Raw genomic sequence first — 56,658 nt, 5'->3', positions numbered from 1 at the left:
GCCTACAGCCCTTCAATTAGGCTCCCAAAATACACGAGGGGCTATCTCTGAAATCCCTCAAAAAACGGATTTCAAATGGGCCTTAGAAATTTATAAGTTATTAAATAACTAGTGAAAGCTTTCAATCTATTATTAAAATAACTGTCAGTGCTAAACATCTCAAGGGATCCACACAGTCCGGAGGAGGCAAGGACACACATAGATTCTGACAAAAATCAAATCTCAAAAACCCTTTGAAAAGAAGTTATTTAATAAAGCTATTAAATATATAAGGGGAAATCACGATATCTCAGATATGTTATCAGAGCAAGAGCTCAAAAAAACATATGGGCCAACATTGTTTGGATGATCCAAGCATTCATTTGGATAGTCCAAAGATAGATAGAGTGTGCACAAAAAATCTGGTCCACAGGATTATCCTAACCCTTCGATTTGTGGAGGTTAAAGTGGATGGATATAAACCTCAACAAATCTGTCCATTTTTACCTTAAAAAATCGAAGGGCTAAGATGATCCTATGGAGCTAATTTTTTGGGCACACCCTATCTATGTAAGGGCCTATCAAATGAATGCTTTGGATCATCCAAACAATGTGGGCCCACATGAATTTTTGAGATCTTGGTCAGATAACTTATCTGAGGTATCGCTCAGAAAACGTTTCCCCTAAATATAATTAATATTTAATTTTAATGATCGGTCCCGACACTTCACTCCGGGACTCTCAACATTTTACTAAAAATCGATTTAAAGAAGTCCTTGAAAATATATATATCTATGAGGTATGAGTGTCCTTGAAAAAATTATTTGGCAAACGGAACACAGTTCAACGGAGAATAAGAAACTAAAAGGGATTCCATTGCATTTCTAGCATCCGTATCCAAAGATTAAACTACAGTCTAAACAACTACTAACTAAATGAATAAGGATATTTTTGTGATGGTCAAGGATCACTTCTCGGGATGGTCTGCCCTGCCCTTTTATGAGACCTTCCTTCACATAACTGTCTTCAACAGTTAACTCGATTTGAGGAACCTGTCATAACTACCGTTAATTTCCCTTTTGAATTTTAAATTTTATCCCTTCTAAAGAATCAACATTCGTAGACCGACCTCATTTTGAAGAGGGATGTAAACAGATGGATCAACAGCTTAGGGTCATCCCATCAATGCATTGTCAACTGCATTTTATCTAATCACCTAAACCAGACAGAAGTGGGGTAAAATATTTGTCTTTTACTCAGGATCGTAAAAGTTCCTCCCTTTTTGAGCATTTTCCTTTTGTTTGCAGTACGTACTTTTAAAATCCATAGTTGGGCCCCACTTTAAAGTGCATTTGTCTGTTTCAATGCCGGCGTAAAATAGCAAATGGCAACCAAACAATTCTAGTTTGTAGAAAGTGTGTCCTTTTACTTTGTTTTAATTTTGGGAAAAATACAGATACACCCCCTCTAGTTTCTGACACATTCAATTCTAATCCTAACTTTCAAAACGTGACAAGTAAACCTTTGAAGTTTTTTTTAATGTGAAGGAGTAGACGGCGAGGCGGAAATGACCAAAATGCCTTCGACTTCCCCAACTGAATATTAGGGTTTGATTCAAACCCTTGTTTATTTATCAACATAAACCCTCGATTTAGGAGTTTTATTTGTCTTCATTCACACCATTATCATGATTTGCACATAAACCCTAATATTTTAGGGCTTTCTTTTTTGTTTTTATCAATGTTTTTTTTTTTTTTTTTGAAATGTGGATTTGATGTAGCCATGGGGTAAGGCTTCATTGTCTGTGGTGGAGGTGGCGGCTGTGGCCGGAGGTGCGACGGCGGCGGTAGAAAATGGCGTAACTCTAATCCCTCTGCAAATGAGGGTATTTTTGTCCTCAAAATTTTAACCATGGTTAGTTTCAATCTTTCCATCAGGTTATACTAACGGACCGTTGATGGAGGGTGTGTACTTGTCACGTTTTGAAAGTCAGGGTTAGAGTTGAACATGTCAGAAGGGGTGTAAATGTAATTTTTCCTTTAATTTTCCTACTTGTTGGTGCATCCAAATGGACGTAGTTAGTGTTAACCTTTGACAGCTGTTTAAAAGTGAAAAGCTGTTTAAAAGTGAAAAGACAAACCGCGTTTGTGGAATTATTAAAACACGGTACAAGCGACCATTCACATTAAACCATCTGAGACAATGTTGGGATTCATGGCATTTTCTGTGGCCTTGCAAGACCATTTCATTGTCAATATTTTATTTTGCTCCCCTTACACTCTAATGCTCTGTTCTCTCGTCGGGAAAGGGAAGTGAAGGGAAGCAAACTGATGTGGCAGAAAGGAAAGTGAAGGAAAAGAAACCTGACAGAAACCTGTCAGATGAGCGTTTCGTTGCATAGAAACCTGACAGAAACCTCACAGAAACTACAGAAATATGCGTTTCGTTACAGGGAAACTCAATAGAAACCTGTTAAATAGAAACTGTGACAAACTGATATGCAGAATGATGCCAACATAGAATCTAGTTTAAAATAAGTGGGTCCAACCCTCTGAAGTCAATCAAAATAAGAAAACCATGACAAACAGAAGTTGAACAATAACGATGCCAATCAAATTGTCACAAATATAGAGTTGCCAAGATATAAATCAGGCAACCAACATAGACTTGACATAAAATTGTCACAAATATAGAGTTACCAAGATAGAGTTGAACAATAACAATGCCAATCAAATTGTCAAAAATATAGAGTTGCTAAGATAGAATTGCCAAGATATAAATCAGCCAACCAACATAGACTTGACATAAAAACTACATATGTAACCAGCGGATAGTGCTCAACAACAAGAGGAAGAAGCCCAAAAAAAATGACTAAGAAAGATGATAGTGCAACAATAGAATGACAAATCCAAGTAAACAAAAAAGTGTAAACAAAAAGAGCAAAACAAGGCCGAGCTTCTCAATAGACATTCAAATCCCAAATATAACAAAGATCTCAAAGACGGGCAAGTAAATCAAGCTACCGCAAGGGGTGAAAGAAATTTGTTCACTTTTGTTGCATGTGAAGAAATTTATTTTGAATAACTAGGGAAAAAATAGAATAAAATAACAGAGAAAAACAGAGGTTTCAATCACAAAAATCTATATAACACAAAAACACCACCAAGATAAAGGAATCAAACATACCCACCACCAAGATCCAAAAAAAAAATCTCAGTGCCTTTTGATTTCGAAAAACCCTATTTCAAGGAAATGAAATAAGGTTAAACTCACAAAGCTCAGTACAACAAAATCACAAAAATAAACACCAGCAAAATGCATTGTACAGAAACCCCCAAGCAAAGACATACCAACAAACCCCTTTTATGCCTATTTTTAGCATAAAAAGTAAAAAAAAGCAACCAAAGCCCGCAATAAAAAAATCCTTAAATCTAAAAAAAACCCAACAAACCTAGAGCTTGGATTATCGGTTCTTAGACTCGGAAAAGAGGGAGAATGAAACTTTATTTCAATTTTATGAAACCCGAAATAGGGTTTCTGTAAATATTCTCAAATAGGGTTTCTCAAAAACATGAAATAGGATTTCTCAAATCAATTTTACAGAGCTATTTATAGAAACCCTATTTCAGATTTACTAAATCAGGTTTATAGAAACCCTATTTCAGATTGGAGAAGATGAGCACAAGGGTTTCAAAAAAAAATGAAAGAATGGGGAAGAGAGACAAGAAACAGAGAAGAGAGAGTGAGAGGATATACCGTGAGCGAGGTCGGAGATGAGGCTTTTTCGCCACAATGGGAGGATGGAGATGACAAAAGTTGTTTGTCTTTTTTTTTCTCCACACAGCTACGATCGGGGAAACTTGAGAGAAAGTAGGGTTTTTCGATAGTTTGTAATGGAAATGGGATGGGAGAAAAGTCGCGGAAAAGTCTTTTCCACGTAATTTATTTCATTTTCCACGTTTGATAAAATAGTTTCCTCGGAAACTAAAAGAACACCACAAATATCAGTTTCCGCGGAAAAATACAGGGGTTTCCCCGGAAACCCAACGGGAAAGGAAGCAAGAGAACACAGCATAATGTACATCACAATTGGGCCACCATTGCAACCTTAAAACTTTATAAGAGAATTTCCAACCGTATCACGTCAAAGCCATTAGGGAAATTTCTCACAATTGGGCCGCCACCAATCCAACGAGTCTAGCTGTTCAATTAGCGTTCTTGCAATTAAAACAAAAATGGGAAATCAGGATTTGGCTATTGAAAATCCAAGGTGGGGCCCACTAGATCTAAGGTCCAGATTGATTCTCAGATCGTTCACTAGTCAAATAGAGCCAGTTGCACTAGATCGTGAACCTCGGATCGACCGGGTCAACTCGCTCGATTCTGAGTCAATGCTCCGAACGAGTTAAAGCCACCCGATCCCACAAAGCCGCTCCAAGCCACTTTTGACTTGTGTCAAACTTCTATTGTTCTTGACTCTTTATGGTGTCTCTCTTATATTTTCAAGGATCTCTTCCTTATCTTTTCTTCCTATTTCTGGCTTTCTGACTTTGGTGAGCTTAACACATGTAACAGTATGATGACCAATTGGCATATCTCAAAATTCACCATCGGAAAGGAAACACAAGCTTTAATTATGGAGTTCAAACCAAAGTTCTTCTCACTCTCTCACTACCGACACCCATCTTATTTACTCTGACAAAATCAATAACTTTCCTTGTTTAGAAACAGCTTTTTAAGAAAGAACAACTAGTGTATATTTTTTTGGAAGTGTTTATACGTATGTATGGTATGTTTGAGAAGTGTCCTTTTTAAGGTTTGAGGATATATATGAGATGTTTACTTTTTTGAAGCGTGGAGTTCAGTGCATGCTAAAAAGAAGCAGAATTACACAGATGGATGGTAGAGGACTGAGCAAAGCCACATAACTCAACCCTGGCTGCATGGATGTGTAAGCAATCCTTTCTAATCCAAGTGGAGTTTTTCTTCTTTCCACGCTCCATTCCATAAATATCACTATGACCTCATCTCTTGCACCCAGAGAGAAAGATTGTTATGATACAGAGAACCCAAAATGATATTTCCACCCTCTTCCTTTATATAGGGAAATGATATGAGCACAACCATGTTTTGATAATTGCACCAACTCATCTTGTCTTTTATTATTTAAAGAGCAGTCAAAAAGGTTATAATTACAGTTCGAAAAAAGCTCTCACAAGCCAACTAAAAAGGGAAAGAGAAGCTGACTTTGTGCAATTATTAAAACATGGTAGTGCCAACATCAATAGCTTTTATATATTGTAAAAAATAAGATAACTGATAATGGCACTACTATGGTTTTTTTTATAGTAGCACTAAATCACCTATTCTTTTAGTAGTTAACTAGCTGTCAAAGTTTATTACAATTCCCAAAAAGCTGCCAGTAGCAAAATAAAAAAGAAAAGACAAGTCGAATTAGTGCAATTATCAAAGCATTGTAGTGCCAATATTAGTTGCCTAAAATATATAACTGTTAGAAGGTAATAAATTTAAAGGGAAAGAAACGCCTGCAAAGGAAACAAGTGCCCACAAAACCGATAAATGTAAGAGGGTTGTATTTCTACTGAGTTTTTATCTCCAATCACTCCCTCATTGCATGCAAAGGAGGTTCCAGGATAAGAAGGATCCTCATCTCATCCTTTTGTTAACTGTATAAAAGAGATGCTTCGAATCCTCCAGTGTAGAAAAAAAAAACCCTGATGAAAGATTTGCTCTTTCTTAGTTTTCTGTTTTAACAGAAGAAGATAAAAGGCAAATCACATAGATTTTGCCCTTTCTACGCTCCCATTTTTGTCTTCTCACACCCCCCCTCCCCTTTCTAACCCCAATACTTTGGTTTTGGCTTTATACGTAACCTGTGATATTTAAGCCGCACCCACATCTCCCTCTTCTTCTCATTCTCACAACACTTCAAGAAACAGGTACGGATATTTTGTTATTTTCTCAAATGGTTTGGGCTCCGTACTGTCCAATAAAAAAATAATATTTTTAAGTTTCTTATGAGGTTTTCTCTCATGGGTTTTCTCGCTAGTGCTCTCTAATCATTTAGAAATGACAACTTCGTAGATTTTTACCAACTTTCCTCAATTGGGTTTTCTTCTGTGATATTAAGAATCTCATTTTTCTTATCTCTTTTCATGATAGGAATTTCATGGCGGATAAAGAGAAAGGTGATGTTCCCATGTCCAATGGAGAGACACAGGCACAGGCAAGGGTTTTCCCTTGCTTATTTTGTTCGAGAAAATTTTATACTTCACAAGCATTAGGAGGTCATCAAAACGCACACAAAAAAGAGAGGTCTGCAGTAAAAAGAGCCCAAAGGGCTTCTGAATACAGGCTCTATAACTTGGCCTCTGCTCCCCCACCCCCTTTTTTTCCCCCAAACCATCCTTGTTTTATCCACAATCCATTCTATGTACATTCCCACCCCTCAAACTATGGCCATTTTGTTCCCCATTACCCACCTTATTATGGTCAGTCCGGATCAAACTATGGGCCCATGTTGGATCCAAGGTGTTCTTCCTCGTCCGTGAATAACACTTCGAACTTTAAGCCAGAGGATGATGATAAAGAACCGAAGCTCGATCTGTCTCTTCATTTATAGTAAATGAAAAAAAAAAAAAAGGCTCACATTTGAAGAGGAAGATATATAGAGATATAGGTATCTTGTTTTTTTGTTGGGAAGTGATATACGCTCCCCTTTTTTTTTACTTGGGACAGCCTCCTCTAGTGTAGAGATGGGGCTGTCCCAAGTCAAAAAAAGAGGAGAATATGTAATTTCCCTTTTTCCTTTTACAGTAGTAAGTCTTACCTTTTCTGTTCTCTTTTTATGTTTCATATACATGCATGTGTAATAAAGCTGAGAGAGAGTGACCTCTGCCCTAGAATAGTGTTACTATTTTGTAAAAAGCAACTAGAGGATGTAATACTTGTTTTTTTTTTTTTTTTCTATTTGTAGTTTCTTCTTGTTTTCTGTATTTCTTTTTAGGTTGTGATGGTTCTTGCAGTAAAAAGGGTTTAATACTTTCCAAAAAAAGTTACATACAATACCCTTTTTGACTTCCTTGGAGAAGAGGAAGAGGAAGCAACAAGATAAACTAGTCACTGGAAATATTAATGGTAGCAGATTCGTGGGATTTTATTGCAGGAAGTTAAAAGATTCTTACTTTAAAATTTGAAAACAACCCAATAAGGAATTTAATTGCATGTCCTCTCATTTAGTATTTCTAAAGCCAAGAGAACTTAAACAGTCTCTTTTTCTCTTTTCATTGCAAAAAAATCTCAAATGATAAGAAATAGATACGATTTGTCTTTGCAAGTTACCGATTTAGAAGTGAAAACAAAAATAGCTTAATGGATGCAATTCTTTTCATTGGATTTTTTGGTGTAGTATGAATCTTATATTTGAATTTTTTGTAAGGAGAAATGATATTTCCTAGCACTTATTTTGATACTTTCTCTTTTGTTTGGAATTCTTTAATCGCTTATCAGATGGTCTGAAGTAGTAAAGCATGTGTGTGGCAATTCAGGCTCCCTATTTAGATGATAATACACGTAGGGCACATTTAATAGGCAATCGTTTAATGCTAGAGCGTCTGCCCGTAGAAAAAAACGTATTCACGATAAGACTTCCAGAGTCTTTCTTGGAAAGTTTGGATATAATATTTATGAAGAAAATCTTTTTCTTTTTTCTATACATGAGAAATTTCTCCATATATGTAAATTGGATACTCTAAAGAAAAATTAGAAAAAGGTATGAGTATTTCGGTAAATCCTTCAAAAAAAGGTATGAATATTTCGGCAAATCCTTCCATACGTCTTCCATACAAATAATTGTCTTCTGAATTTTCTCGAAACAAATTCGAGAAGCACATGTTTTGATCCTTGCATTAAAATTCAGCCATGCATGTCTTTTAAGGGGGTATAAGGGAGATGTAATTATGGAGACTTTAGTTTAAAGGTAATGGATGTTTTATGGAATAGTAGTAGTCTAAGGGGGTTGTTTGGGTATGTGGGTTTTAGAATCTAGGTTATAGTTTGGAAGAGGTGTAAAATTCTGGATTTTACAGTCGATTAGCCTGAATTTTAAGTAAGAAATTCAGGTTTTAGAAATCTCTCCCCCATCTTAAGATTTCTAAAACCTGGTAACAAGGGACGATCTCCTGCTCTCTCGCGCGATGAAAGATGGGCTAGAAATCAGAAAACAACATAGGGTCTCCTTCGTCTCTCATCTCCCATTCTCGATTTTGAGGAAACCTAAGATTTTAAAATATTGATATCCAAACGGCCCCGAAAGTTATGAACAATTAAATACTCATTTTATCTATCCATCTATTTATCTATTTATAGTCGTAAGGCCAAAAATATTCTGCTAAGCCTATTTTTTTATAACAAAATTATCTAGAAAATAGGGCAGCACCTGAATTTTACTACTGAAAATAAAAGAAGAAGAAGAGGACATGCCACTTAGCCTCTAAAACCCGACCAAATAATAAAGAATCCACAACGAATCACATTATAATATAAAATAATTATCTAACCTGAATATTAGGAATACTAAGCTGATACCAGCTAGCAGCCCCTCTCGTTTCTTTTGGGAGATCCAACTAATTTCAAAAGTTTCATTAAGTCTAGTAGAATAAGCATGATTGACAAACAAATCCGCAACAGAGTTCTCTTCTCTATACTGATGAGATACGAAGTAATTCATACTAGAAATGATGGGTAATATATTAATGTTCTACCAAGCCCTTTTTTCATTTTCATAAAAAAAAATAGGGAAGTGATATATCCATCCCTTTTGATCACCAGGAACACCCCCTGTCAGTGTATCAATGACTAAAGAGGGGCTGTTGTACTTATGTCAGAAAAATTCAATGCCCCTGATTGCCACAAACACTGACAGGGGGTGTTCTACTTCTCGGTGATCAAAAGGGGTGGATATATTACTTCCCAAAAAAATCCTTTATTAGATTATGATTTTGCAACCTAATTGTACTCTTTATTCCCAAAATGACTACTATTAAATAGGAAATTTGCAATATTATTAAGGCCATGTTTGGTTATAGTGAAAGAATGTAAAAAAATTTCCCTTGAAAAGTTTTTGGTAAACTTTTTCCCATAAGAAAAAAAGGAAAATCTCTCTCTCTCTCTCTCTCTCTCTCTCTCATACACGCGCACATGCACCCATACAACAATAGCCTCTAGCGTGGGTTATTCTGATGAAGAAGTTTACATAAAAGGCATTTTTACAAAAAAAGGGTTACCAAACCAATAAATATTTGATTTCACATAAAAAATGATTTCGAGATATTTTTTATTATAAACAAGGGCAAATGATTAAAAAAATGCAAAGTTTTATGAAAATTGTTAAAAAAGGATAGTGATTTGAAAATTATAAAATAAGGGGTGTGAGGTGAGAGAAAATGTGTTTGAAGACAAATATACCCCTCCTACCTCTTTTTTCCCTCCACTATTTCACATATCCCTATACACTATTACCTTCTCACCTACCGCCTTCTTCCTCAAGGCATTTCTAACGTGGAAAACTCCATGAGAGGGTTTTGAAGGTTGCCATTTACCTACTACCTTCTTCTTCCTCAAGGCTTCATGGAAAGTTTTTGAAGCTTGCCATTGCCATTGTAGTTTTGGAAAAAAACTCCATTGCCAACGTTTCCAAGCTCCATTGCGAATGTTTCCAAGCTCTATTACCATTGTAGTGTTGAAAAAAAAACTCCATTTGCAACGTGATAAAGGTCCATTGCCATTGTACTTTTGGAAAAAAGCCCATTGCTAACGTGATATAGCCTTCATTGCCATTGTAGTTTGGAAAAAAAAATCTCCATTGCTTATTTGGGTGCTAAACATAGCTTCGGTTAGGTTTAACATCTTCTCTTCATGTTTTCATGTTTTTTGTGCTTTGGTTTTTTCACCCTATTTATGAGACTCTTTGTTTGGTTGCAATGTTTATCTTGACCTATCTCTATCTCTCTCTATGCATACAATCATGTTTGGTTACATGTTAGAATCTAGTGGTTCCGGGGTATAAAATGTGGTTCCCTAGTGGTTTCAGGGTATAAAATGTGGTTCCCTAACGGTTCTGAGGTATAAAATGTGGTTCCATAGTGGTTCAGGGGTATAAAATGTGGTTCCGTAGTGGTTCCGAGGTATAAAATGTGGTTCCCTAGTGGTTTCGGGGTATAAAATGTGGTTCCCTAGTGGTTCCGGGGTAGAAAATATGGTTCCCTAGTAGTTCCGGGGTATAAAATGTGGTTCCCTAGTAGTTCCGGGGTATGAAATGTGGTTCCGTAGTGGTTCCGGGGTATAGAATGTGTTTCCGTAGTGGTTCCGAGGTATAAAATGTGGTTCCCTAGTGGTTCTGAGGTATAAAATGTGGTTCCTAGTGGTTCCAGAGTAGAAAATGTGGTTCCTTAGTGGTTCCAGAGTAGAAAATGTGGTTCCCTAATGGTTTTGGGGTATAAAATGTGGTTCCCTAGTGGTTCTGATGTATAAAATATGGTTCCGTAGTGGTTCCGGGGTATAAAATGTGGTTCCATAGTGGTTCCGGGGTAGAAAATGTGGTTCCCTAGTGTTTCCGACGTATAAAATGTGGTTCCGTAATGGTTCCGGGGTATAAAATGTGGTTGCCTAGTGGTTCCGGGGTATAAAATGTGGTTCCCTAGTGGTTTCGGGGTAGAAAATGTGGTTCCCTAGTGGTTCCGGAGTAGAAAATGTGGTTCTGAGGTATAAAATGTGTTTCCCTAGTGGTTCCTGTGGGAGCCAGATCCCGCGAGAGGGGCGTGGGGCGCGAGCCGCCGCGCGCTCTCTCTTGGTCTCTCGTTCCCACGCGATTGGCGTGTGCATTTTATTTGTGATTTGAATTCGTCTTTCCTGTGGACTTGGGATCACTAAGGCAATCCGAATTCCACACGAAAGAGACTGACAGAGTCGCCACCTAGATGTGGGATCTAGGACCCGTATTTAACCAGAAATCTAGACTCGCTACCTGGTTACGAGAATGGAAGGTATGGGGAGTTATCCGCCACATGCACCATTCCTGCCCGATAATCGGTCTTCGATTCCAAAAGTTAACTCTTTTAAATTTATTTTAAATGGCTCATTCAACTCTATGTTAATGTGTGAACTAAGTGACATGCATCCTAGCATCTAATTTCAATATGAATCCTAGATGTGTATCTTGATTTATTAATTTGTCTGGATTCATTCTAAGTGAAAGTTCTCCTAGAATTCTAATTTCATGGAAAGCCCTAACTGATTTGATTAAGTATTTACAAGAAAATTAATATACAAAACACCACAATTTGTTGTGGTGCCGACTCGCGGGTGGTATGCCATCAGACATCCAAGCTGCCTACGTACCCAAGCCTCACTGGGATCAGAGTCGACGTAGTTCGGTGCACCTAAGCTAAGCTACATATGCCTAACTCAACTAGGACACCGACTTAGACGGAGTTGACTGTTTCAACAGTTTTAAGAGGAATTATTTAATTCAAGTTGAGGATTTTATTATCTTAGGATTTCATCTAAGATGCTATATGATTCTTATCTGAATGCAAGTTGTCCCTTAGACTAATGCAGGTTTTGCCTACATCCTAGTTTACTAGGCTTGTCCTAGGGAAAGATCGGGTGACTAGTGTAACTAGACCTATGGTACGGTTGCTATTCATAGCAAGCGTCCGTGATGAGGCTGGACTCCTAACTCTAGGACTCCCTAAAATCTAGGACACGGCACGACACCAGTGTTCCTAAATTGGGCTCTAATGGTTCTTAGATTGGAAACCATAATCCAATGGTTCCGAAAGACACAAGATAAAATCGATTTAAGTTCTCGAGGTTAATGAGTTTCAGATTTCGAAGATTTTCAGTTTCTAGACATTTAAGGATTACCAATGGTTCTAGGGTTCACCAATTTCGGCCTTGAATGGCATCCAAAGGAGGGAATCGTGCGCTCTTTCCTTGTGCAATTTAATACTTAGGTTATAGCATCTTATTGCCTGGCAGAATCTCAGGATTTCCGTGGACACTAACCTCGGAGCCAACAACATGCTATAACTTAAATATTCAAATTGTCAAAGATCAAGTTGCAATTGGGATACGATTATGGATGCACGGGCCATTTTTCCAGGAAAATCTAAAGATCCTAAAATTTCTGTTTCAATGGATTAAGGAGTGAATATGTGACAGAATTTTAAAGTTCTTTAGGAATTTTTATATGATTTTCAATTAATTTCGAATTTTCCATGGATTTTATCAATTTTAAGCATATGAGCGGTTTTACAAGTGAAATTGTTGCAAATAAATTCGAAATGATTTGAAATTTCTAAAGCAGCAAGATGAAAATGTATGTAGCTTACAGGATGAGTTTTGCATATTTTTACATTAAATTCACATTTAATCTTGATTAAACCATTAAATGTCCAGATTGCACAATTAACACATAAACTAGTAGAAATATAACTCTAAATTCTATGAAATTTCTACATAAATACTATATGAATCAAAATAGCATGCAGTGAGATTTTCATGAATTTTAGAAATTATTTACTACCAATTTCGGATTTTACAATTTCCAGACCAGATTATAAATTAACACTACATCCCATATTAAAACAGATCCAAATCACACGAAAATTTTACAGTAACAAGTAATATGGAAGATAAGACTACTGTAAAATTTTAGGAATTTTAATGATGATCTGATGTTAGTAAAAATTCTCCTAAAATCTGATAAGTTTCAAAGAAAATATTAAATAATATACCAAATAAACTCCAAAAATCTTTACAAATTCATGGTAAAATGAATCCGTAATATATTATTTTCCCACGAAATTTCATTAATTTTAGAATCTGTTTGGTATATAATTTAATTTTTCTTCGTCAAAAGATGTTTTTTGAAGAGTTTTCCATTTTTAAAACACAATTTGCGGAAAAAATCAGAAAAATTCGGAAAAATACAGAAATATTTTGAGAACAATGCACCTACCTGTGGTGAAGATCTCCGCCCAATCCAAAAAATATAAAAAAATCCTGCCGCCGCCGATCCGCTCCGCCGTCTTTCGCTTTCTCTGGAGTGTTTAGAGGGAGTGATTGAGGGAGTGAAGAGATAATGGAAGAAGAATATTAGGGAGAGGGAAGGAAGAATATATTGAGGAAAGGGATTGGAGGGAGTGATTAGAAGAGATAATGGAAGAGAAAGAGATAATGGAAGATAAATTTCTTTTTTTTTTTCCTCTCTTATGGATGGGAAGGGAGATATATATAGGGAGAGAAAGAGAGAGAGAGAGATATGTTGGTGGAGAGCTCATCATGTTGTCCCTCTTAGTGGAGAATCCATCATTATTGTTCTTAGTGGAGGGCCCATCATGTTTCTTAGTGGAGAGTCCATCATTATTGCTCTTAGTGGAGGGCCCATCATGTTTCTTAGTGGAGAGTCCATCATTATTGCTCTTAGTGGAGGGCCCATCATGTTTCTTAGTGGAGAGTCCATCATTATTGCTCTTAGTGGAGGGCCCATCATGTTGTCTTAGTGGAGAGCTACCATCATTGCTCTTCATAAGAGGCCTCACAAGAGGCCCCACTGAGGCCCCACAACGCGGGCCCCACAATGTGGGCCCTCGGTTGATTCGATTTTAAACAAATGTTCAATGCGGGCCCACTAAACGAGTCCAAATTTAATCAAAATGCATCATGCGGCCCCACCAAATGGGTCCAACTTTCTCGATCCAAATTTAATCGAAGCACCCAATGCGGGCCCACCAAACGGGTCCCAATTCTCTCTGGTTTAGATTTTTCTGAATAATCCTTCTCAACATTTAGCGGGAAAATACGAAACACGACGGAAACGACCAAAAATATTTAGAAATGTAACAAACGGATGCGGGAAAGAAAGACATTGGAAAACCGACGGAAAACAAACCCTAATTTCTTTATCGATTAAGGTAGAGCAAAATGGGGTGTCTACAGTTCCGGGGTAGAAAATGTGGTTCCTTAGTGGTTCCGAGGCATAAAATGTGGTTCGGTAGTGGTTCGAGGGTATAAAATGTGGTTCCCTAGTGGTTCCGAAGTATAAAATGTGGTTCCATAGTGGTTCCGAGGTATAAAATGTGGTTCCGTAATGGTTCTGGGGTATAAAATGTGGTTCCGTAGTGGTTCCGAGGTATAAAATGTGGTTCCGTAGTGGTTCCGAGGTATAAAATGTGGTTCCCTAGTGGTTCCGGCGTATAAAATGTGGTTCGCTAGTGGTTCCGGGGTAGAAAATGTGGTTCCTTAGTGGTTCCGGGGTATAAAATGTGGTTCCCTAGTGGTTCCGAGGTATAAAATTTGGTTCCCTAGTGGTTCCGGGGTAGAAAATGTGGTTCTCACGCCGAGCCCGTACGGGCTGGGTCGACCCGCGTGTCACCCGGATTTTTGCCGTATGTTTTAAGATGTTTTTGGGAAATGTTATCCGCACTACCGTATTTTGATGAGGACATTCCTCACTTTATTAAAAGTACGGTATGGCCCGCACCATAGGATGATTCAAACCGTCCATTAGATGGGTCACAGCCTAAATAGGTTGTGCCCCAAAAAGCATTTCCGTAGGTTTATCCTAACCCTCTGATTAGAATGTTAGAGGGTTGGTCCTAACCCTCTATAGATCGGAGGGTTAGGATCAACCTATGGAAATGATTTTTGGGACACAACCAATTTAGGCTGTGGCCCATCTAATTGACGCTTTGGATCATCCTATGGGGGTCCATACCGTACGTTTAATTAAATGAGGAGTGCCCTCATCAAAATACATTAGTGTGGATAACATTTCCCTTTTTTTGTATGGGAATTTGCTAGCCACCTTTGCCGAGGCAACTTCTCGGCTTATGGCCCATCCTTTGATGCAAAGATTGGCAGAAGTAATATGGGTGCAAAGGTGGCTAGCAAAAGCATAATTGCAAAAAATAGTAATCATTACTTGCAAAAAAATAGTAATCATTACGGATTTGTCGCTGAAGTGCTAAGTTTTAAATGAAAAATTACGAAAAAATGGAAACAAAGTATTAAAATTACGAAAAAAATACTAAAATGATGCACTAACATATGACAATTACCGAGCTACAAAGTTTGACTGTCTTCCGTCGAAAGTCCGAACAAACCTTCGGACTTCCGAATAGAACCAATATTTTGGTTATGTATATTGGCTTCCATTCGGAAGTCCGAAGTTTTGTTCGGACTTCCGACGGAAGCCAGTAGAATAGGGATAATTTCAAAGATTTTTATTTTCAAATTGAGTAAAAATTCGAAGGATAATAGGGATATACATTGTGATCTTAGTGTCATGCAGGCAACCATAAATTGAAGCTTGATTTTGATGTTTTAGAATAAAAAAATGCAAAGAAAATGGATTTATCTTGAAAATGGGGAAAACAACAAAATTCAGTTTTAAGCTCAAAATTCATTTTCTTTGCATTTTGTAACACTCATTCGATAAGTTTATCATGAATAAACCCCCATGATTACCAAACCCTGTTGTAAAAGACAACCTTCAAAACCCTTATATGGAGTTTTCCACGTTAGAAAAGTCTTGAAGAAGAAGAAGGTAGTAGGTGAGAAGGTAATAAGTGCATAGGGACAAGTGCAAAAAGGTGGAGAGGAAAAAGAGGTAGGAAGGGTATATTTGTCCTAAAAGCCTTCTTCTCTCACTTGACAACACCTTTTTTTTATAAATTTCAAATCACTACTCTTTATTCACAATTTAGCATAAACTTTGCATTTTTTTAATCATTTGCCCTATAAACAATTATGCCCTTATTTGAGAATTTTTTTCTAATTTTATTCCCAAAACTCTCTCATTTCTTAATATGTCGTTAGTAACAAAGTCCTTAATAACCGCACGAGTACACTTCCACTCAAAACAAGATTTGTCATGAAAAGTACATTTTTTGTCGCTTATGTGAGAAATAATCAAGCACGTGCGACATGGAAGTTGATTCATCTTAACCGCTTCATAACGACCTATCTAACTTTTCGCATAATTCAGCGAGCCTCGCAGGGGGATTTTGTTCTCACTTGTCAAAAGATGAACGTGCCACAAATCTGTCCATTTTTGCCCTCCGCTTTTGGAGGGGCTAGGATGATCCAATGGAGCTGATTTTTGGTACACCAACCTATCTATGTAAGGGTCTTGCAAATGAATGGTTTGGATCATCCTAACAATGTCAGCCCACATGTGTTTGGGCCCTCAAGGTCATAAAAGCTATATGAGCCTCAGAATCATTTTCCTCGGCAAGTCTTTGTATTCTCTCTCGACGGATTGATGAGAATCCAAGGAAGCGACTCTGTGTCACTCCCTAAAATCTCATCATTTACTCACTAAAAAAAATAGGAAATGATAGAAACAGGCTTGGAAGGGCCGTGTTTGCCGAATGAGTTTTTAGTCCTTTTGTTTACTTTCTCATACCCCGCACCTACAAAACAGGCAGAAACCAGTTTAATAATGGTTGGCAAACACGTCCTGAATTTTTATTTGGAAGTATTGATTTGTGCCCCTTCGACGATGATGACAATTTTTTGTCTTTCCTTCCATATACACAAATTTTTTTGTCTTTAATTCATTAGAAGAAATGATGAAATCATAATTGAAAGAAATAAATATTATGGAATATAATGAGACAGTCTCTTGATTAATGATTTTTTTTTTCAATTAGATTTTTGGTACTTTCAACTCTTATATTTGTAATAACAATATCGTTGTACCATATTTATTCGAGAAAAAAAAAAAAACATTATCAGATTATGATGTCCTGTAATATCAGAGATTTGCAACATTATCTCACTTATTAGCAGATTCCGTTATGGAAGAATTGCCTAAATTTTTTTCTAGGGAATTGGCCATGATATTTCCTATCCACGCATAATATCATAAAAATGGACATAAAATTTTGGCTGCTACAAAATTTCGGGAACTACTCTAAAAAAAAATCTAAATGTGGTGAAATTTAGATATTTGCACCTTGTGGAAGTAAGGAACCGTGGCATATATGTTTGGAAAATGTTCCATTTTGAGAGATTTGAAAAAAGACCATCCTTTTGAAAATGTTCAGTACATCTCCCATTTCTCAACGCATTACGTTAGATAAAAGACTCTGTTTTTTTATCTTCCCATACGGTAAATATTTCTCATAACATGGAGTATTTCTCATAACATGGAGTGTGAATCAAACCCATGTTTGAATTCCTAAGTAGATACAGTTATATCTAGAAGCTAACAATAAGTGTTTTTCAAAATTGAGGCCATATTTTTTTATCGATGAATTTGAAATGGGTGTATAACAAATTGTACCCTCATTTTAAAGAAAAAATGGGCGTCGAATTTGTCTTGCGCCCATTTCATGTTTAAAGAAACAAAGCTTAACGTTCCTTCCCAACCAACGTAAAAGAGTAGTACAATAATCTTTTACTCTATCTGTTTGGACCTAGGATGAATATAATCAAAGCAAATTTGGCTTATATTTAGAGAAAATGAGAGTAAAATAAAACTTACTCCCCTTCCATACTCGAGAGAGAAAACGACTAGAATGATCATCGTTGGTATCTTCTCCTAGGAATCAGTCTGTGTTACATGTACATTATTATGAACACAAGTGTCGCATGTCACATAATCATGAAGCCAAGTTGATGGACCAATGACCAGGATTGGATCACATAAAAGTAGCACAAACGAGGCCCAGAGAGTGTCTATTATTGAGAGGGCGAGACTAACAACTACCTTTTTTAACATTTTCCAACATTACAATATCCGGCATAAACTCGTTCCTTGTTTATGCCGTTTGAAATCGGTTGAATGCGTAAAAAAGAGGCTGAATGCGGTTTGCAGAGCTTTACATGTATAGAGAGTATAGATTTCTATTTGTGGTACCACAAATGAACGGTTTGGATGGAGCCGCCCGTACAGTACTTATGGAAACATACCGGACTCAACGGCCACCCACCCTATAAAATCTCCTCTCCATAATCCATATAATCCCCCAGCCAGGTGACAAACACTTCCCATTTCCAACGATTCAAGAAGAAAAATCAAAGAAGAAGAAGAAAAAAAATGCAGTACAAAAACCTAGGGCGATCTGGTCTGAAAGTGAGCCAACTTTCGTACGGAGCGTGGGTGAGTTTTGGCAATCAACTGGATGTAAAAGAGGCAAAATCCCTCCTCCAATGCTGCCGTGACCACGGTGTAAATTTCTTCGACAATGCTGAGGTTTATGCCAATGGGCGGGCCGAAGAGATCATGGGCCAATCGATCCGAGAACTCGGATGGAAACGGTCCGATCTCGTTATCTCCACCAAAATCTTCTGGGGCGGATCCGGACCCAACGACAAGGGTCTTTCCCGTAAACACATAATCGAGGGCACAAAGGCCTCTCTCAAAAGGCTCGATATGGATTATGTTGATATTATTTATTGTCATCGTCCTGATATTGCCACTCCTATTGAGGAGACTGTAAGAGCTATGAATTATGTGATTGATCAGGGTTGGGCTTTTTATTGGGGAACTAGTGAGTGGACCGCTCAGCAGATTACTGAGGCTTGGGGGTTTGCCAATAGGCTAGATCTTGTGGGGCCTATTGTAGAACAGCCTGAGTATAATCTCCTCTCTCGACATAAGGTTTGTTTTTGTCACACTATGTCAATTGTGAATTTAATTCATTTTTGATCTGTTCTGAGTGTTTGTTGTTGCTTCTGTTTTTTTCTCTTTTAATGGACACTGACAACATAGTAATGGCTCTGATGAAAAATTGTTGTTATTTATTTATTTGGATTTTTATTATTATGTATGTTTTAATGACAATTTGTCTTGTATTTTCTGAGATCTTGCGCCTGGATCGATTTATCTTCTTAATCTCTTTTTATTAGTAAAGTAGTTGTTTAAATCTCTGATTGCACGGGGATTTTCTTGTAGGAAGGCAAATTCTTGATTGATATCTTATTTTTATCCTGCGTGTTGGTTCGATTAGTTTAGAAGGTAGAATGGGCATTCTCTGTGACAATTGTTTTTAAAAAAAAAAGCTTAGGTTCATGTAGATTGCAACTTCATTGATTGTGCTGTGATGTTGATGTGATAAGTGGAGATGTTGGATATGGGATTGCATATCAAAGTCTCTCCCTGTTCTTGTTTGATGGAAACTCGATGAGTTACTCCCATAGTTCATAGGGGACTATGTTATGTACATTTCTTATGATGTATGTTGGGTGGATTATGATTTAGTTTTTATTTAGTTATTGCTGTAATTTTTATTTAGTTATGGTTTATGGGTTTTAGGGTAGTGGGTGTTGGTTGTTGCTTATGTGTCTTTTAAGTGGGAAAATGGGTAGTTCATGTGTTACTACCTTTGTGTTTGTATTTAATTAGTTATATTTCAATGAAATGGAGGAAGAAGAAATTTACAGCACAAAGGAGACTTTGTTCTAGGAGAGTGATGGTTCCTCTCGAATCGAGCCATTAGGAGGTCTGGTTGCCTTGAATCAACCTCTCTCCCTCTTTTCTCTATTTTTATTTTGTTTATTTGCGTTACGGCCGATTAGGCACGTAAAAGACTAGGGGTAAGGTGATCCTTTATTTCCTCTTTTTCAATGTCTAACTTATTCCTAATTGGAGGTAGGCTCTCTTCTTAATTAAAGGCTACAAAGTTGGAAGTTCTATTTTGTGCCTATACCTCTAATTCATAGAGGCCTTATTATTATTATTTTTGGCAATGAGTCTGGAGCATTCAATGATCCCTAGTCTGTGATTTAAGACTGTCTTTGGTTTAAGGGTGACGCTCACTTTGGGGATTGATGGAGAGGATGATGTAGTGCAACCTCATCTTGAAGTTAAAGATGAAGTGGATCAGCATATGCGGAGCATCCAAAGGTTGTTAAAACTTATGCAAAGAGAGCCAAGATGGGGATGGCTCATGACTTGGAGTGCTAATGCATAAAAAGCTGTTGTCGGTTGCTTTGAAACTTAGAGACTATGCTGTACCATGATGGCCATCAGTAAATATTCAAAGAGCTCAATCGTTCTAATCGATAACTACTGCTTGGGATGAGTTGAAAAGATGATGGAGGGTAATTCCTACCCTTCAATTATTGATAAACACTGTACAAAAGACTCCATCAACTTACTGAAGGTACGAGGATGGTTGCTCAATACACGAAGGAGTACTTCTATGAGTTGCTTGTTAGAAATCAGTTAGGAGACACCCAACAGCAGCTGATCGCTAGATACTTAGGCGGGTTGAAACCATTCATCCATGCTGCCACTAAAGTAAAGGCTCTATCAAAGAAATCCAAAAGAGTGATATTTATGTCTTCTCCATTTTCGGGCAGCAATATAACATCTTTCTCTCCGACCTCAAATGTGAGCCAACAGGTTTCGAATCAAGGTAATATTCAGTCCTCTAAACCTTACACTAATACTTCCATGGTTCAACAAGCGACTTTATCCAAAACACTCCCTAATAGAGTTAATGTGATGTGTTTTCGATGTAAACAAGGGACGCTTTTCATTCGAATGTCCTCAAGGTCGACAAGAACTCCTAATACAAGAAGAAACGCGAGAAGACATGGGAAAACATGACTATGGGGATTTTTTTTTAATAAAGGCAACAGAAGTATTGCAATAGAGGCTAATATTCTCTATAAAGACTTTTATGGCCCTTGCCTAGTGAGTAAGAGACTTTTCCTTTTCTGTACAACTAATGTGGAAGGATATTGGTTAAAATATAATATATACTCTACCATGTGTTCTAGTTGAGGACATAGAGCCATACTCATCATTGATTCAGTTAGTTGAGAGAATATGATTTTCAAGGAGTGGTGAATAAGCTCAACTTGAAGACGGAAGCACAATTTCAATCATACAAGTTAGTGTGGTCGAATTACTCTAGTATAGTCAGAGTCTCTTAACGGTTCATGGTTTCAATTTTTATAGGAAACAATTGCAAAGATAGATTGTGGTGTGATAATATATTTATAATATGTATGGATACATGTCACATTTTGACAATTTGACAATTTGATAGGGGTGCTATACAATACGTTAGAAAGAATGCCAACACTTTTTACATTAATTGTGAGAGGTTCACCTTGATGCCTTCCAAAGGTGATTCAACTTTTGAAAAGGGAAAGAGTACAATATGCCTTTTTAAACATGAGTTTGAAAATGAGCTGATAGAAGATGTCATGGTTATTCATGAACTAGTGAGAGCTAATATTGAGGCAGTTATGCAAAGTACAAGGAGAATGTCGATTGTCATACTTGAGAGCTTACTTTTAAAGTTGGTGACGAAATATGGGTGTATCTTTCGAAAGAAAGGTATCTTAGCGGTGAGTATCATAAACTCAAGCTTAATAAGATTGGTCCTTGTGATGTTTTGAAGAAGATTAATGACAAAAAAGAAAAAAAAGAAAAAGAAAAAGAAGTTACCTTTGGATTTGCATGTTAGTGACAACTTCAACATCAAACATCTTTCTCCTTACTATGGGTAGCATGAAAGCGAGAACTCGAGTGCGAGTTCTTTTTAAGAAGAGGGTGACTGATGTAATTCAACCTCATGTTGAGATTGAAAATGAAATGGATCAATATGTCTGCATCCAAAGGTTGTTAAAACCTATGGAAGGTGGGCCAAGATGGGGGGTTGTTTGTGAGCTACAATTGGTTAGGAAAATGGCCTTTTATAGGCATCCCTTACAAGTAAAATGATCTAAGTATTGATAAAAGACAAAAAGGACATGAAAGATATCAAAATGACTAAGCTAGCCCTACATCATTAACACTAACGAAAACACAAAGCCTGTGCGAATGAGCAAGTCGGGAGCTGATGTAAAGTGTCCAGTTGATGCTCCTGCATCACATCCTTCAATCAAACTTTGATGATAGCTCCATTAACATTCATATCGTGTGCTGTTAAGGGATTTGGCGGGGTGGAGTTGGCTGATTATGGACCTAATGGGAGGCCGAGAAAAGTGTTTAGTTTGGTGAGGAAAAGAGGTAAGGGAGTTTAAAGAGAAAAAATATTTGGGGAGGATACAATTAGGTAACGGAGTATGGAGATGGGATTGATGTGAGAAGAGAGTGGGTAGTGACTGGGTTGGTTGGGATACGGCAATGTAATGGGCCTATGTGAAAAGAGGGTTGGCTGGCCTAAGATGATCAATCACTAGATGAAAGTGGAGGGTTTTCTAATGGGGGTAAGAAGGTGTCTGGTGTTGTTGAGTTGAGTAGGATCTAAACTGACAAAAAATAGAGGCGATGATAGAAGACGGTTTTGTTTGCAAGATAGAAAAAAAAAAATTGCAGAGACTGCACTTTGGGTTGAAATTTTGAATCCCCTTCTAGATCATAGCATCTGGGCTATTGAAGGTTGAATGCAACCATGGTTTGAAATTTCGGTTTCGGCATATATTTCGGACCTAGCCGAAACCGAAATTTCGGGATTTCTCCGAAATTTCGGTCGAAATTGGGTAAAGCCGCTTGAAATGTCGGTTTTTTGGGCCGAAATTTCGGCTGAAATTTTGTAAAGGAATAAAAAATCAATATTTTATCCAAAATTTCGCCGACATTACTGAAATTTTGGTCGAAATTTTGTATGTTTCGGCCATTTTGGTGTCGGTGTTGACCGAAATCTGAAATTTTGGATTTCGGTCGAAATTTCAAACCATGAATGCAACAACAGCTACTGTTTTGTTACAGGTCTTCAGTGCATGTAACAAGAGAATAAGAAGGGGAAGAGTGGAAACCGAAAACTGGTTTCGGTTGCAATCTTCAATCCAAAGATAAAAGAAAATATCAAATTCCATGATAACCAAGATTAATTTTCTGTCCAACAGCAGCTGCCCCTTTTCTTCATTTTCATTCATGTATTTATACGAGAATTCTCCCATTAAGGTGATTGCAAATTGGAAAAAAAAAAGACGGAATAAGCAAGAGTTCGTCCTCCATTTGCTTCTCCATAGAAATATTAATCAAGGAGAAAGTAACTTTCTAAACTGACTAAATAAAAGAAAGGAACTTATTAAATTCTCCATTAAAAAAAGGAACTTATTAAATTCTCCAAGCAAAGAAAGGAAATTGCTAAACTAATAAAACTCAACAAAGAAACTTCCTAAACTTCCTTCTTGCTATTCTTGAAATGCCAAAAATGTATTAATGAAACTTTTGTTGGCAACTCTTGGTAAGTTATAAATAGAAATAGCTAAGTTGGGTGTTGGCTGCTTGATTATTGAAATTCCTAGATGGCATAACTTGTGAAATAAGAAATTACTACCTTTGAAATCTTGGACTTAGAAAGTGTTTCTAAATCTTGAATGGTTAAACTAGGAAAGTTGCCCATGAGTGATTTTCAAAACTGTTAAGAACACCATGATGTCATCTTGTGGTGTAGTGTAATGATGTCATGCATGTGTCTTTGATTTTCTCTCTCCTCTTCGTTTGGTGGGATCGAATTGAGCCATCAATCTTAGATGCACTCGGATCTCATGAGAACCTTTAGATGATCCACCTTTTGATGATATCTTTTGGCTATTCATAGCCACAAATATTCGCCTCGGGTAATTACTAGGAAGTGTATATCTCAGTAGATTTTAATTATTATTATTTTTTGGTATTTTCGGGTTGATTATTATTTTTTGATAGGTCAGCTGAGATTCAACCTCTGACTTCAAGGCTGAAAACCAAAGCCTTAACCAATTATTTTTGTTACTTTCGGGTTTATATTGGGAAAAAGGAATATTTTAAAATATATGACAGTGTATAATTTAAGAAAAAAAAATTGATAAAAATGAAAGGGAGATGATTTTTTTTCACTCCTCTGTAGGATTATGCGCCCCCCTTTTAACATGAATTGTGGGCAGACTTTTACGCTTTCTGACGTCAAAGGAGGGGGCACATAATCTGAGCGCCGGGGGGGGCGGGGGGGGAGCAAATGAAAATATTGCAACATTTTCTAAAATATCTGGATTATTTCGGGATGTCGTTTTATCATTATGTCACGATATAATCATGATATTTTGAAAAAAGTCGAAGATATTTGTGACTGTGGCTAGTTCGTTGGCCCAATTGTTGATCTTAACCATCCAATCTTCGATCATAGTGATCTTGCCCGCCCGATCATTAATCTGAGCAATCTGATCGGGTGCTTCTGCATATGGACCACATTGGATTTTGCAATATCTGCAAAGCAGATCTTTTTCAGGCCGATGGAAATAAGAGGATTCAGTGGGGTCCTAAATTTTTTGGAATTCTGCTTGCCCTGTACTGAAGGTGACTACCTTAATATTTTTAGGTGGTCTTTTTGCGGGGGATTAACTTGGTGAAGAGTTAGTGTATTAGAATAGGTCCATAACTTCTACGGCTTCCAGTGTGTTTCCTTCAACACGCTCATAGAGAGGGAAACAAGATGGTTGGTTGTTTTCCTTGGATGACATGTGTATAACAATAGATGATTCCAACCCTATAATGTATATTTTTTTGAGCTGGTGCCTTTGCATTTTCTCAACATACAATTCCTTTGATCAGTATCGTCCTTTGAAGTTTTTAAATGATCAGTTTAATGTTCCTAGTGTTGAGGATAAAAAGAATTCCTCTAGTGTTGAGGATACTTATATGATGAGCTTTTCTGGACATTTTTTTTTCACATGTATGTTCCTTCTATGATCATTGATTATGTCAATTGTTAAAAATGTTACCAGGAAAAATCTTATTAAAGAAGATCGTATCTATGTTTCGTAATTTGGATTATGCTGTCTTCTTCTAAACTCTAATGCAGGTTTCTTTGACGTTCAGTGGGTTGCCTATATGGCTGTACCTTTGACATGTTCTTCCCCTAATCACTAGATTGTCTTAAAATGGTTTTTTTTCTCTCTTGATGCAAGGTTTGAATGCACATATTTTCTTAGGATGTGCAAAATTATGTTTTAAAGCTTTTTGTGAATTGGTGTAGGTTGAAGTTGAGTTCCTACCTCTTTACAGCAGCTATGGTATAGGTCTTACAACGTGGAGTCCACTCGCATCAGGGGTGCTGACTGGAAAATACACCAAAGGCAACATTCCTCCTGATAGTCGGTTTGCCCTAGAAAATTACAAGGTAAACATCTTTTTTCTCAAGACTTATCTTACATTGTATTATTTGTTTTATTTCTAGCTATTCCAGGTTGTGGAATTTCCTTGTATTAATGTTTTCGTACACCATCCTATGCTATTCCTTAACCTGTTTGGTTCTAGAGTGTCCCAATAGAAGTTGAAGTATACTCTGTACTTCCATTCCTGTATTGGCAGATAGCTGCCCTGCACTTAACTAACATCAAACTAGCCGTGTTAGTTTCCCAGAAACCATTGTTTGGTTGGTCTCTATAGTGAGTTCACTTTTATTCCCCAGGGAAATTGCTCAATCATAATGTGACTCAAAATGATTTCTGTTGGACTCTTTACTAGTTACATTAAATAGCTGTGGAAATCTAGGACCGGCTAGTTATCTACTTAGGTTAGATTTAGTTGTAGATTGGAGTCTGGACTTTAGGAGGAATTCTTTGACTGGGAAATCGATCAAGTTGCATCCCTCTTATCCAAAATCATATCCACTTATATCAAGAGGGCGGGAAGGGATAAGAGAATCTGGAGATGGACTCCGGAAGGTTCATTCATTCTCAGATCTTTTTTCAACCAGTTTGACCCTCTTTACCTCCTCTCCTCTGTATAGAAAATTTGGTGCACCTCTTTCTCCTCCTTGTGTCATCGCTTTCTGCTGGATCGTCTTCCTCAAAAGGATTCTGACAGTGAATCATCTTCGCAGATTATTATCAACCATTGTGCTTTATGCCATGTCGACACCGAGACAGTTGCCCATCTGTTGGTTCAATGTCAGTTCACTCACGAGATCTGATGCTACATTTTCGATTTGTTTGCAGTCTGTTGGGTTCTCCCTAGGCACATATTACGAACCTAGTTGAGCCGTGGGCATATGCCAGTGGCCTTCAAGAGGCAAGATCCTATGTAACCGTTTCTTTGTTTCCATCCTATGGAAAGAAAAAAATTTAAAGGTGCCTCGAAGGGCGCTCGCTTGTTACAGAGGTTAATTTTTCGAAGGTAATCCAGTGGGCATTGATCCTTCTGACCTTCAAAGGCACCTACCTTTTTGTCTTCATTCTATTGGTCTTGGGAGGCAATCTGGCTGAGTAGATTCTCCAAGGAGGGACCACATCCTAGATGGCAGCTCCCTTCTCCAGGGAAGCTGAAGCTGAGCTTCGATGGCTCTAAGTCTTGGGGATCTCGACCCAGTAGGTTTAGGGCATCCTTATATCAAAGCAATACGGTTTGCTCTTTTTCAGGTCCAATCGGGATGAAAGACGTTGTGGACCCCGATCCGAGAGAGGCGGGGGGACGTGCCCCCAGACGATCTCTCAGGATCATCCACGTGAAGGAGAGCTCCACCAAGGAACTCTCGAAAGAGTGCCTCTCACAGCATGAGCGGCGATGTAAAGTGAGATACTTCTCGATTCGGGGACTAGCCCGGATTCGAGACGCACCTTAAACAAAGAAAGAGTCGTCATCCAAGGAAGTAGGCCCTGGATCCCATGCTGTGATCTGTCGCAACAGATAACCAGAGATACAAAAGGTCCGTGCCTGATGACGAATGGGGAAGGGGTTAGGCGCCCCCAATTTGCCCAAGTGCAAGCACCTAGTCTCTTATGCCATTTATTATTAACTTTGAAGAGTTTTGGGCGAAAATCATGCGAAATGGGAACGAATATCCCCGAGATAGCGTCTAGCTAATCATGCATGTCGGAGATGAATAAGATGCACACAAAAAAAAGAAATGAAAGACATGCCACCTAAGAATAGCTAGGTTATGAGTGTCATGCCTAATTGGTGTCTATGTTCTGGTGGACAAACACATGCATGCTACAGCTAAAGGTATAGGATCTGTACATGAAAGTAAGAAAACACAGCAAAACATACAATATGACAAACCCTAGACTCTAATGCGATAGTTGACTCGAACCAGGATGACCATCCATCCTGGCTGCACTACGTATCCCGGCCTCGGTAAGAATCAGAGTCAACGTAGTTCGGCGACCTATGCTAAACTACAATGCCTAACCTTCTAGGACCGCTATCCTAGACTTGATCAACTAGACTTGACCAGTTTTTAAAGCTTCTTGCGCCATTACTTAAGTTCAAGTGAATGGTAATTTTTAAGACTCCCTATATGCCCTAACTAATGCAAGTGGACCCTACACCCTATGTGTGACTAGGCTGTGTGTCCTAAGGAAAACCATGGGCTCTCTAAGCGCGTCTTAGTCTAGCCATCGGCTCGACTAAGTGTCTAACCGACCACGACTCGAGGCCTCTTAACTCTGAGGACACTCACACGACAAGACTCAGCATATCAACACAAACATGACAGACTCCTAACTCTAAGACACCCCAAACGCCTAGGACAGACTTCTAACTCTATGGGAAGATCTTTTGAAAATTGTTGGTAAGGTTATTTTGAAGAATTTTTGTAGTTTTGGATAAGTTTGAAAGGTTTCGAAGCTTATAGAAGTTTTTTTGATGTTGTGAAGTTGTGAAAGTTGTGACTGAACTCAGGATGCCAGCTGCACGCCTGAGCTGCCTACATACCCCTCAGCTAGGGATTAAGCCATCCGTAGTTCGGACCAGATTTTCCTAGCTACTCCTAATGACTCGAGATTTTTTAGATTTTTGGTTTTTTCAGATGTTTTTAATGTTTTTGACTTAAGAGGATAGAATCCTATCATCATAAGGGTAGGATAGACTCCAGATATCCCGCAAAGGTTGGACAACATCCTATACTCTGCAGGGGAAATGAACAGAATCACAACTCTGCAAGGGTTGGACAGCATCTTATACCTGGCAGGAGTGGATAAAATCACATGACTTGATGAGGGGATGGACATAATCCTAACCCCTATGATGATAGGACAGACTCCTGAAAGACTAAAGGACTGACTCCTATGCTGAAGACTGACTCTGAAAAATGGAAGGACAGAATCCTAAACTTTAGGAAGGGATAGGACATAATCCGAAACTCTACAAGGGTAGGACAGACTCCCAAACCCTAGGATGGTAGGACAGACTCTTAGACTCTCTATGACTGACTCTAAAGAGGAAGAAATCCCTTAACCTGCGAAGACTTTAAGGCAGGAAGGGAAGGGGTTGGCTCAGGATACGTTCCGTCATAGCCTGAACCTGGTAAAGGCGCTTCCAAAATCGATGGAATCTTAAAACACACGAAGGGTTCTATGGAACGGTGAAGAGAATAAACCTGATAAAGGGAGGAACTCTAAACACTATAGAAAATGATAACCTTGAAAAGAAAGGGTCACCTAGCCCCGTATGTAACGACGATCCACAAAAGGGAAAGGACATGACAGACCAAAGGTTTTATAATTATGAAATCTTGGTCAAGTTAAGGGTACTGCCTATGGAATCCAAAAGAAAGCTCTTTAAGAGAACAAATTTTATGATAGATGAGTCAAGCCACCTAAAACTTTGGACAAAATCCTTTAAAACATTCTAGGAAGTATCACTCGCTCTCTACCTGACATATTACGCTTGCATAACAGATCTCATGCACACAACATCAGATTCTCCTGTCATTCTTTTTTATTCACCTCTTCTCTGCTTTTCCTTTTTTATATAACACATCCAACTTAGGCAGTCAAAGTTTGCAACGTATTTAAAGAAATCCACACAAAGAAACTGCGATAAAGAAACCAAATCATTCCAAAATCGAGACAATGAACTCATATTTTTCAAGAGAAACAATGAAGACTGATGAGTAACCTCCAAAGAAGATAATCAATAGATACATGGAAACACCAATTTTGAGAAAACTACAGGTACTTTGAAAATATTCAAAGGAAATGAGATCAAGCAATTCACACGATCAAACCCTCGTCATGGGGTCTCCTGTGAAATCAGATGATACTCGTGCCCACGACATGGAGCAGAGTAATCATCTGATTTCCTACATCAGTTAAACATATACAACTCCACCATCCATTCGTCACAGAAAATTCGATCGCCACCTTGCACTCGAGGATCGAATTAAAATCCAAAGCCCATGAATCAATTCTATAATCAGAAAGCTAGGCAAATAACCATATGAATTTCAGCAAGATAAGAGGGGTTAGAGATGTTACCCAGGTGAAGAGCAAATGGTGGAGATGGGGTGTCAACGGAATGGGGGAGATGGGGCCTCGGTGGATGAAACGGGGTTGATCGGAGAGCGCCCGGAAAGTGGAGCTCGAGCTCCCCTTTCTGATTTTTTTCTATATAAAAACAAATGAGAAACCCCTCATCTGCTCACAGAAATGGGGCTCCTCCTCTCTCTCTCTCTGTTTTTTCTAATAAAAAGAGAAGTCCCAAATCTGAGATGTAACAGAGATGGAGGCTCGGATTTGTGCCCAGATTGAGGAAAAATGGATTAGAAGTGGAAACGACAGAGAGGGGAGAGATGATCGAGCAGTGGTGGCTGTTAATGGTGGAGGTGGTCGGGAATGGTAGTGACGATGGCCGATGGAGATGAGGGAGGAGATGCAGAGGTCGTGGTCGGAGAGGATGGCCGTTGGGGGTTGGTGGAGCCGGCTGCTGATGGAAGAGGGTTTGGTCTTGAAAAATGGGTTTTGGGGTGGGTTACGAAATGGGTTTTGGGTGGAGATGGGTAGAGATGATAACAGTGGTGCTACTGGATGGTGATGGTGGCCGTGGATGGTGGCTGGTGGAGGCAAAGGGGGAGGCACGGCCGGAGCTTCCTCTTCTTTTTTTTTTTTTCTTTTCTCTCCTCTGCTCTCTCGATCTTTCTTTTTTTTGAAATGGTGGTAGTGGCTTGATTAATTGAGGTTGTGGATGGGGGTTTGGAGAAGATGAAGAGGTGTGGATGGGAAGAGGCTTGCCGGAGAAGATGGAGGAGGAGGCGAAATGGTGACCGAAATGGAGGTGGTTACGGTGGTGTTAGAATGGGTTTGGCCGGCCGGATTTGCAGAGGTGGCTGGTCAAAATAGAAAGGGTTTTGATGTGGGATTGGGTGAAGATGGGTTTGAGATAATGGGGTTTAGGGAGATGAAGTGGGAGAGGTATGAGGGTGGCTGGGAAGTGGCCGGAGTTGGTCGGAGATGGGTGGAGGAGAAAATCTGCAGAGGTGGCGGTGGCTTAGGGAAGAAGGTGGCTTGCCGGTGGGAAGGTGGGTTTTGAAATGGGTTTTGGGTGGAGATGGGTAGAGATGCTGGATGGTTGATGAAAGGTTTAATGGAGGTTTGGGGGTTGGAGAAGAAGAAGGTGGTGTGGATGTGGGTTTTCGAAAATGGGTTTGGGTAGAATGGGTGCCGGATTCCGGCGGGGTGCCCGGAGAAGACGAAGGCTTGGGTGTGGGTTTTCAAGGTATTGAGAAGAGGGGAAGAAGAAGAAAGTGGGGGTGGGAAGAGGCTAGCCGGAGGCAGGAGAAATGGCCGGAGATGGTAGGTGGCTGGTCTCCTCTCTCTCCCTCTGTTTTTCTCTTTTTTTTTTCTTTTCCAAAGATGAGGCTTCTCCTCTGTTTTTTTTTTCTTTTTTTCTCTTTTGCAAAGATCGAGCCCCCTTCTTCGAGAAACCCTAGCTCGATATATAGAGGGAAATGGTAAATTTTTCCTCCCCCCCCCCGTCTTCCATGGACAGCCGCCACCTAGTGTATTTGTGATGAATTTTTTAACCTAGGGGGGGGGGGGGGGGGCAAGTAGAAAACAGGGTGAGGATTCTCCTCTCTCTAAATGATCCTCACCCCTTGATCTGATCCAAGGGTCACTAAGGATTGCTTACACCTTAAGGAATATTAGAATTCCAAAATCACCCTTCTAAATGTGGCAAATCACCATTTTACCAAACAAAATATCTTGCCTTTTATAAAAAAAGGAGGGCGATATCTACACAACCAAGCTTTGATAATTCACCCTATCACAACCCAACTTTGATTATTGCACACACTTCGCCTGTCTTATTCTACACTTCTCGCCCGATTGCCATGAAATTTTGCAGGAGTATCCTTGAGAATGCTAACAACCTCCTAGGGAATTTGTACCCAGGAACACGCACAATAAGATGCTCAAACCTCAAGCCTTCTTCTCATTTTGGGCCCAGTCCTTCAGGAATTCTCGGGACATGTTGGGACCCGGAATTTGAGAATTTTATTCGATCTTTGAAGTTCTTATTCGATTTTGGGGATTTTAGGGTCCGGTCAAAATGGGGTGTCTACAGATGTGTTCGAGGCTGAGGTTTGGACAATGCCATGGGGTCAGGTTGCTTTACTCATCACATCTGGATTAGATCATTATTGAGGGGAGCGTACTTTTTTTTTTTGAGGATTAATATTGGGGGGGGGGGGGGGGAGGCTGACTGGCTTACTAGTGCGATGGCTGAGGGGCGTGGCTGCCTGCCGGTGGAGACTCACTGATGCCATTGAGGAGATCCAAGATAGTCTGGAGGGTTATAGTACTGTGATATCTCATGAGTGGGGGTCGGCCAACTCAGAGGCAGATGCTCTAGCTCGATCTAGGGAGTCGATTATCTTGATAGATTACCCCGTTGAGGTGGTGCAACCCTAACTGAAGCGAGGATCAGATTTGTAGTGCTTACCCTCCTCTTCTTTTTTGTTTTTGTACTAGTGCTTCCGAGAGAGCTTCTAGTTGTATTCTCCGTTCTCCTCATTCCTTTCTTTTAACTTGTTGTTGACCTCCTCGGTCATTGGGCTTTGCTTGACAATTTCCCAGTATTTTTTTCTGAACAGTAACAATTTCCCAGTATCCAAAAAATAAAAATAAAAATCTGGGATCAGCTGGTGTAGTTGGATAGTTAGAAATGAACTAGGGGAAGTTGTAAAAAAGCCATTCTCAAGAGCTATTTAGTGCTTCTATATGGCTTACGTATATTGAAGGAAGAGCAATCCGAAAAATAGCGGATGGATGGACATCTGCTGAACGTCTTCTCGTGAGACTAAGAGGTTATCCCTGAACCATGGAGATCCGCAAACTTTATCATTGAACTGCTTCATATTTGCAGGACTATATCTCCATTCTTCTTTCATGTACATAGGAGTTTTAATGAGATGCTTGATAGTTTAGCGAGGTCTGCAGAATAGACTGTTTCTTGAAATTGGATGAGTGCTGGCATTATGGCGGGACTATTTTATGCTTGTTCCATCTTTTTATTTTCGAATGGCAGAAGGTTGTTTGTCCCTTCGTATGTTGTACACTTTTTTGTGTTATTAATAAAACTTTATGTGTTAGGTTATAAAAAAAATTAAAACTTTATGTGTTCTTGCTCAAGAAAAAAAGAATCAAACACGGATTGGCTGCAGGAGGTATATACAGGAGGGGAAAATAGCATGAAGAAGAACAAACTCAGCTCAGCAATTTGAGCCACTAGAAAGGAAACCTGAATAAAAAATCTATAGGCTGGCTTTCCCATGGAGTAACACACATAGATTTAAGTGTTTGTCCTTTAAAAAAGTAGAAATTCCTTCCTTTAGTACAGTTACCTATTCATTTTGAAAAAAAGAGAGAGTTACCTATTGCATATATTTCTATACCTACTTCGTTCTACAATTCTAATTTCTAACTACTATTGCTTAAAAAGCAAAATTAATCTGGTTGTTGGACTGCACGTCGATTTGTAATAAAATCAACTAGAAGCTTTTCAAAATACCAAATATGCCCCCCTATTTCAACCCAATAAGTCTGCAACTCAGTTTGGAATAAAATCTACTGGAAGCTTCTCAAAATACCAAATATGTCTCCCTAATTCAAAGTTCAAACCTCGACCATGACTATAATTTGGCAACTTAAAATTTTTAGATATCCCACTTTTTTAGTTGATGTAGTCTACCGCTGGAACTATTCCAATTCTTTTCCACCTTGGGTCCTATGAGTTCTAGAGACTTGAGCGTTTTCAGAAACCCGATCAGAACTCAAAAAATTTCCAGAAAACTCTCCACAAAACTCCTACCTTTTCAACTGTTCTCAATCATGGTGGGCCACCTGCTGATGTCATCATGGTGCCATCATGATGACATGCAGACATCATCATGTTCCCCATTTTCCATTTCCTTATATTTTATTCGTTTGAGCAATAAATTCTTATGATTCACGAGGCTTTTGGAGACTCAATGTTGGCATCAATACATTTATAGCAGCTTGCCAACTGAAAATAAATGAAATTACCTATGTAGGAAAAAGAAGAAAAGAATATATATGTATGATTGTAGGAAGAAGCAATGAAATATGAATAGCTCAAATTAAAATAAATCACTGATGGAGCATAAAGAATAGTAAAATGTTTGAATGAATTAAAAGATTTCAGGTTATCTAACTATTTATATTTTTTCCTAGAAATTAGATGCCCTTAAGGGCCTATTTAGGTGAAAAGCCATCTCTTATCAAATGGTTTTATTATTATTTTTGAAAAAGTAAATTGTTTTAATAAATCAAAGCAATACAAACGGGATCGCCTTGTTATCCCCACAAGGACATGCATAGGCAAAAACATCTGCCATTAGCATAAAAAATGGCACCCCAAAGCTTGCCTTGCGAATATCACTATTTTATTTGAAAGATAACAAATTTTATTCCATTAATAAAGAGGGGTACATAGAGGGGAGAAGTTGTCCCCAGAACTAGGATTACATCCAGGACTTAATTCCCCCCATTGGGTAGAATCACACGAGCTGTTAGTAACTCAACGCCTTCCTTTGCAAGCTGATCCGCGATAACATTCGCCGAGCGCCTTTTGTGATTGATTAGGGGATGCATAATACGGATTAAATAGCGGATCCTGATTACTCCGCCAATGCCGGCCCGCCCCGGGTTACCGAAGGAACTGCCATCAAAGTTAAGTTTGAACCAGCCGTCTGGTGGAGGTATCCAATTAGGCATTATCTAAAGGCGAGACTTTTTTTCGCCAATCACAATATTCCAATAGCATAGTGCTTCCCCCACCGAGTAAGGTAGTCCTTTCTTGAATCGATTTCACGCAATAATCGACATTTTAACCTCCAAAAGGATATGATGCCAAGTTCTACACTTGTTTTGAAATATATGACAATTTCGCTCTAGCCATATATGCCATATTATCGCATAGGGAATGGCAGTCCACATTGATTCCCCAAGGCATCCTGTAAAAACTCCACTCCAATGTAATATGATTTCCGATATGCTACTCTGCATTACCCAGTGCATCCCAAAGGATTTAAAATTCGCCATCCAAATCCGGAAAGTGAAGGGGCAGACAGCTAGCAAGTGGTCCAACGATTCCTCGGCATTCCTGCACAGGACACACCAATTAGCTAAATGAAACCCATGTTTTTGCAGATGTTCTCATGTGTTAATACATCTGTGGACCACGGTCCATGTGAAATCCGTGACCCTCGGTGGTGCGATATTTTTCCAAACTTTTGCTCGCCGGGAGGCCGAGCCATACCCGCCCGATATTTTTCGGAAAAAAGGTCTCGCAGAAAATTCTCCTCGAGGATCCGGTTTCCAGACCCATTCATCTTCTGTGTTTGGTGATAGGTAGCATTCATATAATTCCTTAAGCAATGAGGTGAATGTGGGAATTCCATCATCCTTATGATTGCGACGAAGCCTGATATCCCACACCTAATTTCTGAGTCCAGAACCCCGGGAAAGATAATCCGATATTCGAGCTTCCGGGTTTACTGCAATCCGATATAGAGTTGGGTAGGCTTCCTTAAGTGAACTTTCCCCCAGCCATAAGTCCACCCAAAATCTGACCATATCCCCCTTTCCAGCTTTAAATCTCAGATTGGGAGAGAGTAATAACCGTGCACTTGTGACCGATTTCAAGACACCAGATCCTTTACCCCTTGCCGGGGATCCACTCTCCCATTCGCCCCAACCGCACCCATATTTGTCGCGTATTAGCTGGTGCCAGAGAGCATTTTTCTCAACCCCGAACCGCCATAACCACTTTCCCAATAGCGACACGTTCTGAAGCCGAATCCTCCCAATACCCAACCCACCCCCCCCCTTTCGAGCTTTACATCCTTTTTCCAATTTAGTAGATGGCTACTTCTTTTTCCATGCTCCCTAACTTCCCATAAGAAATCCCGCTGTAGTTTCTCGATTCTTTTGGCCACCTTCGCTGGGATTTTGAACATGGACATATAATAGACACGCTATTTGCCAAGGCTGCTTTGATGAGCGTGATTCTTACACAGAAGGATACATAATGTCTTTTCCATGTGGCTAATTTCCGTTCCACACGTTCGACAACCGTATCCCCCTGCGCAGCTTTCGGGACTCCAAAACCGAGTGGCAATTTAGAGAAGAAACTTTGCTGCATTCATTATAATTTAATTTATTCCACCTCCAGTTGGGGGCAGCCCAGATGTCCAGTTGGGGGCAGCCCACGTTCGACAACCTGATGCAAACATAATCCTTACTAATCTCAAACAAATCATAGTATCCTAAAGAGGGATATTGTCAAAGAAATGAGTTTTTGAAGCCCTTTTTGCCACGCCCACAATGATTTTATTGATAACCGTCCCGAGGCAGTTGAGCTTAAGCTTGCCTTCAAATATTTGGTCGTTACTTTCAGCCAAGTCCTCTAAGCCATGGATGGGAAAAGAATCTTCTAGATGCACAGGTCTTTTATTAGTAAACTTTTGACTTCATCATTTTCTGAGATCGACCAAATTGGAAACTTTTGTAGGAATGCTTGGACACAAAAAAAAACTTAGCGGAAGACTTCAAGATTTCTGAAGACTTAACATAGATAAAGAAAATTTGCCCTGTATTTTCTCTATCAAAACCAGAGAAGGTGCAGTTTTTCTGGTCAATAATCTTTCTCTTTGCCAGCTGATCCCCTGTAAGAATCTTACCAGTCATTGCACACCCCCAAAAACAATTTCTCTGGGAGAAGCTGGATTGCTCCTTATGTTTGCAAAAATTTCTTTCCTGTCCCTCCATGAATAGAGCGTGGAAAGTTTTGACCGGAATTAGGCTTCCAAATGATATCATCCTTAGTGGCATGTCTTTTTGAAAGATTAAAAGGGACCTCAGTAACCTCTTCAGAAGCGCCGAAGGACGGTCCCTCACGGAGAATCAAAGTGATAGTCCACATTCTGCCCTCAAAATAAATCTAGTCAGCCACCATAGCTCTTGGGTTCACCGCTCTCCTGAATAAATTAGGACATGTTTCTGCAAGGATTGCATCATCACACACCATCTGTCGAGCTAGAAGAAAGTATCCTTCCAATTACCGATACGATATATGATGTTATCTTTAACCTTTTTGAACTCCTTTGTCCATGCTTTCACATATGGGACCCCGACTGACCCCATTCCCCTAGTCTCATCTCCATCCTAGGACCTTGATATTTCACTTTTATTACATCTAACCCAGAGGTCCTTATCATTGTTGAAAAGTCCCCACCACCACTTGGCAGAAGAGCACAATTATACCCTCTAATGTTCAGCACTCCAATGCCTCCTGCACCTTAGGACAACAGTCTTGTTTCCATCGATTAAGTGAACTTTCTTAATGAGATATGTTTCAATCCATAATAAGTTCTTCGATCCATTCAATGTGATCTGAACTTGAGGTGGAATTCTAAAGATTGGTAGAGAGACAATGGGAATGTTGGCTAGGGAGGCTTTTAATAATGTAATTCTTTTAGGGAGAGTGATGCTTCCCATGCCAACTTTCCAATTTAAACTCAATCCTTTCTACCATTGGATCCTAGCCATGGTAAGGGCACTATCTTTTAAAAGAAAACCAATGTACTTAATAGGCGATCAGAGGTCTTGAACCAAAGAATCCCGCCAATGAAAAAGCTAGATCTTCCTCCATATTGATTCCACTAACCTAGGATTTATCAGTATTAATCCTCCACCCCATTGTCTCTTCAATGAAAGTAATTAGGATATAAATCTTAACAGCCTGGTCTTTAGAAGCCGAAAATTGAATTAGAGTATTATCAATATATTGGAGGTGAGAGATAACAAGTTCCCTGGGATAGCCCAGACACGATACCCCTCTCATTAGCTTTCGATAGAATGTAGCCCATAGATTCCACTGAATTAGTGAAGAGAAAGGGAGACAATAAATCTTCCTGTCGCAACCCCCTTTTAGGGGAGAAATGGTTCTGCTAGCTTCATCAATAACAAAAACCTCTCTTTAAATGGATTATATCTATAGTACTTGCATTATGTTGATTTTAGATAGATGTTAACATGATATTAATCAATGGTAGGTCTAATAAAATATGCAGTTATATTTTGCTTTTGTTTTTGCTATGGTTCTTCTTATCTATTTCTATTGTTGTTCCAATTTCTTAACTTCCTAAAAATTATTTTCTCTTTCCTGAAACGGGTGGAACAATGAATGTTCCATTCCAGTAAGAAAAACATTACGCCCATCCCAGCAGAATTGCCAACTAAGATATTCGCCATGCAAAGTCACTAGCACAAGGTCATAGATGTGTACAAAGTTGCATCGGAAAATTTAGATACCAGACTCTTGTTATGAAATGTAGCCTGTTGGCGTTCTGCAGGATTTTGCACTGATATTTCTGATCAGTTTAAGTTCTGCATGCTTTTGTTTCATTAATTTAGCCCTTCATGGAATTTTGGGTTGATCAAATTGACTCCAGGAAACGACAGGGACTTAAAGTATTGGATTGTGTTGTACACATCTATTATCTCAAACATGGATGGCTGGGTTTCTTATGTTTCTGGATTCTTTCGGCATCTATCTTACATCTCTCACTACATTTTGCTGCCATGTAGAATCTTGCAAGCAGATCACTGGTTGATGACGTGCTGAGAAAAGTAAATGGACTCAAACCCATTGCAGATGAGCTGGATGTGCCTTTATCTCAACTTGCAATTGCATGGTGTGCTTCAAATCCCAATGTCTCATCAGTTATTACTGGTGCTACAAAGGAGAACCAGGTAAATGTTCCTAATTGGTGGCCTGAAGTGTAATGTTGGATCACTGGCTTTGTGATGCCATGGGCATGGAATCAAATCATTGTGCATCTGTTTTTTTTTTTTTTTGGGTCTCCATTTATTTCTTTATTGCCAGAAAAGAAAGATGCTCGCTACCTTATATATTCTACTTGGAGTTATGTCATCATGCTGGCTGGTTGTATGATAGCTGCTGTCTTGATACAAAATAGTAATGTGGCAGAACTTGGGTCTTCTTCTCATTTCGTATGCCCATGATTATTTCCATAGCGTCATAACCCTCGACTCGGCTCTGCCTTTGTCATGCCTTTTTTCCTCCTGGGCTTACCTCAGGCGCAATCTAGGTTTAGGGGCTTAATGTGTCTGTCTGTGTCTTCCTAATAAGTTACAATCTTGTTGTCCACCGGCAGAAGCATTGTGCTGCTACTTTGACTTACTAGATCATTTGCATTGCGGACTGCAGATAGTCACAGCATTTGTTCGTCTTCTGTTGTATGACTAGTTTGTTAATGATTGCAAATTGGGGCAGATTTGTCCTTTTCCTTTAAATAACTTATGGTGAGTTAATGGGTGCCGTAGTGTTTTTAGCTTTATCATTGGTGCATGCTAATATATTGTATAATATGGTATTTCAGTAAAATCCCAAGTACATGTAAACTCAGTATATTTTTTTCTGTTATTACTTCTTTTCTTTGGATTGGAGTATGGGCGCCAATAGAGTGGACCAAAAGATAGCTTTGGCCCCAAAACACAATTAACCCAATCCAGATTGGCCCAATTACGATGTATATTTTGGGTTGAATAAGGCTACGGACCTTGTCTGTTGACACTCGTTGATGACTGATTCGGTATCATATAAGATTTTAGAGGTCGAAAATTTTTGCTCAAGAATTTCTTGCTTACATTTGAAATTTTGAACTTAGTAACTTAGTTGACAGTTATGGGAAATCAAGAATTTCTGGCTTTTACATTATTGACAGGAGTATCATGGAAAATCCTCGTACCTTGATTTCGATCATTAGCTGTGTGTCGTGTTTTTGGTTCGAGATTTGGCTTAATTTGAGCTCCTCTGAGCTTGTTTCTTGCTTCACCCTTAAGTATGAGATGTAGATCCTACTAGGCCAGAGCTTAGTTGGTTTCTCTATATAGGTGTTTTGCTGAACTGATAGAAGTTAAACCTGTAATGCAGATTCAAGAGAATATGAAGGCTATTGATGTCATTCCATTGTTGACACCTGAAGTGCTTGAAAAGATAGAAGCAGTTGTTCAAAGCAAGCCTAAGCGTGGCGATTCCTACAGGTAAGTTGGTGCACCGAATTATGGTCTTTCTCGTGTTTTGCTTGCATGTGATTGCCAATTATCGAAAAATCAGACAATAAAATTAGAAAGTTGCAGTTGCCGCCAATTGTGTTGGATGGGAATCATGGATTATTTCTGTTTCAAAGTTTATGATCTTTTTTTTTAAAACTTTTTTTGGGCCAATCTTGGATATCCATTACAAACCAGTTATTGGATTCATGTTTTGGGATTTGGTTGTTGATGATTGATGTGGTGATTAAAGATCCATGTCCAACTTATTATGTGTTATGGGTTGTATGCTTATGACCTAGATGTGCTTACAGTTCCAGATTATGATGATCATGTTTACTGTTATTGAGAAAGTATGTTATTGAGAATGATACCATGCTATGTACCTAATTTGACACCAGTGAGACACCATGGTTAGGCCCACCAACATTTTGGCCCTGTTCATTTTAACCTATGACAACCGATTGTGAGTCCAAAACCCCTCAAACCCCTCAAACCCCTCAAATCCCTCACCACCCTATTTATACCTCTCCCCACTCCATACCATCTCCAAAAACCACCTCCTTCCCCTTTCGCGCTAAACCGCCACCATTGTCAGAAAACCACCAACGTCAGTTCCAATGGGAGACCTCCAAACTGACTTTCTTGACAATAACACAGCCCTCTTACTCAACCCCCTAAACCCAGAAGAATTCAGAGAACTAGGGCGCATGATTATCGATTTCTTTGCCGAGTACTACCGTGACATCCAAAAATACCCAGTTCAAAGCCGGGTAGAACCCGGTTACTTACGCAAACTCCCAAGGGAAATCGGCCCTTACAGCCCCAAACCCCTCGAAACCATCCTCCAATATGTTCAAACCGACATAATTCCCAGCATTACCCACTAGATGAGCCTCAACTACTTTGATTACTTCCCCTCTCGCAGGAGCACCGCCAGCTTCCTTGGCAAGATGCTCAGCACCAGACGCATTGCGTGCTCCAGAAAGCCTCTCAGATTACCAGAATCCACCCCGACAACTTCTGTGCAGTTCGGACTAGGGGTGGACATGGTTCGGTTATGGGGTAGACCCATGACTGGACCATATGCAACCGGTTCCCAGAATTTGGAACCAGAACCGAACCACTTATTGTTGGAACCTAACCAGAACCGAACTTGATCGGTTCGGTTCTGGGTTTACCCAACCTTTATTTTATAAAATTTTCCCCATTTATTGGATGAATGGATGGAATGCATGGGCTCATTTATCATACTATGGAAATAAATTTTTTCCCATTTATTTGAGGAAGCATGTTTCTATTTCTATGCAAGGTGCTTAAGGGTTTGATATATCTTCATCGAGCATAAGTAAACCATTCTCACGGAACCATTATGGGGAGGGGGGTGATTTTATCTGTTAGGGGTTTCATCACTCTCGGTTCTAGGAACCCAAACCCAGAACCAAACCAAGTGCAATCGGTTCCCAAACATCTGAACCGGAACCGAACCATTTAAATTTGGAACCAAACCGAACTAGATAGGCCGGTTCGGTTCGGTTGAACCGGAACCATGTCCACCCCTAGTTTGGAACAAACTCGGATGGTTTCACTTTCTCACCTGGATCCTTCTGTAAAGCAATTGTAAACGATGTGAAGGCCAGACTTACCTCACTTTTTCTAACTGCCACGGTGGGGACAACGGCGTCAACTTCCGTTGACCCGCAAGGCCCATTGTTTCACGTTGCGATAGAGTATGGGATGTGGATCCATGTCTCTGTGAGTACACCGGCAGCGCGCATCTGTTAGGAGTTCAGGCACTATATAGATGGTGTGGAGAAAGCTGACTCGATTAGTCTAAATGCACAAAAGTGGTTCTTTACAAACTTGGAATGTTGTTGATTTTGGGGTGAAGGACCCCTAGTTCGCTTGTGAAGGCTCTTTCAACTGAGGCTGAGTCCTTGAAGAACAAAGCAACTGAATCTAGACAAGTTATTGACTACAAAGACTGGCAAATTGGATTTAGTGGACGTTTTGGAGTCATGAAGCTGTGGCTCGTTCTACGTTCCTATGGTGTGGTCAACCTATGTAGATTCTTAAGGGCCCATGTCAAGATGGCTAAGCACTTTGAAGTGTTTGAGATAGTGGCCCCTAGGACCTTTGCCATGGTGTGCTTACGGAGGAATACCGTATGAATTTGTTATGGAAAGTCATTTATGCTTCGTTTGGTTACACAAAAGCTCGACAGCCGCTTACGCTTGTGACCAGAAAAGTTTTCCGCGAGTGAGTGATACCGTTTTCTTCCTCTCCAACCGACGAGTGACCCCCTAAAGTTTCAAATTGATCTGACATCAAGAGAGGGAGACCGGAGCTTTCAAAGTTGAGTGGCAGTTCTGTAAATTTGTTGAACCAGTAAATTTACAGAAAGGGCGACTCAACTTTGAAAGCTCCGGTCTCCTTCTCCGGCCGTCCGTGATCAACTTGAAACTTTAGGGGGGTGACTCATCGGTCGGAGAGAAACAAAACGGTACCACCCACTCGCCAGAAAACTTTTCCGGTTGCTGGCGGTAAGTAGTTTTCCGGGAGTTTGCATAGGTAAGCTCCCTATGCAAACTGTTCCCTTTTCCGTTAAAATTTAATGGTTTTTTCTTTCACTTTTATACGTCTACTTCAAACACTTTAATAGTTTTTATTTTTCTCTTTTCTACCAATCTCATCAAACATGTGCCATCTGCTATTACTTACGGTCTATTAGCTTAAGGGGTTGTTTGGATTCACAGATTTTAGAATCCAGGTTTTAGTTTGAAAACAGTGTAAAAGAGGGTTCATGATGAAGCTGCTGTATGCTGAGAAATCCAGGTTTTAGAAATCTTTCCCCCATCCTGAGATTTCTAAAACCTCGTATCCAAACGCCCCAAATAATAATCTATAAACCATCTATAGAGAGTAATGAAAAAAATGTACTATTACTTAAGAGATGTGACAATCCATCCTTGCAATACCAATCAGTGTTTCATTTTGATTATCTAAGGGAATGTATGGAAGCATGTCCTTTAATCTCGGCTACATCCTCTATTGTCTTTTTCCTGGTTTCTTAATCGAGATGGGTTTTGGATGTTGTCTGGGATTCATCTGCCTTGAATTCAAACCTCAAGCGAATCGGAGGGAATGGTTCTGGCAACGGTCCATGATGATCTCAAAACCCATGCAAATTGGAAACCAAACAGGGCCTTATGGAAAAGGAGGAGCAGGGGATTGAACTTAATTATACGAGCGAAAATCTTGGTATCGAGGGACATGAGCTGTATAAACTAATGTGACGGAATATTGTTAGTTACGTTGATTTGGTCGAATTACTAGCATAAAATAGTCATATGTTGGCCTCAGTTTATAGATGGTTTAAAAACTTCGACTGACTTCATAACAAAGAGATCATCCATTATTCAGTATTGGAATATGGACAAAGAGAGTGTTATACCTAGAGAATTTTGGTTCTCTAATTTGCCTTGCTATATTCTGGGTGTTACTGTTGAGGCAATTACCCATTGAGTGGAGGCGGGAAGCCGCGTTTTTATTTTATTTTTACACAACAACAAAAGCTCTCCCATCCGATTTGTAGTTGCTGAATGGGGAATATTCTGCATTTTGTTGGGTCGATCTTATTTTTATGAATGGTCTGGTCATCATCAAATAAGTGTGGCCTCTATTTGTTAGGGTGTCATCGATCCATACCGTCCGGCCCGAGGAAACCTTTGCACGCCTCCCTTGCCTTTTTGGGAGGCCTATGCCCCATAGAAACTGTCTACCTGAGGCTGCCCTTTGGCCCGTAGGTCCTGACACAAAGTTAAAATTCTAGCTCTTCCAGAGTGATATCTCACTGATGGCTCGGCCCCCCGCAAGGAGTCCTTCTTTGTCCATCCTTCAAAGATGCGCAGGAAAGGCCCAAAGCCAAGCCCAGAGAACAGTGAAGCTTCATAGGGTCTTTCTGTCCAGGTGCAGGTAGTCCGCATCTTCAATGACATGTCTATTTCACCGAGATCAACTGGCTAATCGGATCCTAATTTTCTCTTACAATCGGATCCGATTGTGTGTCAATGGTCCATTGATGCCCCTACTATTTCTCTTTTTGCTCCGCCTAAGGAAAAATGTTTCCATGCACTTGTCATGTGTTGGCAAGCTGGGTGTAGAAATCAGTCGTTGTCTATAATCTATATATGTTCTTACATTATTTAATGGTTTAGAATTTAGAAGAGTCTCTCTCTCTCTCTCTAAATGTGGGCGTATAGAGAAAAGAAATAGAAAGGTGAGTAAACTTTAACGTTAAACCTTTTGTAATGGTGTTTCTCTTTCACACAACACAGGGATTGCTTTAGGCACAGACAAGGAGGGTTGGTGCAACAAAGCGAGTGAGAAATTTCAAGGGTTGGCTGAAACAGTTTTTCCTTTTATCTTACACCTATCGGTGACAGATCACGTCCAAGTGATATGAAGAACGTGTAGATTAGTAATGGATGCTGACCCAATGGCATACGGCCTGGAGATTAATTCTAGAAGCTCTATGATTGATGGCTATGATTGTCCAATCACAATGAACGTGGTGATTGGTCCAACGAAATGGTTGGTCTACATCATTTTGGTTATGTGTGCCAGATTCGACCACCACTGATAGGGAGGATAGAGAAGCCTTTTACAGCTTATATTCTACAAAAGACTTCACTTTAAGCCTGTTGGAGCTTATATTCTACAAAAGACTTCACTTTGAGTCTGTTGGGACCTGGGCAGAACTCACCCTTTAAAGCTAGCCGTTATGGGGAGGGTGTCCAAGTCCTTAATTATAAGCCCATCTATATCTCTTTCACTTTTCAAATGTGGGATCTTTACTTTTGCGTGGAACTCCGAACAATCTGCCTCTCCATGCTGAAACAACATGGGAACTATGAGATATTCTCAGAGGAATTTTCTCCATCCTCAACGGCACACAGGGGTTACCACATCCTCGCTCTGATACCACTTGTTAGGATTTGGGTAGAATTCATCCTTAAAATCTAGCTGCTAAGGGGAGGATGCCCAAGTCCTTATAAGGCCATCCACATGTCTTTCACTTTTCTGATGTGGGATCTTTACTTTCGTGTGGAACCCCAGAGTCTAATAATTAGTTTTGGACTTGCAATCCGTTTTCGAAATCCAAAACAAAGAGGGCCTTGGTCGTCTGTAACGGTCTATAATGGTCCAGACGGGGTATGCATATCTTACTTTTATGAAAGCTCGCTTTGATATCTGTCTTTATGAAAGAAAACAAAACATGTGAATGGTGGTTTAGAAGGATGATTTTAACCTTGTAATTGGTGGCCTATAATGAAATATCAGAGAAGTATCAATTTGCAACTTGTAATTACCTTTCATGGTTAGAAGGACCACACACAGCCATTATTGGTCCAGAAGCTCGCTTTCTCAACCCTTTCTTTGTGAAAGAACACAAAACAAGTGATGGGTGGTCTATTAATGAATGATCACAAAGCGATTATCAATCTGTAATGTTCTTTAATGGGCCATGCATCTCTTACGTTTATGAAAGTTCCTTTTATCGCTTCTAATTTTGTGAAAGAAAACAAAGCATGTGGTTGATGGCTTACAAGGGTGATCTTAACCATGTGATTGGCGGCCTTTTAATAAAAGATCAGAGCTAGCAATTTGTAATGGTCAAGACGAACAATGCATTTCTTACCATAAGAAAGCTCGATTGCTTTGCTGTCTCTTCGTGAGAGAAAACAAAACATGTGCTTGGTGGCTTACAATACAATGATGGTCCTAGCCATGTGATTGAGGGCATGTTAATGAAATATCAAAGTGTGATCAATTAACTATCTGTAATGGCTCTTAATGGTCCAGACGTATGGTCACATTGCAGTTGAGAACAATATTCAATAATGGTCCAACCATAAGAGATTGGGCGAGGCTTAAGCAAATCATTGTCAACTCGGCACGGCATTGTTGAGTACTCAGTTGACATAGTCATAACTCTTACTCTTAACTCAGGATCCTAGCTTACCTACCAAAAATACGAAAAAAAAACTCTTAACTCAGGAGTGTTAGAGGAGTTTTGATTGACTTGGTAGGACAAAATTCAGACTCGAATAAGAGCTCGGTCACAGGTAAAAGGGAATTGAATCAACTAGGGTGAGTCAATATTGACTCACTCATGAACTTTTGAAACTCTATAAGACAGTGGCATTGCCTATTATTGCAAATGATGAAGGAGAGAAGCATGTGGAACGTCCTCTTTGCAACATATAACTCAAAGCAACAAGAGAAATGCTTTTGTCCCTCCACCATTTGTTGTCTGTCTATCCAGGCACACAATTCATTACATCATTGCATGTTAGTATTTTTAAATCAAAATTAGAGTTGAAAAGTCAAAGATACTTTTCCTTTGTATTTAAAATTTAGAGGGAAGATTCAAATTAAAGTTTCCCTCTCTTATTTAGAAGGCAAAAGTTTTTTGCTTGAATGAGGACTTGAACCCAAGACCTCGATGTGTGTGTGAACATTGTGCTCTCTAAACCAAGTCAAAATAAATAGTCCCACATGGGAGCTTGAGAGAAATTTTCTCATCCATATAAGATGGAGATTTGGAGAAAGGCTTGAGCCTTCAAGGGGCTTTAGAATTTGTTGGGTCTTGGACTTTTAGAAGAGCAAACATGTAGTACAAGTTCCAGTCACTATAGCCTTCTCGTCAGATGTCAATTCCTATGAGCATGCTGCTAATCTTTGGAATGCCATAGTAACTAAATATGAATTAGAGGATGCTGGAAATAGGAAATATGTGATAGGAAACCTATTTCTGCCCAAATAGATGAGTATCAGTTCATTATTGGTGAATTGGCTAAGGAAGGTATGAAATTACCTGATACATTCATGGCTGGTTCTCTCATTGAGAAATTGCCTTTGTCTTGGAAAGATTTTAAAATCGGAATGAAACACAAGACAAAAGAATGGACCTTAGACCAAGTGGTTGTTCGGGTTAAAATTGAAGAGAAAAACAGACTTAAGGATAAACAACTAAAGGCCAAAGAGTACACCTCTAAGGCAAACATTGTTGAAACCAAGAATGATGGATCTAAGAATCTGAAACCGAAGAAGGATAAAAACTTCAAGAAATCTGGACCTAAGAAGAAAGGAGTCTGTTTTGAATGTGGGAAACCCGGACACTACAAGAAGGATTGTCGACACCGAAAGACTGGTTCATCCAGTGCTAAGGTTAATCTAACCGAGGTAGATATGATTACAGCAGTTGTGACTGAGGTGAACTTGGTGGAAAATCCAAAAGAGTGGGTGCTGGATACAGGTGCTACCAAGCACATATGTGGAGACCGAAGTTCCTTCTACAACTTTACTACAGTTGATGGAGGAGATCAGGTTTATATGGGCAACTCACAGACCTCGAAAGTCATGGGCAAAGGCAAGGTCCTTCTGAAGTTAACTTCAGGAAAGATACTTGCATTGCAAGAAGTGCTGTATGTGCCGGATATACGGCGGAACCTGATGTCTGGCGTGCTCCTCAACAAAAATGGACTGAAGCTCACTTTTGAAGCAGACAAGGCGATCCTTAGTAAAAGTAATGTATTTGTAGAAAATGGCTATAATGCCAATGGTTTGTTTGTACTGAATGTACTTGAAATTATGAATGAAAAACCATCTTCTTCTGCTTACATATTTGAATCTTTTGATATATGGCATGGTAGACTAGGTCATAGAAGTACACCTTATATTAAAAGACTTTGCAACTTAGGTTTAATAAATGAAAAGATTGAACCTAGTAAAGAAAAATGTGAAATTTGTGTTGAAGCAAAATTCACTAAGAAACCTCACTTTAGTGTTGAAAGAAAAACCGAATTATTAGAGCTAATTCATAGTGATCTAGCTGATTTTAGAAATCTTGAATCTAGAGGAGGTAAAAGGTACTATGTAACCTTTATAGATGACTACTCTAGGTATACTAAAGTATACCTTCTTAGATCTAAAAATGAGGCTGAAGAAGCTTTTATCAAATATAAAAATGAAGTGAAAAATCAGTTAGATAAAAGAATTAAAAGACTTAGAACAGATAGAGGAACATAATACTCTATAACTAAGTTCTGTGATGATAATGGTATTATCCATGAAACCACAGCCCCATACCAACCTGAATCAAATGGTATAGCAGAACGGATGAACAAAACCTTAAAGGATATGTTCAATGCTATGTTAATAAGTTCTGGTTTACCCTTAAACTTGTGGGGGAAAGCACTTTTGGCGGCGTGTTATATATATAACAGAATACCTCCAAAGAAGAAGGGTAAAATACTATATGATTTATGGCATAACAAGATGCCTAGTTTATCTCACTTAAGAGTTTGGGGTTGCTTGGCTAAAGTTGGAATACCTGAACCTAAGAAAAGAAAATTAGGACATAAAATTTGTGACTGTGTATTCATAGGATATGCTCAAAATAGTACTGCCTATAGATTTCTGGTTTTGAAATCAGTTGAAAATATCCTAGAATATAACACTATAATTGAATCTAGGGATGTTGAGTTCTTTGAACATCACTTCCCTATGAAGAAAGAAATTCCTAAAGAACCTAGTAATGTTTCAAGAAATCAAACTGAAACTGAAAAGGAATTAGACCCTGAGTTTCAAGAACTCAGAAGAAGTAAAAGACAAAGGAAATAAACAAATCTAGGAGATGTGATGTTCACATATCTAATAGATAAAGATCCTGTAACTTATACTGAAGCTGTAACTTCTCCAGATACTGTATTCTGGAAAGAAGCTATAAAAAGTGAACTAGACTCCATTATAGAAAATCACACTTGGGAACTAGTGGACCTTCCTCCTGGAACTAAAGCACTAGATAGCAAGTGGATATTTAAAAAGAAGCTAAGACCTGATAGGACAATTGATAAGTTTAAAGCAAGGCTAGTAGCTAAAGGCTTTAGACAGAAGAAGGATATAGACTACTTTGATACTTATTCTCCTGTTGCTAGGTTGTCCACCATTAGGATATTATTAGCTATAGTTTCTATTCATAAATTGGTAATACATCAAATGGATGTAAAAACAGCTTTCTTAAATGGAGATTTAGATGAAGAAATCTACATTAAACAACCTGAAGGATTCATTGTAACTGGACATGAAAACAAAGTTTGTAAATTAATTAAGTCACTGTATGGCTTAAAACAAGCACCTAAACAGTGGAATGACAAATTTGATAGTGTCTTAATTACAAATGGCTATAAGATAAATGAATCTGATAAATGTGTTTATAGTAAGTTTAATGGTGATGAAGGTGTAATTTTGTGTGTATATGTAGATGATATACTGATTATGGGTACTAGTTTGGACATAGTTAAATCTACTAAGAGATTTTTAATGTCAAATTTTGAAACCAAAGATATGGGTGAAGCTGATATAATTCTAGGAATGAAAATCATTAGAAAAGAAAATGAAATAATATTGTCTCAGTCTCACTATGTGGAAAACATTCTTAGGAAGTTTGGACAATATGATAGTTCACCTGCAAAGACACCTTTAGATTGTCAGGTTCACCTAAAGAAAAATAAAGGTGAGTTGGTATCCCAAAAGGAATACTCAAGTATTTTAGGTTCAGTGTCATATTTAATGAACTGTACTAGACCTGACATTGCACTAGCAGTTGAAAAACTTAGTCAACACACACATAGACCAGGACATGAACACTGGCGGGCTTTGACTAGGTTGTTGAGGTACTTAAAAGGTACAATGAACTTTGGCCTGCATTTTAGGGGGTTTCCTGTTGTCTTAGAAGGCTATAGTGATGCGAATTGGATCTCTGATTCAAGAGATTCAGTGTCTACCAGTGGATATGTATTCACCCTTGGTGGTGGTGCGATTTCTTGAAAATCGGTTAAACAAACATGTAGTACAAGTTCCACTATGGAAGCAGAATTTATAGCCTTAGCCCTAGCAGGAGCTGAAGCCGAATGGCTCAGGAATTTTATGGCAGATGTGCCTTTATGGCCAAGGCCAGTTCCCTCGGTGTTTCTACACTGTGACTGCCAAGCTGCTTTAGCCAAGGCAAAAAATAAGACCTATAATGGCAAAAGAAGGCACATTCGCCTGAGGCATAATTTGGTAAAGCAATACTTGAGTGAGGGAACAATAGCACTCGACTTTGTAAGGTCGGAGAGGAATCTGGCAGATCCTCTGACAAAGCCACAGATAAACAAGGTGGTTTATGAGGCATCGCAAGGAATGGGGTTAAAGCTCGTAGCATGAACCATTAGTGGTGGACACCCAACCAATGTGAAAGGAGATGCCTGGAGTTTGGTTTAATGGATACTAACAAGTCACCGGATGGTTTGTTAACACTATCACCCCCTACTCCTAGATGCAAAATGTTGGAAGATAGTGTTCACTGCAAATGAGAAAGGATGAGATATAGGCTCTTAATCAGTTCATAACCTATATTGGGTAGTATGTTACTTGCAGTGCATACAGGATGACTGACCTAAGTGAATGTGGAAGTAAGGCCGCCTCCTATGAGAATTTGACGAGTAATTCTCTAGAACATTCATGAGAACCAAGAGGAGAACAAGGCCAAAATGTTCCAAAACTGTGATTGAATCACCAAGGAATCGATGGTAGGGTATGGGTGACAGGTTAGTCGGTTACACCTACGAGGAAAGGTTGAAGGAGTCTAACTCTACCCGTACTCGGTAACGTAATCTGTTTATCCTAAATATCGGTTGAAGTCCAAAAGACACCGGTATGAATCCGCTCTATTATTCTAATGTGCTCAGAAACTTCCGTTTTCAAAACTGTAACTATATTTTAAATCTTGTGGGGGATTGTTAGTATTTTTAAATCAAAATTAGAGTTGAAAAGTCAAAGATACTTTTCCTTTGTATTTAAAATTTAGAGGGAAGATTCAAATTAAAATTTTCCTCTCTTATTTAGAAGGCAAAAGTTTTTTGCTTGAATGGGGACTTGAACCCAAGACCTCGATGTGTGTGTGAACATTGTGCCCTCTAAACCAAGGCAAAATAAATAGTCCCACATGGGAGCTTGAGAGAAATTTTCTCATCCATATAAGATGGAGATTTGGAGAAAGGCTTGAGACTTCAAGGGGCTTTAGAATTTGTTGGGTCTTGGGCTTTTAGAAGAGCACAAGCCCATGAGTAAAAAACACACACACGCGCGCGCGCGCTCTCCCCAACAGACACTTTCAGGTCTATAAAAGGGGATGAGATAGATTGTTTTAGACAGAAAAATACACAGACGTTTTTGCACTCAAGGTTTTCTGTTCTGCTTCCTCCTTGGTTCCGTTCTTTCCGAGCACAGTTCTATTGGTGATTCTGGGTGGACCAGTCAGCGAGTGCACGTGGACTAGGGCCAATTTCGGCTGTTTTATCTTGGAGCGTCAGTTCGCAAATCCCGGTTGCACTGGTAGGAGGCGGATACGATTCTTAAGGAGAGTGACCAGTGGCACGACTCAGCCTTATTCTTTTCAATCGGATTTCCAAAGGGTTTTAAACCAAACAGATAAGTTCTATTTTATTTCTGATTTCCAAACAGAAAGAGTTTTTCATTTCAAGTTGCAGATTTTTTGAGTTCGAATAAACCATAGATCAGATCCATTCTCTATACAAATTTCCAACACTGTATGATTGAAAATCCAAACCTATTTCCATTCCTTTTCTTCAATAAGCATTTTTTTTTTTTCATGATTTGATAGCCTCATTTTTAGTTAAAACTTTCTGAGTTTTTTTTTGTTGGAAAAGTTTTTTCCTAAACAATGTTTTTATATATGAAAAAAACATTTACAGACCTCAAAAACTATTTTCTATGGAAAAAAATTCCATGGTTGCCCAATACGCTGTTCGTTGAGCAGTTTTATATTTCATACAATCTTGGCAATTATTCTTCGACGCTGATTTAGACCCTTTAGGTTGATAGGTGCAGCCGTCTCTATATCTTTAAAGGTTCGGTTTAGAAAGGGCCATTTTGTGGAATCTAATGTTATATTATATCATATTATGGAAATGGAAATAGTTGATTTGAGGGTGCTAAGAAAACAATAACAAAGCTGATATTTATGTGTCCTTTTTACACCCCTCTTAATCTTAAAAACATTTTCATTGTGCAGACCATATCGTCATCTTCATGAACTTGTTTTCAAATATTCAGCACTTCCTTTTCCATGAAGTTTCAAATGTGAGTTAGCTATAAGAGCCAGGCAGTGAACGCTTTATATGAGCGCGAAGAAGAATTTGAACATAGATGGGGTGGGTGTGTCTATGAAAAAAAAAAAACGGATCTAAAATTTTCAGCTTCCTGAAATACTATGGGCACTGATGTAAGTATTGCCATGTTTTGATAATCGCACTAACTGTTCTTGTCTGTTATTTTTTGAAAAGCCGTCAAAGTTTATTACAGTTTGCAAGAAAAAGCTCTTACAAGCCTGTAAAAAAAACGAAAGGAAAGCAATACTAAACGGGATCCCGTGCTGAAAATAAAGAAGGGGGTAACAATAGCCGATTTGCTTAGTTTAATGTGCACATGTCCCTCTCTTTTTCGTTTTATGTGCACATGTCCTGAAAGCACAGGATCCCATTGATAAAACATGCTTGGACTATTTCCCCCATATAAAGACACCAGAAATCTGTGGGATTTCATTCTACACACACTCCCTCTCCGAGTCATGTCTCAGCACCTGCTTCGTTTCACTAATTATAACAACCCTCCATGCAGAATCCCTGCCAAATGCCAAATCATCAACAACTCGTCCGAGCACATTATCGCAAGAGAAACAACCAAGCAATTACCACTGCTTAAATCGAAACCTCGGTCCTCTGTTGATACGAAGCCCTCCATTCCAACACCTACAATCCATCCCAACTAAACCCATTGCAGAGACTGCTCGCATCTGCCTTAGATGCCGTCGAATATGGTGTCATCTCTAAGTTAGAAAAGAATCAAACACTACCCAAAACTATAGACCCATCTATACAAATTGCCGGTAACTTTGCTCCGGTACCCGAATCACCAGTCAAGCATAATCTCGACCTCGTGGGTCAGATCCCTACCAGTCTCCGTGGGGTCTACGTCCGGAACGGCGCCAACCCCATGTTTATACCCTCTGGCGGGCACCACTTATTTGACGGTGACGGCATGGTTCATGCCGTCTCTCTAAACGGAAGTGATAGCCCCAGTTACAGCTGCCGTTTCACCCACACAAATAGACTCTCCCATGAAGAGATGTACGGTCGACCACTCTTTCCGAAACCAGTCGGAGAACTACATGGCCACCTCGGAATCGCACGCTTGGCACTCTTCTTCACACGTGCTTTAGCTGGGATCATCGACTTCAGCCGTGGCACCGGCCTCGCTAACGCTGGCCTCATCTACTTTAATGGCCGGTTCCTCGCCATGTCGGAGGACGACTTACCATACCACATTGGCATCACCCGTGACGGCAATATAAAGACCGTCGGCCGGTATGATTTCTCCGGCCAGCTCCGGTCGTCCATGATCGCCCACCCTAAGGTGGACCCTACCACAGGCGAGCTCATTGCTCTAAGCTATGACATAAATAAGAGGCCTTACCTCAAGTACTTCAAATTCGATAAATATGGGAGAAAATCTGCTGACGTAGCTATCTCCCTCCATCAACCCACCATGATTCACGATTTTGCCATCACGGAAAACTCGGTCGTTATACCGGATCAGCAGGTCGTGTTCAAGATCTCAGAAATGGTACATGACGGGTCACCTGTTCTCTACGATCGTAACAAAACCCCTCGTTTCGGAGGCCTCCCGAAATGCGACTCGGATGAGTCGAGAATCCGGTGGGTCGACGTTCCAGACTGCTTTTGTTTCCATTTATGGAATACCTGGGAGGAAAATACCGGCTCCGGCGAGGAAGTGGTGGTGGTGATTGGGTCCTGCATGTCGCCTCCCGATTCGGTCTTCAATGACTCGGACGAGCCGCTACGAAGTATACTATCAGAAATCCGTCTGAATCTTACGACCGGCGAGTCGACTCGGAAAGAAATCGTTCCGGGATTGAATCTGGAACCCGGGCAGGCCGGTGAACAAAATGCTGCTGGGTAGGAAGACCCGGTTCGCTTATCTTGCGATAGCCGAGCCATGGCCAAGGTGCTGTGGGGTGGCTAAGGTTGATTTGGAAACGGGCGTTGTTACGAAATTTTTGTATGGTGAGGAGCGTTTCGGAGGCGAGCCTACTTTTGTGCCGGTCTCCGGGTTAACGGCAAAGGAGGACGAGGGTTATGTATTGAGTTTCGTTCATGATGAGAAATCGAATGAGTCGGAGCTGGTGATAGCGAACGCAAACAATATGCGGCAAGAAGCCGCCGTTAAGCTGCCATCTAGAGTGCCGTACGGTATTCATGGAACTTTTGTTACTGCTGAAAATCTCGAAACACAGGAGCTTTGGCATTAGTCATGAAAAATCCATTAGAGCTTAGGAAAATAAAGAACGAAAAAGCTCCGAACATATGTGAGAATGGAAATTGCCTAGATGCCATATATATAGTATATTTATAGCTAGAAATAGTTTACAAGGGAGTGGACTTCTTTGTAATGTAAATGATATTTCCGAGCTCTTTTGTTTGTCTTTACTTAAAATGGCTGATACTTCGGCTTTCTTTGTTTGTCTTTCTTGAAAATAAAGTTATTTTCAAGAACAGCAAACATGAAAATGCTAGAGAAAGGGGGTTGAAAGATATTATTCACCGATTTTTGTAACCAGCAATTATCTTTCGGACGTGGAAGTTTAGGGTGGGGTGCCTTCGGCTGATTTTGTTTATTGATTTCGACTTTCTTCTATTTTTTTTTTATTTGGGATTTGCTAGGGTCCATCGCAAAAGGTATTTCGCAGCTGGTCTCTCGCATGTCAGACCAGCCACCTCGTGAATGAAGACAACAAGCGACAGACCAGCTACGAAATGCCTTTTGCAGTGGATGCTAGCAATTCACTTTTTATTTTTAAAAATAGGAAAAATGTTTCTTTAAACACAACCCTAGATACAATCTTTAGATGATCTTTTTCTATTTTTTAGTGGGCTTAGTCAAACAATTATATTTGATGCACCCTACTAATCCAGTATTCTCTTAAGAATAAGGAACCATTTAGACACACATTGGATTTCGATTTGAAAATATTTAGGATTAGAAATCTAGAATTTTAAAATTTACAAATTTATAAATAGTGTCATTCGGATGACAGACATAAAGATTTCAATTTCAAATCTAAATTTAAAAAATCTCTCGTTTGGATGACTGCCAGTGAAAACGTATTTTGTTGTAGTAGTCATTAATTTCTCATGTTCTTGAAGGTTATCACGTCAACATATGAAGTACAAATAGGGGCATTGAAGACATTAAGGGTGTGTTTGGCGTACCGTTTGAAATAGCGTTTGAAACGCCGTTTTGGTGTTTGGTTGGCCAGATCAAAACGGCGTTTTAAACGGCAAACGGAGGTATTGTGTGTTTGGTTGCAAATGCCCCAAATCGGAGTTTTAGTGGTTAAATGACCAAAAAGGGCATTGTATGGTTAGCCTCAATGTAACTCAATTATTCTCTCATTAGGCTCAATATTAGAAGGTCATTAGGATCTCATTCAACACAATTAAAATTAAACATCATTGCCATAAATAGTTATACTATTGTTCAAAAAACAAAATTTAAAAAGTGGCACAATGAGTAATTTATATAGAACATAATTCATCACGAATGCGATCCCGAACTGAACCCATGAAAGCATCATCATGTGCATAGTCAAATGTATCGTTATGATCCATAGCATGATCATAACCCAAACCAACATTAACAGTAGGCATATATGTATCATCATGGTCAGCTCTATCGAACTCCTCATCACGACTTGCATGCTTTCTGATGTAGTTGTGTAGTGACATTGATGCTACAATTAGTTGTATCTGGGTTTTTAAATCGAATTTAGGCATTCTGGATAGCAAGGCCCATCTATTTTTCCATACACCAAATGTGCGCTCTATAATGTTCCTAAGAGAGGCGTGTGCTTGATTAAATTGCTCATTTGAACCACTTATTGGTTGAGTACCATGTCGAAAAGCTGGAACATGTGACCTTTCTCCCTTGTACGGGGCCAAGTATCCCTTCATATTGGGGTAGCCGGCATCAACCACATAATATTTATCTACATCAAAATTTGAAAAGAAAGTTATGTAAGATATTATATATTATATTATATTAAATTTATAGTATTATTTGTGTACTTACCTCCCCTTGGGTGAGGAAAATTAAGATCCGGCGTACACAGTGCCTCTGAAAAAATCCTTGTGTCATGAGCAGCACCTTCCCATCCTGCCCATGTAAAGGTGAAGCACATGTCAAAGTCACAGCATGCCATGACATTTGTTGAGGTGTAACCTTTCCTTCCTCGATATGGAATTTGCTCTGCTTGAGGCACAATCACTTGAATGTGGGTGCCATCAATAGCTCCAATACAATCTTTGAAGTATGGAAAAAATTTTGCCCTATTTTGGATGTATGCAGGAATAATATCATTGTAATTAGGCTCTGGCTTAATCATATCAGACGAAAATCGCATTGCACAAGTTAAGATTTTATGAAATTGCCGGCTAATTGTCTCTCCAGAATGTTGGAACCGCTCCTGCATATACCTATTAGAAACGCCATGTCCTAATGTCATCAGAAACATTGCCATTATCTCCTCAATAGACATTGCTTTCGTTGGTGTTAACCCATATCTTGTTTTGAATAAATTACACAAGTTCCTAAATACATATTTCTCCATACGAAGTTGCTCATAGCATCGGTTTGGTGCACCATCTAATAGGTCCATGATAAATTTATGCCCAGTGTATTTACTTGTTCGGCAAGGTGTCTTGCAAAAATACATAGAATAATACCTAATTGCATCTTGCACACCTTCAACAACCATGGCCATCAAATCTTCATCATCATAATCTTCGTCACTGTCAATTGATTCAATTGATGCATCTGACCCATCTCCTGAATCCATATTCCCTGCAAATAAAAAACCAACAACTAGCATATTCAAATCCCGTATGGCACACCAAGGGAAGATGTTACTGGTATGCTCCAGGCCTCTGTAGTGTAAAAACAGTTCAAAATAAATTGTATACGAATGAAAAAGTTATACATTGTCTTGAGCTTGTTCAACTAACATATAAAAACCAACCAGTTCGAAATAAAAGTAACAACCAACAAGTTGCAATACCCAAAAAACTATCAGAAGTTCACAACCATCGATCACAAGATAAAAAATAACGTGACTTG

General features: G+C 39.2%; 3 protein-coding genes and 2 pseudogenes across 3 annotated transcripts in view; 4 read left to right on the top strand and 1 right to left on the bottom strand.

Moving 5' to 3' along the window:
* The first annotated feature begins 17,995 nt into the window (after positions 1–17,995).
* LOC143862247 (putative voltage-gated potassium channel subunit beta) lies at positions 17,996–39,689 on the top strand. Its single transcript, XM_077373255.1, has 4 exons — positions 17,996–18,673; positions 24,990–25,133; positions 37,849–38,013; positions 39,218–39,689. The coding sequence occupies exons 1-4, from the start codon at positions 18,110–18,112 to the stop codon at positions 39,329–39,331; spliced, it is 987 nt and encodes a 328-aa protein (XP_077229370.1). The 5' UTR covers positions 17,996–18,109; the 3' UTR covers positions 39,332–39,689.
* A 267-nt stretch (positions 39,690–39,956) lies between these two features.
* On the top strand, positions 39,957–41,507 carry LOC143861227 (tyrosine decarboxylase-like; annotated as a pseudogene).
* Positions 41,508–43,819: 2,312 nt separating this feature from the next.
* LOC143861226 (uncharacterized) lies at positions 43,820–48,676 on the top strand. The gene is made up of 4 exons (XM_077372159.1): positions 43,820–43,929; positions 46,143–47,050; positions 48,104–48,495; positions 48,665–48,676. The coding sequence occupies exons 1-4, from the start codon at positions 43,820–43,822 to the stop codon at positions 48,674–48,676; spliced, it is 1,422 nt and encodes a 473-aa protein (XP_077228274.1).
* A 3,212-nt stretch (positions 48,677–51,888) lies between these two features.
* Positions 51,889–54,099, top strand: LOC143862567 (9-cis-epoxycarotenoid dioxygenase NCED6, chloroplastic-like; annotated as a pseudogene).
* A 962-nt stretch (positions 54,100–55,061) lies between these two features.
* Positions 55,062–56,658, bottom strand: part of LOC143861225 (uncharacterized) — a 2,033-nt gene continuing 436 nt past the window's right edge. The window contains exons 2-3 of the mRNA XM_077372158.1: positions 55,615–56,385; positions 55,062–55,531 (exon numbers count right to left, since the gene is read on the bottom strand). Coding sequence (XP_077228273.1) covers positions 55,062–55,531; positions 55,615–56,385 — 1,241 coding nt within the window. The remainder of the gene's footprint in view (positions 55,532–55,614; positions 56,386–56,658) is intronic.

This window comes from Tasmannia lanceolata, unplaced genomic scaffold (genome assembly GCF_043159265.1).
Source record: "Tasmannia lanceolata isolate RefF3 unplaced genomic scaffold, GAP_Taslan_0.1 ptg000037l, whole genome shotgun sequence".
Taxonomy (NCBI): domain Eukaryota; kingdom Viridiplantae; phylum Streptophyta; class Magnoliopsida; order Canellales; family Winteraceae; genus Tasmannia; species Tasmannia lanceolata.
Note: the sequence above shows the minus strand (reverse complement) of the source record. Positions and strands in the feature narration are given on the sequence as shown.

What these genes read in the sequence shown, in the direction of transcription:
- LOC143862247 (XM_077373255.1), top strand. Translation starts at nt 18,110, where the DNA reads ATGCAGTACAAAAACCTAGGGCGATCTGGTCTGAAAGTGAGCCAACTT. An exon ending in ATCTCCTCTCTCGACATAAG is followed by an intron (nt 18,674 to 24,989) that starts GTTTGTTTTTGT and finishes GAATTGGTGTAG; the next exon opens with GTTGAAGTTGAGTTCCTACC. An exon ending in TTGCCCTAGAAAATTACAAG is followed by an intron (nt 25,134 to 37,848) that starts GTAAACATCTTT and finishes GCTGCCATGTAG; the next exon opens with AATCTTGCAAGCAGATCACT.
- LOC143861226 (XM_077372159.1), top strand. Translation starts at nt 43,820, where the DNA reads ATGGATGCTGACCCAATGGCATACGGCCTGGAGATTAATTCTAGAAGC. An exon ending in GTGATTGGTCCAACGAAATG is followed by an intron (nt 43,930 to 46,142) that starts GTTGGTCTACAT and finishes AATATGTGATAG; the next exon opens with GAAACCTATTTCTGCCCAAA. An exon ending in ATCTTTTGATATATGGCATG is followed by an intron (nt 47,051 to 48,103) that starts GTAGACTAGGTC and finishes TAACTTCTCCAG; the next exon opens with ATACTGTATTCTGGAAAGAA.